Below are 71,477 nucleotides of genomic sequence, written 5' to 3'. Positions count from 1 at the left end.
TCAGAGAGATGCCAGGACACTGTGACCTGTCCTCCTGTGCCTCTTGATTGATTGACAGAAACAGGAAGGAAACTGGCCCCTGAGTAGAATATTGAGGTGCTGAGTTTTCCTGGAGGAGGGGGACAAGCACTCTCCAACATGAAGACAGGCTGGCAAGGGTGCTGTGCTCAGGGAAGGCAAGTAGCCCACCTGGGTCTGTGGTATAGATGAGGCCTGATCTTAGTAGTTGCAGGGTTTTTGTTTATTCCAGGAATCTGGAAGCAGAGTTCAGAAGGGCTCTGACTGAAGGGCATGATCTCCCTCCAAATGGTCACATTAAAAAATTTTAAAGTCAACTCATTGTTACTGGGGTACACTGTATGTGACTCACTGTTACTGGGGTACAGTGTACATGACTCACTGTTACTGGGGCACAGTGTATGTGATTCACTGTTACTGGGGCACAGTGTATGTGATTCACTGTTACTGGGGCACAGTGTACATGACTCATTGTTACTGGGGCACAGTGTATGTGAGTCACTGTTGCTGGGGTACACTGTATGTGAGTCACTGTTGCTAGGGTACACTGTATGTGAGTCACTGTTGCTGGGGCACACTGTATGTGATTCACTGTTACTGGGGCACACTGTATGTGATTCACTGTTCCTGGGGTACACTGTATGTGACTCACTGTTGCTGGGGCACAGTGTATGTGAGTCACTGTTGCTGGGGTACACTGTATGTGACTCACTGTTGCTGGAGTACAGTGTATGTGACTCACTGTTACTGGGGCACAGTGTATGTGATTCACTGTTGCTGGGGTACACTGTATGTGATTCACTGTTCCTGGGGTACACTGTATGTGACTCACTGTTGCTGGGGCACAGTGTATGTGACTCACTGTTGCTGGGGCACAGTGTATGTGACTCACTGTTACTGGGGCACAGTGTATGTGACTCACTGTTACTGGGGCACAGTGTATGTGACTCACTGTTGCTGGGGTACACTGTATGTGACTCACTGTTGCTGGGACACAGTGTATGTGATTCACTGTTATTGTGGTATACTATTTGAGGCAGTCCTAGTGCGTTCTGCTTATTAGTCTATGAGTGGGAATTACCTTTTCTATTCTGCAAATGAAATGAAGATAGGAGCCATTAAGTAGCATGTTACTGGCTTCACAGTGAGAGATGGCATGGGACTCGTCCCCAGGCCTTCTGGACCCAGAGCCACTTCCGTCTCCACAGTAACCCATTTCCCTTTCATTTTTATGAGTTTTGACTTTGGACACTTTCAAGTGGACACAGTGCACAGAGATAGACTACTGTGACTTCATGTGTGACCACTAAGCCTCTGCTTGCTAAAAACAGTGAGTGAGGAGAGGCCGGGAGGGGCTAGAGGGCATGGGAGTGTAAAGAAACTTCCCCTGTGGCCACTAATTCAGAGCCAACCTTGGTTCCTCTATTTGAAGCCACTCCTCAACCTGCAGAGACAGCCCAGGCATCTGTCACCCAACAGATGCAACATTAGTGTCTATTTTCAGATAAAAACTCTTTTCTGAGACACTGTCTCGTGTAGCTCATTGTAGTCTCACAACTCATTCCGTAGCTGAGGATGAACTTGAACTTCTGATTCTCCCACCCCTACCTCCTGATGCTGGGATTGCAGGAGCATACCTCCACACCTGGGGATAGAACCTAAGGCTTCATACATGGTGGGTAATCCTATTACCTGAGCTAAAATTTCTAGGCCCATAAACACCAAGGCATTTTCACACCTAATGACTTGGCAATAAATCGCTTCTTATCCCTACTATATCCCACCTGAGGCTGACTAACCATCCTGATTTTTCTGGGACTTTTGACATTGGCACTATAAGTCCCCTGTGCCAGGCAAACATGGATGGTTGGTCACCCCACAAGGAGCCGGAAACCCGGAGCCCACCCCAGCCTTCCCTACCCCTCCTAGCTCCAGTGTGGGGTCCACTGAGAGAAGACGGAGCCTACCATTGAATTTCAAGGACCCTTGAAATACCAAATAATTTACCGAAACCTTTGAGGGGCCCTGATGTGCCCAACTCAGCAAAGAGAGCCCTGAGCATCCCCCCACCCCCTCCCACACCACCGCCAGCCGCCAACACCAGTGGTATATCAGGGTCTTTTCACACCCAGGAGGCCAGATTCAGCGGACTCCTCCCTCTGGCTTTGGCCGTCTCCAGATCTAATGACAATCCAAAGAGTTCCTGATAGGGTTTTAAAAGATGCTCCCCCATTCACCGTCCACCAAGCATGAAAATCCAGCTCATTTGTGTCCATTCTTCATTGCTAAAGGCCTAGCCGGCCCAGGGCCTGCAGCTCCAAGCTTGTCACTCAACTTTTTACTTGCTTTTGTTAGATTCGCCTTTATTTCATTCTTCTGTCTCCTCAGCACACCCTCTTCTCCCCTCCCTCCTCACTCCATCCCTGTCCGTCCGTCCCCCCCACCCCGCCACCGCCCAGGACTTCCCCAGTCCCTCTCTGCACACACAAAGCAATAAGGCCAGTCTGGGAATTTTATTTTTTTTTTTTTACAGACCTAGTGTTCCCGCCTCCACCTCTTCTCATTCCGTGCTTTTTGGAACATTGGTAGCTAAAAGTCAGCAGTGGCTAAAAGGGACTCAGGGCCCAGTCACAAAACAGCCTTGTGGCCTGGCTGGAAATGGCCTTGGGGGGGTCTTAGAGTCCCCAATGTTGACTTCAGGGCCGTGCAAAGTGAAGGCCAGGAAGGGGAAGGGACTGGTCTAAGGTGACAATGGAGTTAGTGGCGTAGCAGGGTCCAGCGCTAAGTATGCAATCTCTCAGCCTAGACTCTGCCATTGGGAATTAATGGCCACTCCTCAGTCCCACTGCAGAGAATTCCTTAGTCTGGCCTCTGTGACTGGTGTGGTAATAGCACGAGTTAGTAGCCATCCTAAACTAGATGGGTATTATCTTCACTAGACCTAGTGGACTCTGCCTTGAAGTTCCTGTAGAGGTTGCACAGTCTTCCTCTCCTGCACAGTCTTCTCCATTGACTCTCGACTGCAAATGATCCCCACCAGAGAAAGCCCTGCATGGAACCCCCTGTTGCCTCTTCTTCCTGTATAGCATGCACAATAGAGCCCAACCTGTAAGCTCATGTCTTCCCTCTGTACAGATGGTTCCAAAGCAATTTACTTTTGTTTTTAATAGACTGTAATGGCCAAGGACAGGGGATTTGGAGTAAGGAGACAGACCTGCCCTCTACCCACTTGGTGGTCTCAGATAACACCTTTTAGCATACTGCTATTGTAAGCCATTAGTACTTCTCTCATAAAATGAAGGCTGAATATGGAATGTATAGTAAAAATACTGGATAGTCATCCTCCAGTAAGCCCCATGGATATCAAAATCCAAAGACACTCAAGTCCCGCATACAAAATACACAGTGATGATCTTGAAAAATGGGCTATGGAGATGGCTCAGTCTGTAAAGTGCTTGCTAGGCAACCATGAGGATCTGAGTTGGGACCCTCAGCACTTCTGTGAATGCATGCACCTATCACCTTAGTGCTAGGAGTGTGGGGTGGGCTGAGACAGGAGGATCCCTAAAGCTTGAGGGAGTCAGTCTAGCTAATCGGAGAGCTCGAGGTGGATAAGAAACCTTGTCTCAAAAAGTAAGGTGAGGAGTGGCAGGGGAAGATGGCATACATCAATCTCTGGCCTTGACACACATGTGATCACACACACCACCGACATAGTCTCCTCCCGCCTCTCTCTCTCCCTTAGGGTTGGAGAGATATCTCAGTATGTAAAGAGCTTGTGCACACTCAAGAGAACCTGAATTTAAACCCCCAGAAAGACAGGACTACTAAATTACTACTATAGTTTCTTTGGCTCAACACCAAGGTGGTACTTTTTGTTTTTTAATTTATAGCTTCTAGTTTAGAGCCCTTGTGGGGCTAGAGAGAGAGCTCGGTGGGCAAAGCACTTTGTTTTGCTGCTGGAGACATAGGAGGGATTCTCCCTTACAGCCTTTGGAGTTCGCCCTACCTGCTGCTCTCAGTTTCAAGAGTTTAGAGCACTGGTTCTTAACCTTCCAAATCTGTGACCCTTTAATACAATTCCCCTCAGGCTGTGGTGACCCCTCCCCCCAGCCATAAAATTATTTTCATTCCTACTTAATAACTGCAATCTTGTTACTGTTATGAATCATAATGTAAATATCCGTGTTTTCCGATGGGTTTGGAGGTCATGAGCCACAGGTTGAGAACCACTGGTTTAGACGCACAGACAACAGTGTGAACTCAGCAGACGTTGAGAACCACTGCTTTAGACTCACAGACAATGGTGTGAACTCAGCATAGGTTGAGAACCACTGATTTAGATGCACTGACAACAGTGTGAACTCAGCATAGGTTGAGAATCACTGCATTAGACGCACAGACAACGGTGTGAACTAAGCACAGGGCACAGAGCCACACGATTCCAAAAATGGTTCCCGTGTGGGACACAAGCTTGATGTCTGAGGTGTGGGGCCCTTGGGAGATGAGACAGTTTCTAGAACAACTGAAGTGACATAATCCAGGATAGGGGACAAGCAGGCTGTTTGAAAGAGGTTAACACTTTCAAGGTGAGAAGAGTTAGTGACACACGATGACATGAACACAAATGTGAGCCAAAGGCTGGTAAACTCCCAGCTCATCACTGTAAACAGCGGCCACCTCATCTTCCCAGCTTTGTACATAGAAGAAAAGAATTCAAATTCCAGTGTGCTTTGGTGACAATACGCTTATTCCATTTCACTTTTTACATATGAACATCTATCTGTCAATCTCAATGAAACACAGGTCATTGATCTGCTTTGTCTTTTTGTTGTTGTTGAGACAGTGTCTCATGTAACCCAGGCTGACTTTGAACTCCTGACCTTTCTGCCTCCATTTCCCAAGTGTTGGGATTACTTGTACACCTCATCAACCACATCTACCTTGTAACTTATCATTTTAAAAAGGTACCTTTTTTTGGCATTTTATGTGTATGGGTGTTTTGCCAGGGTGTACATCTGTGTACCAAATGCAGAAGAGAGTGTCAAATCCTCTGGAACTGAACTTACAGATGGTTGTGAGCTGCCATGAGGGTGCTGGGAACTAAGCCCGGGTCTTCTGTGAGAGCAGTCAGTGCTCCTAACCACTGAGTCGCCTCTCCAGCCTTTAATGTGGCATTTTAATTGCTAGACTTTTACTTTCCCACTAATAAAAAAGTACAATGGGTTCTCCATGTCCCCCGGTTCCATGTGCAGATTCCATCAACTACCGACTAAAAATATTCACAATAGTAAACCGCCTCTTTGCAGATCCTGTAGGGACTTTTGGGGGGGGGGGCTGTTGTTCCCTAAATGATATAATGGAAGAACTATTAATGCATAGGTAGCATTGAGTATCCCCTTCCACTTTCAGGAGCCTTTTCTCTTTTTCTTAACGCACCTATTTCCATCCTGCACTAAAGCTATGTACATAATGTCTACATGGTGTGGCAGACCATGTCATCTAGATACGGTTATGACTGCGTGGAAGGATGCATAGACATGACATGCAAACATTACTCCACCTTAGGTCAGGAACTCAGATTGGTGCCTCGGGGAAGCCATAGTGCCAGTCTTTGATGGATAGATACTGAGAGATGGCTCTATCTGGTCCTCTGGGTTGGGGCGAGGTTAGAGAGAGGCTGTAGTGCTTACTGCAGATGTATGTTAGGTACCAGGTCATTGTGCAGTTCACTGATCATAACTGCAAGAAGAACGTGGCTTGCTGGCCATGGTGGTGCACGCCTGTTATCTCTGAACCTGGGAGGCAGAGGCAGGTGTGTCTCTGTGGGTTCGAGGCTAGCCTGGTCTACAGAGTGAGTTCAAGCCAGCAAGGGCAACATGCTGATATTCTGTCTCCAATTAAGAAAAGAAGGATGTGGCTCCTTTGGTCAACTATCCTTTCTAGGGACTGATGCTGGACCAGGGAAGTAGGAAGCTGGGGGCAGGAGAGAGCCACCTGCCTGTAGCTCCTAATCCATCAGCTGCTGACAATCAAGGCCCCCCACAAGGGCTCCAGCCCCAGCTGCTGGGCAACAGCAGGCACTAAACAGGAGCTGCTCCCTGGGCCTCCACCCTCGTGCTCCCCTCCTAGGTCAACAGACAGAAGGGGCTCTGTCAGCCAGGTTAGGACAGGAAAGATTAATGGAGCAGGTGCAGGTTGCGGTAGGACAACCACCTGGCCTGACAAAGTCCCTCATAGAGATTGAGAGCCTGACCCAGGCCAAGAACCCGGCCAGATATCATCCAGCTGGTCTTGATCTTGGCAGAGATGGCCTCTGCTGTCCACTGTTTCCTGTCCTCACCTGGCCACACCTGGTCACATCTGGCTACACCTGCCCTCCCATAGGAGGCCTCAGAGAAGTCCCTGTAACACCTCAGCTTTGAAATAAGTATCTTTCTTGTTTTACCCAAGTAACTCACTACTGAAAAGTGAGATTTTTTTTTTTTTGAGACAGGGTCTATGTAGCTCAAGCTGACCTGAAAGTTACTAACCTCCTGTCTCAGCCTTCTGAGTTGGAACGATCAGCTTGGCAAAAATAGTTACAGTCACCAAGTGAAGCCACCATTCCTCTTCGGTGGATTTTAACTGTGAGCAGCGGTACAGCGAGAGATGCAGACCAGCACTGTCACCAACCTGTGAAGTCTTCTTTTTCTTTAGGATCCCCTCTCAAGAAAAGCTAGACCCTTGACTTTTCTGTGGAAAAAGTTTCGCGGGGTTGGAGAGATGGCTCAGCGGTTAAGCTCTCGTGCTGTTCTTGTATAGCATCCATGTTCTGTTCCCAGCACCCATGTCAAGTGGCTCATGGCCACCTCTAACTTCTCTGGCCTTCTCAGGCATCTGCCCACCCTGTCTGTGTGTGTGTGCATGCCTTCAGAGACCAAAAGAGTGCATCAGATCCTCTGGAACTAGAGTTATAGTTGGTTGTAAGCTGCTACGTGGGTGCTGGGTATGAACTGAGATCTTCTGGAAGTGTAGACAATGCTCTAGCCCCTGAGAAATCTCTCCAGCCCCTAAATAGACATTTTTTAAAAGATGCAGATTTGTACACAGAGGTTAATAGAACGATAGGTGCTCAAGGAAAGAATAAGACACATCTGAGAGTGTGGGTGTGGCCTTCTTAGAGCAGGCTCCGTTGTTCTTTACAACAGCTATGTGTGTGCACGCGTGTGCGTGTGTGTATGTGTGTGTTGCAGGGAGAGGAGCTGCTTGTTCGTCCCACCCACCCGGCTAGTTTAGCCCCGAAATAATTACACAGAAATTGTATTCATTAAAACACTGCTTGGCTCATTAGCTCTAGTTTTTACACTCATGGAGACACACCTACGTCTGCAAGAAATGTCTTTATGCCAACAACCTTCACAGCAAATGCTATTAACTGTGCTATTATTTATTTACTTATTTGTATATCTATCCATTTATCTATTTAGATACAAGGTCTCACTATGCAGCCTGAGCTTGCTTGGAACTTGCTATGGAGACCAGGCTTGCCTTAAACTCACAGAGATCCATCAGCCTCTATCTCCTATGAGCAGGAGGTTAAAAAGGTGTGTGCCTTCCACTTGGCTGTGCAAAAAATCTTGTTTCTCCAATGGCAAAAATTTGACCACACTCCAGAGCATGAGGCTCTGTTTCTTCCCCATAATTTTTTTCTTTCTATCCTGCCTCATTGGCCTGAAACGCGCCATCCTCCTGACTCCACCTTCTGAGTGCTAGGATAATACGTGTGGGCCACCATGCTCAGTTTGGCAAAGATGTCTTTTGTTTGTCTTAAGACTTACTTATTTTTCTTTTGTGTGTCATCCTGAGAGTCAGTGTATTTACTACAAGATGTACAGTGTCTGAGGAGCCAGGAGCCAGGCAGTGACTTTAATCCCAGCACTTAGGAGGCAGAGGCAGGTGAATCTCTGTGAGTTCAAAGCCAGCCTGGCCTACAACAATAGTTCCAGAATGGCTAAGGCTGTTACACAGAGAAACCAAGTCTTTAAAAAAAAATAGAATTATCATAAGGGGACCGGAAGAGAATTGGCTCCCTGGGAACTGGAGTTACAGATGGTGGTACATTACCCATGTGGATGGTGGAACTCAAACCCACGTCCTCTGCAGGAATAGCCAGTGCCCTTAACCACCGAGTGAGCCCCATAAATACTGTATACACAAAGATGAGCTCTTGGGGGTTTTGGTTTTGGTTCAGGTTTTGGTTTTGAGACAGGGATTCAAGCGGCACCTGTAAGAATGGTCAAGATCAAAAACTCTGATGACAACTTATGCTGGAGAGGTTGTGGGGTAAAGGGAACACTTCTGCATTTCTGGTGGGAGTGCAAACTGGTACAGTCACTTTGGAAATCAGTAGGATGATTTCTCAGAAATTTAGGAAACAACCTACCTCAGACCCAGCAATACAACTTTTGGGTATATACCCAAAGGATGCTTAATCATACCACAAGGACATGTGCTCAACTATGTTCATAGCAGCATTATTTGTTATAACCAGAACCTGGAAACAACCTAAATGCCCCTCAACCAAAAAATGGATAAAAAAGATGTGGTCCATTTACTCAATGGAGTACTACACAGCAGAAAATAATAGTGACATCTTGAAATTTGCAGGCAAATGCATGGATATAGAAAATGTCATATTGACTGAGATAACCCAGACCCAGAAAGACAAATATAATATGCACTCATTCGTAAGTGGCTTTTAGACATAAAGAAAAAATTCAGCCTACAGAGAATCCAGACAACAAAGAGGACCCTAAGAGATACATACCTGGATCTACTCCATGTATGTAGAAAAAGACAAGATTTCCTGAGTAAATTGGGAGCGTGGGGATCATGGGAGAGGGCAGAATGGGAGGAGGGAAGGGGAGCAGAGAAAAATATATAGCTCAATAAAAACAATTAAAAAAAAAAGAAATGCCTCAGCATGGAACTTCTGGGTCAGACTATATTCTGAATGGCTTGTAACAGGCTAAACCTGTGTTTCTTGGGGCCTGAAAGTCAGCTGTTCTCTCTATGCTAGAGCCCAGGGTCTGTTGGAATAGGTCTGTGCATTCATGCCCAGAGATTGGAGTACAGGCCAATAGAAAATAAACCTCAGCCTCTGGGCACGAGTCATCCAGCTTGGGAGAGACAGATCTGAGACTGTGGAGATAGAAGGCAAGGACTCCCAAGGTCCCCTGCCTCTGCCCTTCCCCTGGCCTCCTCTGCATGGGGCGGCCAGCTGGTCCCTGACCTTGTGCCTCTGACAATGATTTAACCACAAGGTGGGGGTGGGGAGGGATCTGTGGGGCTGTCAGTGGTGGAGGGGACTCAGCCTGGCTCCTCTGCTTGGGCCCCTAGTGAGTTACAAGTGAATTAGGACCCAGGAAGAGGCCAGAGGGCCCTCTGGGAGAGTCTGCTGGCTCTCCCTCCCCGCCATTCCCCAGCAACATCCTAGGAACGCACTAAACCTACCATATCCTACATCCATTCTCCTTCCCTCTGCGTCAGCTTCCCTTGGTGCAAACTCAGGCAACTGAAATATCGTCATCCTTCTCTTGCCCTGTGATGAGGAGGCACTGGTCACAGCCTATAGGAGAAATAGCGCTTCCTAGAAGTCCAGGAACCTTGGTTCATACTGAGACTGCCCTGTGTCTGTGCAGAGATGCCAGTGCAATGAGGACGGGAGAGCAAACATGCTTGAAGAAAGCAGCCATGTCAGGGACAGTGGCCTCTGATCACGTACCGCTAAGTCACACTTACTATTTCTATGCAAGAATAAAGATAAAACCTCTCTCTCTCTCTCTCTCTCTCTCTCTCTCTCTCTCTCTCTCTCTTTCTGTTGCTTGGCTTAATTTTGGTTTGATGAGACAGAGTCTTATGTCACACTACATAGCCCTGGATGACCTGCTTCTACCTCCCATGCCAGAATGGCAAGTCCACATCACCATGCTGGGCAAGACAGAATCTTCCAAGGGAAGCCGGAGGCTCAGATTTGTAGGTGATATCTCCCCAGTGTTAGCAACTAATTGGAGCAACAGCAAACTAGGCAGAGTAGCCTGTGCCCGCAGTTCCACCACCTGAGGAGGCGAGGCAGAAGGGTCAGCAGTTCAAACTCAACTCTGGTTACACAGGATGTTTGAAGCCAGCCCACGCAACTTGAGACTTTGTCTAAAAGGGGGCTGGGTAGCTGGGGAGATGACTCGGTTAGTAAGGTCAAGCACGTGTACGTTTGAGGACCTGGGTTTGGATTCTTAGCACCCATTCCACAAATTAAAAACCCAGGGACAGCAGCATATGCCTGTGGCCCCAGCACTGGGGGCTGCAGTGACAGATTCCCTAAGGCTCATTGGCTGGCAGACTGATCCTGATCAAAGCAGGGAACCCCGAAGTTCAATAAGAGACACTTTCTCAAGAAATAAGACAGAGAAAGTCATCAAGACAGATCCCACCCCCCCATCAACCTCTGGCCTACACACACACACATACACATGCACACATATACATGCATACACATGCATGCACACATGCACAAGCACCCACTCACACACATATGTGCACACACAAACAAGTGTATGCAAACAAACGCACACAGAGAATTCAAATGCAAAAAAATAAATAAATAAATAAAAATTAAAAAGCTGGGTGTGGTGGTACATGCCTTTAATCCCAGAACTCGGGAAGCAGAGACAGGCAGGAGGATCTAAAGAATTAAAATTCAATCTAGGCCAAACCAAACAAGTCCGTATGCAACTTTAGGCTGCAATCTGGAACCAGAAGCCACTATGGCTACAAGGGACAAGTGTGGGGGGATTACTTAGCAGAATCCCTTTGGCTTGGTTGTGGAAACTGAGTCTGGAAAGCAGGTAAGGAAAGGCACACTCTGGTTAGTGGCCCGCCTGGGCCCAGAACCCACCTCTCCTGCACTAGCCTGTGCCTTTACCCAGCTTTCCAGGCCGAGGGGCTCAGTGGGCAGACTTTGACCATCCTGAGGAGGGACCCTGACACTGGGCTCACTTGAGGCACCTGGAGTCTTCTTCGCACACAGAGAACCCTCATGCCTTCGTTCAGAGAGCACCCTCAAATCGTTCACTTGTACCACCAATGCCCCCTCTTCTAGGATCCCATGATCAGGCTTCTATAGTCAACCACACAAGACAGAGGGGGCAGGACTCTGGTATCCTGCTTCCATCTAAAACTCAACAGAGAAGTCACCACCCATCACTGTGTACGGCTGCCAACGTGGCAGTGGGCGCACGGGCATGGGGAGGGCAAATGTGCTGGCAAACACTGATTCTCAATTTATTCTTTCCTTTTTGCCATGATGAAAATTAAATCCCAAGCCCCATGCATGTCAGGCGAGAGCTCACTAATAAACACCATCATCTTCATAAATGCTAATTTAAAATATTTTATTACATTGTGCGTGTGTGTGTGTGTGTGTGTGTGTGTGTGTGTGTACCCAAACCCAGAGAGGTCCCTAAGTGTCCCTGTTTTGGTGGGCATGGCTTGATCTGAGCTCCGCCCCCAACAAACCCCACCCCTTCTTTACGTTGCCTGAATGGACCAGTTGGTGGGGCAGGGTCACACAAACACACACACACACACACACACACACACACACACACACACGCACGCACAACTCGGTCTCTCAGTTCCTGTGCCCTGTAAGAGTCCCATTTAGTCTCCTCTGGACAGGAGAGTTCAGGCAGGGGAGAGGGAGGTGCTGGCGGGCCACAAAGGAGCTCCCTGTGTGGCCTGAAGGCTCAGAGCTTTTGAAGACCGATTTGCTCTGGCTGGGCCAGAGGAAGCCGGAGCTAATTTCCTCCCGAGGGGGTCTGTAGCTCTTCCTTTCTAGGAGGGGAAGGAAAGCGGGAGAGGGGGGGCGGATAGGCTAGCAGGTCCGGTGCCCCGTAACTGTCAGTCCTCCCTCCTGGGAGCTCCGTGGCTCCTTCACGGAGCACAAAGTAGTTCCACCGAATAACACAGAGAACCCCAGTTTGTCGCTGTGTTATGGAGAGGAAAAAAATGCATTTAGCTACAGATAAGCAAAGCTAAGAGCAACCTCGAGGCGGAGACACCCGCTGTCCTGGGGAGGAGGACTGAAGCCTCGGCACAGCCTTGCTTGGTATAGCTGTTTGGACCTCTGGAGAGATGCTCTTCATTCTGTCCTCTCCGCAAGGAATGAGGGTAAAGAGATGCCCGGGTCTGCTAACCACTCCAGAGAGTCCCAGATTCCACTCAGGTTCTTGACCACCCCAACACCTGCTGAAGCTTCCAAGTGTTGGCAATTCAAGTTATCTCTTTTTAGATTTAGTTTCTACTTTTTTCTTACTGCAGCTAGGATGTAAACTTAAAAAAAAAAATCTTTATTACATTTAATCAATTAATTTAGTGTGTGTGTTTGTTCACACATATATAGCGGTCAGAGGACAACCTGTTCATTCCTTCTACTATGTGGGTCTTTATCCCAGGATGGGACTCAGGCAGCTAGACTCGAGAGAACGTGCCTTTACCCACTGAGCCCTCTACCTGGCCTTTTTATTTTTATTTTGCATGCCAAGTTCAAATAGTAGACTTTCAATAAAGACAAAGAAAGGGCAAAGGCCAGATGTGAGGAGCTGTGGGCTGGCACTTGGTGACAGAGGTGGTGACAGAAAGTGATGACGAGGCGTGCCCTCAGCAGCCTGGAGTCATGTCTGCTCTGCTTAGATGACTCTGGAGGGAGGGGCCTTGGGACCTGCAGCTTTGGCCGATGGCACAAGTTTCACCTCCTGCCCACATACAGGTCCCCAAGTCCCCATAGGGGCTTTGTTCCTTTTCAGTTCCCTACACACACACACACACACACACACACACACACACACAGAAACACAGGCTCATATACTTTCAACACAAGCTCACACTCTCTTACACATACATACACACTCACACACAATTCATACACATATACAGCCATACACGCTCTCACACACACGCACACATTCACTCGTGTACACACATTTTACACACTTGTACACAAGCTCATACACACTTTTACACACCCACTCTCTCACACACACATAATTCACACACATACACACTCAGTCACATACACACTCACACACACAGGTTTGTTCTCTGTCTCTCTCTGTCTCTCTGTCTCTCTCTCTCTTTCTCTCTCTCTCTCTCTCTCTCTCTCTCACACACACACACACATACACACACACACACACACACTAGGTTCCTTTCTCCTTCTCCCTCTTCCCCTCCCCTCCCTCTTTCTGCAGGCCCCTCAGGAGCCCCTTTGTGAGGTAATTGGATTTCTCCCCTTGTTAGCTTGCAATGAAAATGTCATCTATTCCAGGCCACCGCCAGGGAGGGGCCAAGCCCCCATTCAACAACCAAGCCCAGAGCTGTGAAGCTATTCAGGCCTCCCAGCCTTCCAGTGGGGCAGCTGCAGGCTGTCTTCCCTGACAATGCCCCTCTTCCTCTCGGGCCTACCAGCGTACCAGCCTGAGAGGAGCCCTGGCAGAGCCGGACCTGGGTGCCTGGATTCTGGAACTTCTGGGACTCACTTTGGTCAGGAAAGAAATTTGATTTTAAGCACAGCCCCCGATACCACCACCAACTTAGGGCACAAGGGACGGAGCAGGAGGGGAATGATAATTCGGTGACACTGGGTGCGCTTGAAAAGCTGAGAGACTGCAAAGGACAGCTGCCGTTTGGGGAAGACGGGGATCGGAATAGTCAGTCATTGTCAACTTCACTGGATTTTGAATCACCATGGAGATGCGGGGATCGGAATAGTCAGTCATTGTCAACTTCACTGGATTTTGAATCACCATGGAGATGCATGTCTGAGTGATTGTGAGCTTTCCAGAGGTTTAACTGAGAAGGGAAGAGCTACAGTGGATGGAGGTGGAACCATCTCTACAGTGGGTGTAGGTGGCACCATCCCTACAGTGGATGGAGGTGGCACCATCCCTACAGTGGGTGTAGGTGGCACCATCCCTACAGTGGGTGTAGTTGGCACCATCCCTACAGTGGATGTAGGTGGCGCCATCCCTACAGTGGGTGTAGGTGGTACCATCCCTACAGTGGGTGTAGATGGTACCATCCAGTGAGAACAGGGGTCCTACACTGAATAAAAAGGAAGGTGGGGCTTTAGTTGATGACTCGGTCTGCAAAGAGCTTGCTGTGAATGCAGAGCTGACCTGGGCACGACCCAGATCACTCTCTGCTTCCTGACTGTGGGTATGCTGTGACCAAGTGCTGTGCCCTCCTGCCAGCTTCCCTTCCCAGCCAGGATGCACTGTAACTTAGAAATCTGAGCCAGAACTAACCCTTTCTCCTTTAAACTGCCTTTGTCCGGGTATTTTATCAAAGCAACAGGGAGAGCAGCTAAGACTGTCTCCTGGTGGAGCTGAGCCTTCTGCCTGTCAGGAGGGCAAGGATGTTTCTAGCAGACTTTGCAGCTAGGGCTCAGGTCAGGGGGTGGGGGAAGACTGCAGTCAAGCAGCAGGCAGACCCTGTTTGCTGAGTCCCCTTGACTTAGTCAGCACCTGGTGACACCGTGTCAGGCTTTTTCCTTTCCTGGTGGTGATGAGGCTAGGGGATGGACTCAGTCTCTGGCTTTCCCTCCTACAAAGTGTGCCCAAGTTCTGAGAGGCTTCAACGCTGACCATCTTGGACCTTCCACTGGGCTTGGTCCAGCACACAGGACAGGTTTGCCCCCTGGGTTCCAGAGCTATGTTTTGTTTCTTAATATATTTTGTTTTTTAATTTTAAGTTTCTTGTCTTTTCTTAGGTATGTCTTTCTGGCATAGTTTTATTGTCTGTCACAATATTTTTCTTTCTGTTCCTTAATCTTATTAAGCATCTGTGTGTGTGTGTGTGTGTGTGTGTGTGTGTGTATGTGTATGTGTGTGTGTGTGTACACATAAGAGCACTTGTGGAGGTCGGAAGACAGCTTGTGTGAAATCAGCTCTTCCCTCCCATCCTGTGGGTCCTAGGGATTGAACACAGAACCTCAGGCTCAATGACAGGCCTCTTTACCTACTGGGCCATCTTGTTGGTTCCTAGTCTTAGTTAGCTTTCTATTTCTATTACTGGAATAAAACTCCATGACCAAAAGCAACTTGGAGAGGAAATTATTTGTTTCAACTTATAATTTAGAGTTCAGGTGAATCAGGACAGAAGCTCAAGGGGGGGAACCTAGAGGCAGGAACTGAACTGAATGAAGCTGAAGCCATGGAGGAATACTTCTTACTGGCTTGCTCCCCATGACACACTCAGTCTGCTTTCTTAAAGAGCCCAGGATCACCTGCCTAGAGATATCACTGCCCACAGTGACTGGGCCTTCCTACATCAATCATCAATCAAGAAAATGCCCCACTGGCTTGCCTGCAGACCATCTGGTTTGGGGCATATTCTCAGTTGGGGTTTCCTCTTCCCAGATGACTCTGGTGTGGTGAGAAATGGTAAAGACTGACTTGCCCACCCCTATTCCCCGAAAGAATTCCACTTCCAGATGCTCCCATTGGACCTGCTTTTTCTGTATTCTCTATTCTTTATTTTCCTGGCGATTTCCTCCTCTCGTTCTTGATGTTTTCCTTCTCCTCTCTCTCTGTTTTCCCTTACAACTTATAGACCCCAGAAAAATCTTTCAAGCAATATAAAAATTACAGTATGGTTGCATTTTATATTTCAAGCGAATGATTATAAAGAATACAGCCAGGAAACAGCATGTTTTCCATATCCTTTACATGATTAAACATTTTACGAATTATAGGTGAAAAACAAATTATCCCAAGAACCCACATATATTCATACCCAAGCAACTTGTTATAGATTAATGGTATAGGCAAGCAAGGTATTCTTCTCAGTCAGGTCTTTTATTGGCAGGCTGTGTTTTGGCTGTTACAAAGAAAGGACCAATCACTTTATTGTTTATCTTGAAAGGTAATCTTATAAGGAATCTTAAAATAATCACAAACCTATTTTACACAGATGGAAACAATTCTCAGAAACAAAACTTCTATTAAATAAGGATGGAAGAGAAGACAGAGACGGAACGAAATGTTACTGACCAGATAGGGTCTTCGTTTTGCCTTATGATATAGGCAGCAAATAGGACTTTTAAACACACTTATCCATACCCAGGGATCCCCAAAGAAAATGGACTGGAGTGTCAATAAGAGAAGGCTGTCATCGATAGAGATTAACAACAGAACAGTTGTGGGTTATAAGACGCTCGGCTGGTAAAGTACCTGCCATGCAAGCCTGGGGACCAGAGTTCAATCCCCAGAAATGACATTAACAAAGTTGTCCTCTGACCTCCTCACATGCTCCGTGGTGTGAATGCCCCCTACCCCACACCATGCACACCATATAATAATAAAGTTTTATAAACACAATAAAATAGTCAACAAAACAAAAACAAAAGAACCGCGTAATACAAATGAATAGAAAACCATTGGGGAAAATTCTCATTTCTAAGTAGTTCAAACGGGCCAGAATTCACATTTAAACATCTTGTTTTTCTTTCCTGTTTTTAATTTTTATTTATTTATGAATTTTGGCTTTTTGGACTCATGCAACCCTGGCTGTCCTTGAAATGACTATGTACCTCATAGGATGACCTTGACTTTCTCGTCCCCCCCCCCCCCCCGCCTCCATGCCCTGCATGCTGGGATTGTAAGCACAGGCCACCACACCTGGCTTCTGCAGGGATAGGGATCAAAGCCAGAGCTTCACGTGTCTGAGACAAACATTCTATCAGCTGAACCATCCCAAGCTCTGTCTCCAATTTTTAAATAAAATAAAGAGTTGGAGCCACTGGAGAAGCCGCTCAGCGTTTAAGAGCACATAATGCTCTTCCAAAGGACCTGAGTTCTGTTCCCCATGCCCATGTTAAGTGACACAGAGCCACCTGTGACTCCAGCTCCAGGGCTGACCTCACACCATCTTCTGACCTCTGCAGACAACCGTGTACGGACACAGACACTCATACATAAAAATCATTCTTAAAAGAAAGAAAAAGGAGGCTCAGCGGTTAAGAACACAAGCTGCTCCCCCCAAAGGACCTGGGTTCAATTCCCAGCACCCACATGGCAGCTAACAACTGTCTGTAACTGCCCTCACATCCTCACCCTTTAGATCCTGGGAATGTTTCTTCAGCCAGCCCTCTACTAGATTTGCAAACATTTAGGTCTACTGTTTTTATATCCAATTGTATTTCATTGGGGGTGGGGGAGGGTTCACTGTGCACATGCCCATGCATGTGAGTGTAGGTGCAGGAGGAGGCCAGAGGAGGGCAGCAGATCCCCTGGAGCTGGAGTTACAGACTGAGGTGGGCTTCCTGCCATGGGCACCGGGAACTGAACTCAGGTCCTCTGCAACAGCAGCATATGTCTTAACCACTGAGCCACCTCCCCAGCCCTTATCCAATTTTAAGTGAGATATTATACTTTTGTTGACTATTGTCCCCTATGATGAATTATCTCTGTGTGCTCATGCATGCATAAGTGCACATGAACACTCAGGCTGTGTTCATACGTGTATGTTAATGTATATGAGGGTGCATGAGTATGTACAGATGCATGTGCACACAGAGGCTACATAGAGGTGCATGGGCGCGCGCACACACACACACACACACACACACACACACACGGCACATAAAAATCCTGCTGTAGGTGGGGGATACGGAGCCTGGCAAGCAATGCGGTAGCAATATTAGTGCAGCAGCCAGTGTGCTATGGTGTGTGTGTGTGTGTGTGTGTGTGTGTGCCCGCGCACGCGCGTGTGTTGCACCCTGCCATAGGCAGCAGTGTGGAGAGAGTAGGTACTTAGCGCCCTCTCAAGAGCTCTTCCACGCCTAGTCTCCTGTCATCCTGGCAAGGTAAGGGTGGCTACCCTCCTGTCAGTAGGTGAACAAGTGGCCCCACAGGCTCATTCTGGCATAGGCGTCCTGTCCCTCTCCTCAGTTTCCTCTGGCCTTCATGGATGCCCAAGGCCCAGACTTCCCTCTGGTGGCTACTTAATGATGGGGGAAGGGCTGTGCCAGGGAGAGGAATTTCACTCATGAGGAGAGAGCATGAGAGATAAATAGGTGGCCTTAGTCCTTCTGTGTCAGTGAGACACAGGCAGAAGCCTTCAAGTCCTCATCCTTCTGCTTATTCTCCCGACTGTGTGATTTTGGTGAGTCACCCGGTCTCCCTAAGCCCCCAGTGTCCCGGCTGACACACTGTCCCGTAACAGCAACCAACCACAATAACCTTAGTTTATACTGCCTCCCTCCCCTCGTCTGTGCCATCCATTCACTCAACGATTTGTTTGAAACAGGCTCTCATCTAGCCAAGGCTTGTTTCAGACTCAATGTGCAGCTGAGGCAGGCCTTGAATTCCTGGTCCTCCAGCCTCCGTTTATTTCCCAGTGCTGGGATTACAGGCCCGTGCCAACACACGGGGTTTGAACAGTTATTTATTAGGAGAAGCCCTTACACGCCAGTGGCTGTGGTGATTTTAGCCTACCTCACCTGTGGCTGCCCTTCTGGGTGAGGAGGTGGAGCCCAGAGCTCGCCCCACCTGATTCCCAGGTGAGGTTTAGCTTCTGGGGAAGCAGAGTTGCAGAGCGCTGGGCTTTGAGGCGTGCGGGGACAGCGCCACCTAATGGCTATATGCTTCCATTGCTGCTGTTTGCCTTCCTGGGCTCTCAAGACTGCAACTCTGGCTCCCCCTAGGGGCTTCTAGGCATGATTGTAGGATACTGTTAGGTACAGGAAAATTCACCGCCTGGCAGCATGAAGGCTCTCTCTAAAATTCCTCCCCAGAGGGAGACATAAATAACATCTAACCCTTCTCCTAAGATGGCAAGAACAAACCAAGGCTCAGTTCTACCAAAGTTCAGTCCGGGAGACCAGTGAATTTACCGGGCGTTCTTACAGAGGAGTTCCTTACAAGAGTGTGGGTGCTCCTCCCACAAAGGGCTGCACCTGGAAAGCCTTCACCCTGCAGGAATGATGACGCACCCATAGCTGCATAAATGGAGCGCCAGTGCCCAGCCTGTATACCCTAGCCACTTCCAGAGGCCTTTGCAATTAAGGCAGTGCTGCGTATAGCAGGTGGTCGGGAGTGGCTGGATTCTCAGGTGAGATTCTCCTGCCCCTTCCCCACCCCTCCATTAGGGGACATAAACAGTCAACAAGCCCAACTCGGATAATTGTTCTGCAAGGAGGCACAGCAGAACTTCCCCAGACCACGGTTGATTGGCTGGGAGGACAGTCACTTACAAGGGTACTCTTCTTTTTCTTAAGAGGCAGGGCCTCAATATTACCCAGGCTGGTCCTAAAGTTCTAGGCTTCAACACTCCTCCCACCTCAGGCTTCCAAGTGCAGGCATGTGCCATGTGGAGAGACTCGTTATTTTTATGTAGGTGTATGTGCCTACGCACCACATATGTGGAGGCGCCTGTGGAGACAGAGAATGTTAGATCCCTGAAACTGGAGTTACAGACAGCTAGCTATAAGCCAGTACGTGGGTACAGGGATTGCTCCTAAATACTAATATTGGGGAGAAAAAACATTTGCATATTATACATGTGCAATAAAAGGCTTACATAGAATATAGAGTTCTCAAAATTTAGTAATATGAAAACAAAAGGTCCAGTTTAATTATTATTAATTATTACTGTGTGTGTATGCGCACATGTGCGCATGATGTATATGTATGGACGTTTGTGCCATGAAACAAGTATAGAGGTTTGAGTGCAAATTGAAAGAACTGGCTCTCTCCTGCTATGTGGATTCCAGTGACTGAACTCAGGACATCAAGCTTGAAATCAAGTGCCCTTAACTACAGAGCATTCTTGCCTCGCCACTTACATGTTTTTGCAAAGACATGCAAATGTTCACAGCTTTGCAACAACAAAATAAAGTTGTTGCTGAACATAGCAGCACACACCTTTAATCTCAGGAGCATCTCTGTGAATTTGAGGCCAACCTAATCTCCACAGTGAGTTCCAAACCAGCCGGGGCTTTATAAGACTGTCTCAAAAAAAAAAAAAAAAAAGTAAACAACAAAGTCCATTGATTGGTAAATGCATAAATTAACTATGGCATGTCGGTACCATGGAGTACAATTCAGTCACAGAAATGAATGACTTTCAAAATAATATTAAAGGAAAGTATCCAGATCCCAAAAAGAGTGCATGTGAGCCTAGTCTTGTAAAAGCTTTAGAAAAGACAGACTGATACAGAAATCTTTTCTTTAGAAAAGACGGACAGAAAGCAGATAGGGGTTGCCTAAGTGGGGAGCAGGCAGTGCAAAGGAGTGAAGACCGACGCTAAAAAGAAATCCCACACCATCTCAGAATTGTGTATAATAAAGGGTTATTTATTTAGGGGTAGACTCACAGATCACAGTCCTCTGCTCAAATGGGGAGCAACCTAATCCAGCAGCCCCAAGAGAGAGCTAGCATGCACACGCACGTTACATCAGCATTTTATAGTATAAGAGGCCACGCCCAAATGGGCTGGTATATTAAAGACTACTGGCTGAAGGATTTCCTACAGCAGGGGAGGGCTAGGAAGAAGGGATTAGGAGAAAACTATAAGCAGAGACCCACGTTGGGCACTGATGATCAATGAAGTCAAATGATTACCATTTATTATCGGCAAAATCCGAGCACAATTATCACAAGACAGAACGGAGAATGAGCTGAGTCACCAGACGCTCCACTGCTGCTGTTCCTCATTCCAAAGGGCGCACAGGGCCCATGCATCCCTCAGCTCTGCCTGTCCATTCCCAATGCTAACCCCGCCTCTTAGACCAAAATGCTCCATACAATTGGTTAGCGGACCAGTGACAGAATTCCTGTAACAGAACGTTCTTTAGAGCAATGAATGTGTTTATTATCTTAAATTGCACGGATGCTTCCATTGTTTCTGTCTGCCCCTTTAAACACTGGAGTCCCGTCTCAGTTACTTTTCTCATTGCTATGACAGCATACCTGAGAGAAGAAATTTAAGAAAAGGTTTATTTTGACCCACAGAAGGAAAGGCAAAAGGTGGCAGGGATACAGGACAAAACTACAGAGGTGTTTTATTTTGAATACAATCCTCCTGCCTCAATCTTCTGAGTGCTGGATTTCAGGCATGCATCCCCCATGCCTGGCAAATTTGTATCCTCTTGTGTATACTTTAAAAGGAAGATTCCAGACAGTTTTTGGAATTTTCACATGAAGTCAGTGCCCTGGGCTTGAGAAGTTTAGAGTAGGAGGCTGAGTTTGCGAGCCAGGAGAACCCTGTAACAGGTAGGGGCTGAGGGATGCTGGGAAGAACCTGGCAGCCAGCAGCCGCTTTGATAGGTCAAGTAGGCACCTCAGCCACTGTCCCAGGTTTGAAACCTAATTGTCAGCATTCCCAAATGTATTCTCCTTCTAACAATAAACTGTCAGACAGTGGTGGTGCCTCCCAGCACTCGGGATGCAGAGGCGGGCGAATCTCTGAGTTCGAAGCTAACCTAGTCTAAAGAGTGAGTTCCAGGATGACCAGAGTTACACAGAGAAATCGTGTATCCAAAACAAAACCAAAATCTTCAAAACTGTAGCCCACGTGGGTGGGTTAGGGTCTAGTCTTGGGAGATAAGGTGACATTGGGATCTTTGGCATAGAGTCACAGAAGGGGGCCCTGGCAGAGGAGTCCCCTGAAACTGGCTGGCAAAGTTCTCTCCGTGTGCTTTTCCTTGAGAGGGACGAGACAGGTTTGGAGGTCTGAGGGCACATGGGGAACTCAGGCTTGGGAGGGCAACAACCTCCAGCCCTGGTGGTGGAAAGAGTCGCCAGGCTCGGGGCTGTGGAGTAGCAGGCTTTTATAAGCAGGCTCCAGAGTAGTCCCAACGCCCCCCGCCCCGTGCGTGTCCTGGCCATGTTGCTGTGCCACAGGTGTAGAGTGGCGTTTCAATTGTATTTTAATAAATAAAGCATGTCTGAAGATCTGATAGTAAAACAGCCCCACTGGTCACCTTACAGACCAGGTAACAGTAACACATCTTTAATCCCAGCAGACGCACTAGTTGTCATAGAAACCAGATGGTGAATGTCTTTAATCATCATGGTACACGCCTTTAGTCCCAGCTGTAGAGAGGATTATAAAACAGGAGGAGACAGCTCTCAGACACACAGTCTCGCTCTCAGATCCCTGGAGGCAGGACCGCCATTTCGGACTGAAGTCAAGGGAAGAGCCAGTAGCTGGCTGCTTTGCTTTCCGGATCTTCAGGTTGAACCTTAGTTTCTCTCCCTGAGTTTTTTAATTAGTCGTGCCTCACAGGTGTCTGCCCTCTCCTCTAGGCACAGAAGAATTCTGAGAGCAACCAGAGCTAGAGGGCTCAACAGTCAGCCCTGTGCCCAAGTCAAAGGGGCTCAGGATATAAAGAGCCTCCAGCCCCAGCATTCCATAACCAGGATGTGGCAGTGCCAACCTGTGATCCCAGCATTCATGAGGATGAAGCAGGAGAGTCTAAAGTTTAAGGCCATCCTCGGCTACACAGCCTGGACTACATGAGACTATCTCAAGCAACTAAAGGGGGATGGGCAGAAGCATCCATAGCGAGCATGGGAGCCACAGCCCTGGTCAAGTCTGGTTTCGCACACCGAGGAGAATCTATGGACAGACACAATTCAAGCAGAGATGCTCCATAAGCAGTCCCGTGCATCAGCAAGTTACTTAACCACTCTGCCTGTTTCCCATCAACAAAACTGAGATAACAGGAAGGACTAAAAACAGCTATGAGCATTAGATGCCTTACCATTTATGCTAGATGGTTAGGCCTGGCCTCATGTGGCCTTTGATGTCCTTGTTGTCATAGTGCTCTTTTTAAAGCCCTGCGCCTGCCCTTCCCCATACCACTGAGATTCTCATTTTATTTCTACTGACCCATCTACTAAGAACGTCCCGAAAACCTAGAACCCAGGTGGGGTTGGAAGTGACACATGTTTGTGTTGACGCTTCCTGCAAGACCTGCCATTTCCAGCAGGGGGCGACCAGCACCAAGCTTTGCTTGGCGTGAGTCCCTGGATACAACCTGCGGATTCCTGCTAAGGTTTTTCAATGTAACTCGGGTAGATTTGCCATCGCAGATCTCCTTCCCGAGCCCTGGGCTCAGCTACTTCTCCGTGTGACCATTTCTCCACCTATGGCATTCTATGCCTTACCATTCAGCCTCAGTTTCCCCTAGTGTGTGAAATACTAGCGTTGTCCATGCTGCCCCATGCCTCAGTTATACCAATCTTTGCTCCAGAGCAGCTTCTCCTTCAACCCCTGCACCAACGAGAGACTTTCAAATAATACAAATGAAAGACCACCATCCCCCCAAAAATCACATCTTTATTGTTTGATTAATGAGCTGACTCAGAGGGAAGAGTGAACTGGGGACGGGGAGTGGGGGTGGCCAGTTTTGAGTAGCCAGAAACTTTTGTTAACTGTGTACAAAACATGAATGTTATAAAAAACCACGTAGAAAATAGGTGGGCAATGCAGGAGCCTTACAGAGGGCTCAAGGCACCTGGAAATTTGAGACATGGTCCAACCGCACATCTGGCTCAGGGACTGGGGCTGAACCCAGCACTTCCTGCCCTGCGGAACAAACATGTCCTCCTCTCTCCTGAAAACCACCGCAGAACTGCTCCTGAAGGGGCGGGGCGTAATGACCACTGTCAGAGGCACTGCGAGAAATAAACTGAGCCCATCCTGAGCCCTGAACTTCCTTCTTTGGGGCCCAGAACTGGAGCTGGGTCATTCCTATCCCCTGGGGTTCTGCAGGGTTCAGCCATTCCCTGGGAGGAGAGGCCATTGGACACTGTACACGGACACATACACCCTGGGCTTTGGTCGGCGCCTCAAGTGGGCAGGGAAGCTGGAGCTCCTCTGTCCGGCTTGTGTAGACTGGGATGTGCCGTGCAGTACAGTCCTGCTGAGGCTGTTGTGTCCAACCAGGTCCTAACTGGGATAGCACAGACAGCACCCAGTGCCCGCCGTGTCCACGCTGGACTTGGCACCAGGTCCCAGCAATCCATCGGTGACCGAGTGCTCCAAGATAATGTCCTCCACTCGGGTGATGTACAGCAACGTCAGCAACACACCAAAGAACTGAGGATGGAGAGGGGGCGGGTGAGAGCCTGCTGACACACGGGCATCCCTTCCAGATAGTTCCCCCATGACACTGGGAAGCCGGGGAAATTGAAGCATCCTCGCACTCACTGCTCAGGCAGCTCCAGGCTAGACCTCTTCTGTCCCTCCCAGGAACATGGAGACTTCCCTGTGCCTCACTATCTGGGCCTTCTGCCTCCAGCCCAGCTCTGTCACACTTTATTCAGGACCTTGGAAAGTCTTGCCACCTCTGTTAAGTGGATGTGGTAACCATACAACCTCACTGGTGGGCTGAAGCCAGAGCCAATACTAAGTGAGCAGTTGAGGCTATTCCATTTGTCTCTCCTTGCAGACCCTAGCCCTCTCTCAGGGGCTCTAGACTTCCACCTTCATCACCCAGCCTTGCTTCATCTGTCCCCACAGACTACCCACCTGAGGAAGCAGGATGCCCAGTAAGAGACCCGCCATGATCGTGTAGTTGTCCATGAACCATATCAACACGGCGTTGGTGCAGCCCCGCACGTGAATGACGTTCTGGGCACTCAGGCGCTGTGCAGGAAGAGGGTGGTGTCAGCACGGGACCCTGGGTTTTCTAGTACTGCTCCTAAGACAGCACTGGGGACACTGGGGCAGTACTTTGGGGGTCAGTACTGCTGGGAACTGGGGGATGGCAGAGTATACCCACATGCTTCTCAGATGCCACCCAGCACTGTACACTATCACCTCAGCCAAAAGCCAACTCCAGGTATATGTGGAAAAACAACAACAAAACCCTATAACTATGTGGTTTTAATGTACAGGGAAGCTTTTAGAATTACTGTTAGATTTTTCCACAAGTGAAACATTCCTCACCATGAAACTTTGCTTCATCCCATAATTATTAAACAACATCATTTGGGGGTGTGGCTGCTGGCAGGCTGCCCCTCTTCCAGTGGATGGTCCCACCCTCACGCATATATGGGCAAAACTAATTGGACCCCATGGGTTATTTAAAAAAGAAAAAGACTGGGCACAGTGGTGTACACCTTTAATCCTAGCACTCAGGATTAAAGTGTATAAGAGACCCTCCATCAGCTGGGGGGGGGGGGTTGGACAAGAGACCCTCCATCAGCTGGGGGGGGTTGGACAAGAGACCCTCCATTAGCTGGGGGGGGGACAAGAGGAACACCATTTCTGGGGACGGAAGGTTTTCAAGCCCTTACCTCCTTGTCAATTGTTTTGTAGCCACACATGGTGTTGACGACATCTGTCTGAAACAGAAACATATCACAAATCACGACTCTAAGGGCTGTAATCCGAAGGACATGCCTTTTACAGGTGAAAGAGCCGAGGGGTGGGTGTAGTCTGGTGTGGGGGGAGCTGAGATTTCCCGCCTCCAGCAGCCGGCTCCAGCCTGTTTCTTAGTTCCCTCCTCAAGAAATCCCCAGTGGAGAGCCAAGGGCAGACCCGCTGCCCTCCCTGGAGATAACCCCTCCACCAACTGCAGTCCAGCTCTTTAGCTAGAAGCACTCCTGAGGCACCCCCACCCCTCTGCTGACCCATCTGTATTTCCCAGTCCAGCCAGGCTGTTCCTACTTGACTGGCTCTCAGAAAGGAAGGAACTGCTCAAACCACAACAGGGCCCCCTGCCAGCTGCGGTTTACCTGAGGGCAAGGCTGGGCCACTGGCCACGCTTCCCTGCCCTTTCAACACTGGGTTCACCACCAGGGTCATAGAAGTTCCTCTCTGAAAAAAGGGCCAGGCTCCAGGACTCCCTGCGGACTCTACAGCTGGGCTCTAGCCTCCATCAAATTCCTTTCCAAGTAGGCTCCATGACACTTCCCATCATTGCCTGTGCCCTGTTTGGTCACATCTTCAGTTATAAGGGGAGAGGTGGAGTCCCAGGTCCAGCCTGGATCCAGTTTGGGTCCCTGCATATGTAAGTGAGGCATCGCTTCCGGGATCCAACCCCAAGAGAATGGAGAGGAAGCGGCACTTGATAGAGTCAGGGGTGGGGTGGGGAGTGGATGAGAAGGTCCCTGGCAATTCTGGAAAGTCAGGGGACCCTGACCTGGGAACCTGATGTCACAGGGACAAGTGCATGGAAGGGCTCTGGCCAGGGTGACACTGCTTACAACCCCAGTCCCAGATGTCATCAGATCATTCAAAGCGGCAGGACTTGGTGTGGGCACAGAATAACCTTTCTCAGTTATGACACTCCCCCGGGTGCCCTCAGACCCAGCAGTGCCCAGCGCTCACATGGCACTGACCCCGGAGGAAAGGGCCAGCCATTCACTTAATGAACAAAGGTTAGCTGGCATTTGTTGCTATCAGTCTCCATTTTAGGGGCTTGGCGCACAGTGGACAAAACGAAGCCCCCGCCTCTACACTGGTAGCCTAGAGAGAAGGCGATGGATGCGACTAGGGAATGACGTAGCTGAGAAAGAGGCGGCAAGAGAGACCTCGCTGGGCAGCTGGAGGTGGGGTTGCATGACGCCAGAGGACATGGTAGTGTGAGAGCCTGGCTCCCTTGCCTCGGCGCGAGTCAACTTGGAGGGGTCATATGTATAGATTCAGCGGAGACTCGCACCCAAAGGGCACCGAACCTCCGCCACTGCTCACACCCCCACTCTCCCCCTCCCACTTGGTGTTTGCTTGCTTATGTGTGCCCTGCAGTCTGCCCTCCTGCTGCGGCTGCTCCACTCCCACTTGCTGCCAGCACCTCAGCGCTGACTTCTGTCACTCATGAGGACACCACCTTGTGGTCTTCAGGGTACGACCTTGAATCTCCCCTATTCCCTGCTGATCTCAGTCTGATATCTGGTCACACAGGCCTTCCTGCTGGTTCTCAAACACACCAGGGCAATTCCTACCCCAGGACCTTTGCACCTGACACTCTCTCTGCTGAGGGTTCCCCTCGCCAAAAACACTTGTGAAGCTTACTCCCCCACTCCTTCGGGTTTTCCTCACAATCCACCTCTGTATCTAAAACTGCCGCCTCCCTGAATGTTCCTTAGTGTCTCCTTCAAACCCCTGTCACTTACGTTGTCAGTTTCTCTCACTAAATCGTCCCCATTTGGGAGGGACTTCTACGTGTGCCTGCAGTCCCTCCAGAGCCTAGCAATATGTCTGGCACACAGTAGGTCTTCAGTCAATGGTTGCTAAATGAATAAGCAAATGAAGGAAGACACACTGGGCTTCCACAATTCATCTTGGACACCCAAAGTGCACTCATGGGAGATGAAGTTCAAGGTCACCTTCCGCAGTTCTCTGCAAACCCGGGGAACCTTCCACAGCACTCATCAGCCTCAGAGGCCTGGGGTTTCCAAAGTCCCTCCACCCGGCCTTTCACAGGGCAAGTTCATTTGGCACTGGTCCAGACTTTAGGCAGAAGCCCCGCCCACAGCCACTCTGTTCCCATGGTGACTGGCTGGGGTGGTAAGCACAGCTGTTGGAACCATCAACAAGAGACTTTGCACGAGGGTGTGTGCATGGGAGGTGGGGGAGTAATTGTGAGGCTTTTGTTTCGGGCTCGGTCCAGAAACGGGGCAGTGCCTGATAGACTTGTCATACATCAGGACTGATGTCTTGGTGACCGCACAGCTCAGCATCCCAGATGGCTGGGGAAACAGCTGAGAGGCTCCTGCCAGGGAAAGGTGGAGGCTGGCATTTACATCACCACATCCCTGCTGGCCACAGCACTGCTCACCACGCCTGCACTGTACGGGGTGGAGCTGGTTGCCCCTGCCGGGCGCCTGGCCTGACACAGCTGCATTCCATGCCAGCCCTGCCAACCTTGGGCAAGTCTTCTAGAGGGGGTTTGTAACAGTGCCTCTGGTCTCCCCAGGTCTCCCTTTGCATCCCTGCTGTGGATACAAAGAGCCTGGGCCGGGCCATGCACATGCTCCAGCGATGCCCACTGACACACCCACAGAGGAGGCTGCCCACCCAGCTCCCCTCTGCCAGAGCCCAACCAGCTGGGGGATCCTGCACCCAGCACCCCTGCGGTTACCGTGTTCCTGATGCAGCAGGTGTAGGGTACCCCGCAGGCCAGGGGCCCGGGAGCGCTGCAGTCATGGTACTGGTTTTTGCTCCAGTCTCTGTAGTCCTCCCCGCCGCAGCACTTGAACTGAGGAGGAAAGCACACTGATCTGAGTCATTGGCAAAGGCAGGGTCAGTGTGTGTAGGGGGTGGGGAGGGGGGAGTACCAGGGAGGGGGCAGGAGGGCCAGGGTGAGGGTGGGAGTGTCAGGGTGGAGGTCTGAGTGCCAGAGTGGGGGTGGGGGCCAGGGAGGGGGCGGGAGGGCCAGGGTGGGGGGCCAGGGTGGGGGCGGGAGGGCCAGGGTGGGGGGCCAGGGTGGGGGCGGGAGGGCCAGGGTGGGGGCGGGAGGGCCAGGGAGGGGGCGGGAGGGCCAGGGTGGGGGCGGGAGGGCCAGGGTGGGGGCGGGAGGGCCAGGGTGGAGGTCCGAGTGCCAGGGCCTCATGATGCCATCTTCTGTTAGGCCAGAGGAATCAAGAGTGGCATGGCCATACAAAAAGGGGTGAACTCTCTACCCTGGAAAGCCATGCACGGTAAGGCAGGACTACTTCAATTGGACACCAGGTGCTGACTAGACACTAGAAAGGGAGTCTCCCTGGCAACCGATCTGCATCCTTCTCCATCTTCAAGCCCCTGGGGTAGGGGTCTTGCCGGAGAAGACAGCCTCAGAGGCCAGGTCCTATGAAAGCCCTGCTCCATCCTGACCTTGGAGACCAGAATAAACTGCCATAGTCTCCCCCTCCCACCTCTCCCTTCTGTACCAGGGCCAGCTTGGGGTGGGGGGTGGAGTGCAGCAGAAGGACCAGCTGGATGACTTCCTCCTGGACAAGGTAAAATCACCCTGGGAGATAGACCTACTGGCTAAGTGGTGAGAGCCACGGTCAAGCATACAGGCACGCCTGGATTCCCAGCAGGAGGAATGGTACAGTGTAGAGCCAACCTGGGCTACATAGTGAGTTCTAAGATAGCCTAGGCTACAGGATAAGACTCTCTCAAAAGCAAAAACAAAAAACAAACAAAACTATCCCAAAACTCCCTGAGGGAGGGTGTGACCAGGAAGGGGTGCTGTATACCTGGGCACAGGGAAGGCGGGGGGGGGGGGTGACTTTATGTTGGGAGGACGGAAAGACTGCTCAAAGGAGAGGACATGTCATGTGAAACATGAACAAGGAAGAGACAGTCAACACGTATGTGGAAAGGCCCTGTACATCAGCAGCGAGTGGAAAAGTTCGTGAGTGGAGGGGATAAGGTTCAGGGAACAGAGGCCAATGTGGAAAGATCCATCATCCAGAGTAAACAGAAGTCTGGGACTGCTCCAGGAGCAGGAAGCTGAAGGAGCGTGTGGTGGGAGTCCAGGTAGACAGCATCTGGACACCCTTCAGCTGTCTCCACGGTGCCCTGGCAGCCACCAGGCCTTCCTTGGGATCCACGAGTGCCTATCTGCAGTGTTGTACCAGGGCCATGTGTTCTGTTGCTGGACAAGATACATTCAAATCCTCCCATCAACACCCCGGGTGTGTGACCAAGGGCAAGGGGATCAGCCTCTCTGGGTCTCGGACGCTTGTCTGCAATGCCGGCTCCGTGGGGCTGAGCTGGACTGTAGGAGACGCCCTGAGGGAAGCGTTCTGCGCAAGGCCCAGTGAGCATTAGTCACCTCCTGCCCCCACCCACAGAGAAATGACATCTCTGAGCCAGCTAAGGGCTGGTTCCAACAAAAGCATCTACCAGGAGAATGACTCGGCCCTCCCAGCCTGGGCTACCAGGCACACGGATGGCAGGAAGCAATCTCCCAGAAGCTGCACCTGTTTCTCCTACAGAGAAACACAGAGCCACAGGCCCCAGGGTGTGGTGAAGCTGGCCTCCACTGAAGGCTCAGGGGACCAGGAACACCAACTGCCAGGCTCGGGAAGGGCCTGTGACCCTCCAACATCACCGTCCCCACCCAGTGAGTGAAGGTGACCCCCACTGTACTGGCTCTGCTCTGAGCATTTCAGAAAGAAGCTGAGCAAGTCACAGCCACTGTGAAACGAGAGACAACGAGAAACCTGCGCCTCAGGACAAAGAAAAGGCAGCCCAGCCCCAGGGAAGGGTAACCCCACTTCCACCCACAAACTGGGCTGGGCCTCGGGGAGAGGGATAGTGTCCCAAAAGGACACACAATCGTCATCACATTCAAAGGTGTGTGAGAGGGGTGGGAGGGGTCTTGTCCCATGTCCAACGGGAAGAGCTGGGATTGGGAGAGAGTTTTCTCCCCACCTTTGCTGAAGTAAACTCTCCACACCTGAGGGACCGGGTCCAGTAGGCTGGACCCTGGGGGAAGGCCAGCCAGTCCCGAGAGAAGGAGATCCCTGTCTTCCAGGGGCTGGGCCCTACAAAATAGCCAGAGAGACATCTGGCCTTGTGAGTTGTTCCCCGTGTTTGAAGGGCCACCCACAGTCAGCCACCTGCATTGGGACTGTATAGGTCAGCTGGCCCTTCGCCCCACTCTCTGGAACAGAGGCTCAGGACAGGGACAGGTCCTGGAGGTGCCCCTCAGACCCCATGCTCCCCATGTCACCTTCTTCTGAACAAAGTCCATGATGTTCTTGAAGTCCAGGTCGTCGTAATAGTTCTCAATTCCTCTCCGAATGTTGTCATTCAGGAAGTCAATGGTCTATACAGAAGGAAACAATACCGCCAAGGAGAAGGAGCATACATCAGGGGCTAGGCCCAGATTATTCTAGAAATCTAGGATAGCACAGCAGTGTAGCCAACGGTTCCCACCTACCTGAGTAGGTCTCCCCCACGCCCCACCCTGAACACCCGAGACTACCCAGCTCACAGATATTCCCTAGGTTTCCAAAGCCCAGGTCCTGAGAGCCCGGCTTGCCAGGCTCCAACTCTGAAGAGTAGTGTGCTAGAGCTGGGCCTCAACCCTCCTGATTCCTGGCAGGTATTCTCTCCTCTGCCCAGCAACAGGCCTGAGCTAGAATCTTCCTTTGATGCTCCAGCCCCTCAGCCACACTCTCATCACCCAACCTCTTGCTTTACGAAGAAGGAAACTGAGGCCCCAGGGGAAGAGTACTATGGAGCTGGGAGAAAGGGGAGATAGAGGACAGACTGCCCTGGGTCACAGAGCGGGCTGGTCAGGACTGGAATCCAGGTCCCCTGACCCCCCCCTACATGGGCCTCTCTCTTCATCACTCTGTGCTCTGACCCTCAGGCCACACAGTCTCCTCCCAGTTTGGGCACAATCAATCTCCACCCGGAAGGGCACTGGAACGCCACCCTCTCCCAGTCACGCTGGGCTCTCGGGATCAACAGCCGGTTGTTGTGCTGAGGTCTCCGGAATACAAAGGCTCCACAGCAGGCAGGGCTGGGGTGGGAGAGTGGGCAGCTCAGTCACAGGCTTGTTGTGACAATCGGAGCTTTCAGAGCAGAGGCAGAGTACCAGCAGAGACTGGGGACAAAAGGCATTCTTGGCTCTGGTACAGGACAGAGGAGCCAGACAATTCCTGGGGGAGCCACCACGAGGTACGCTGGGATGGCAGGGGCCAGCTTCCAGGCCCTGTTAGGGCTGAGTTTCCCATTGGTGATCAACCCTGGGGACCTTCCAGACCTAAGCATTAGCGATAAAGCTAAAAGGGCCATCAAGTCTCATGGTTAAGGCCATAGTCCCTGCTGCCACTAGGCCCCAGGTACTTCTTTTAATCTCCAAGCCTCCTTCTCTCATCCACAAAATAGGGAGACAAAGACAGTCAGCCTTCTGGGGGGGTGACAGGAGTTTGAACCCCTGAAAGTGCTCATTCACGGATGCTGGGTACATGGTTGGTCCCGATAACACAGACATCTCTGCAAGTGGGAAACAGATCCTTGGGGGAGGGGGCAGGGGATGACTTCATATGGCCACAGAGGAAGCTCAGTCCCCAGGGGAGCTAAGGCCTACCCCTTGCCCAAAGGACCTCCTGCCAGAGCGGTAGCCCCTAGTATGAGCATCCTGGAGCTTATATGAGACACTTGCAGCCCTGAGATCAGTATGCCTTATCCAAGGTCCCCCAGCTGACCAAAATGCCAGCCCACCAGCCCACCACACTCCAAGTTACAGGCTAAGAAGCCCGGGTTCAGGCTAAGAGAGGGCAGGGCCTGACTTGAGAGCCTGGAGGCCCTCCCCTCCCCTCCCCCACACCTCTGCTGGTGACCAGTGGCAGCATAGACCCTAAGAGAAAAGAAAGCCACAGGCTTCTACAAGAGTTTCTGAGGTCATCAGCACACAGCCCTTCATGGGTCTGGCACCGGACCCCAGGGTAGGGGTTGAGTGGCCCACCTGCCTGCCAGCCACACTGCATAGGCAGAAGTAGGACCAACCAAATCCTAGCCTGACGTCCCATCTAACCTTGCCTGCCTGGTCCTCTGGGGGATGTGGTGACAGGCCAGCTGGCCGGGGTGGGGTGGGGATGAATAAGAAACAGGACATGAGGGTGAGGTCTGTCTGCCACCCGAGGGGGTGAGGGAATGAGCTCATAGCCCTGACCGATGCACTGCAGGGCTTCACTGGTTGAGCTAGGGCATGTGGGTGACACCAGGGTCAGGGACTTGCCTCGGCCACAAGGGTGGAAATGTGATGTGACGGCCTCTTTCCACTCTGGGCACACTGGGGACACAGAGCTCACTCACCATGGTCCTCCCTTTCCACCTCAGCCATTCTAGATCTCCATGGAGGCCCTTCCCTCAGGGCAGGCCATGGCGAAGATGAGGGCAGGAGGCATAGTGGCCAGGGTAGACTGGTAGCCTGTGGGGTCAGTCGGTCTGCCATCTATCTATCTATCTATCTATCTATCTATCTATCTATCCATCCATTCTCTCTTTCTCTTGCATTCTCCCTCCCCTGCTAAGTCTTGCTAGGATCTGAGGTATGTGCTGGCCCCACCAAGACAGACCAACAGACCAGGAAATTCCATATACCCATATGAGGACCATCTTCCCATCCAGGAAGCTGTACTGCTCCTGTTATGGGGGAAGGCCCTGCAGGAAACCTCCCTGACCAGACACGGGGGAACAGATAGTCCTGACCCAGCCAGCTCAATGAGATGGTTGTTGGCATTGTTTTGGCTGCTGCAAACCTGCACTGCTCCTGGAATTGTGCATGTGGTGTGTTTCCTGGGAACATGAACAAGACACCAAGGTGGTCCCTTGGCTGTGGCCATTAAAAAGATGTAACAAATTCCCATGGTGCACTCAGGTTGTACAGTTTCCAAATCATAAAGTGTTTGCTAGTGTCCACAACACCTATCACGCATGATTCAAGGGAGCTGGGGTCAATCAGAAGAGGGACAGGGCACAGAAGAGGAAACTCTAGCTTCTGCAGCTGTTGCCGGCGGCCAGCCACACCACACCCAACTCTCAACCAGGTCACACCATCAGGAGCTACTTCAGCCCGCAAGCTGCCTTTCACCAGGGCTGGCACATACCACAATGGGCACATGACCTGGAGCAGGCAGACATCAAAGGCCACGTGACTTCTCTAAGTGTGTGTTGCCACCAGAGGAAGCTGTGCAGACCTGTCCTTTCCAGAATTCTCCTTTAAATCTGGATTTCTAGCCTTGGATGCCCCCGCCACACCCCAGGGAAGTCTTAGACTATTTTAAATGGATGGAGGTGTGTGTGGTACAGCTCCCTGTGCAGGAGCCAAGTGTGAAGGAGTCCAAGAGCATCTCGCAGGCTGGCTGCTCCAGGATACAGCCCCTCTGGGGATAAAAAAAAAATGTTCTGGGCCTCTCTGCAGGCTGTCCAAAGCTCCTGTCACTTTCTGGACAGCGCTTGAGACCTCAGGCAGTTGTATATATGTCCAGGTGCTTAGCCAAGGGGACCATAGAGCCACCAGCTTTCTCCTGCCCCTGACTTCAAGATATTCTAAGTGCCAGCTAGTATGCTATGCCAGGATAAGATAACCAAGGGGATGCTGCCTGCCAATCTCTGTCCTGGCATCAGGAATGACCAAGGCATACTCTGATCAAGACAGAAAGCCATCTGAAGTCATCTTGTTCTGCTGGGAGAGATGGCAGGGGGCCTGGGAGATGAGTACAGACCTACCAGATATAGTCCAAGACCCTCCAGTGTTTATGCTCCGTTTTGCCATCTCTGACACCCCGATGCCGTCTTGATGAAACCCAGAGCAAGCTAGGCCAACAGTTAAGAATGGAGACTATAGCTCAGGTTGTGGGGTCACCAAGTCCCCTTACTATGCTCAGGGTCAAAGCACCGGACATTTTTCTGCTGGCCCCTACTTGACTCCCCAGCACACACCACACACATGCACAGACGAGGAGACCCTGCACTCTGCTTGCTGGGTCCCCCTGTGTGCAGATACCTCACCTAGCACAGGGGCAGTTTCTTCTCATATCTAAGTATCCAACACTGAACTTCTTGTACAATGGCTAAAGAAATCTGCCTTCTCCTGAGGAAGCAGGACTTGGGTGACTTGGGCACCCCCCCTCTTCTTCTCCATCCCCTCCTCATCACTGGCCCCTCCCCGACCCAGCAGCATCTTCTTCTCCCATTCTCAGCACTGGCTTGGCTCTTCTCTGACAAAATCATTTGCAGAGAGCCAGAAGGGGTGCACTGGTTGTTTTTTTGTTGCTGCTGTTTTTGTTGCTTAATGAGGCATTCCCCACCAGCACCACAAAAAACGAGAAAGAAAACTTTAGGAGCTAGAAAAAAAAATAGAGAAAAATCAACTCACCCCACCCCTCTGGTTCCAGCAGTTTCTCCAGCTTTTTTTTTTAATTTTTGAAATAAGGAATTACTGTGTAACCTACATATGCCTCAAAGTTGCAATTCTCCAGTTTCAGCCACCAGAAGTTCAGGGATTACTGGTGTGAGCCGCCATGTCTGCTGTGTTCAAACAACCTTAAATATTATATATTGTGATTTTTTTTTTTTTGTAATTTTGAGGCAGGGTCTTGCTATATACCCCTGGCTAGTCTGGAACTCACTATGCAGCTCAGGTTGGCCTCAAAGCCTCAGCCATCCTCCTCCTGTTTCAGTCTCTCCGGTCATGGGACGGGTAATGGTGCCACGGATATAGGCATGTGTCACTATTTTATATGTTTATTTTCTTTTGCTCCTGGTTCCTTGCTCATGACCCCGTTTCCCAAGGCAGGCAAAACAAACAAACAGAAACAAACCTAGAAGCTCTGTTCCCCAAGGAGGGTCACAGAAGTGGTCACCTGCCCCACTTTCGGGGCCACAGAGACCAGCTCTGAGCCATTCTCATCTGGTAAGGTCATTCCAGAGGGGTCCATGGCAAACCCACAAGAAAATGCTGAAGAATCTTCAAACAGGCTTCCCCGCCCGCTTTGACAGTCCTACCTACACAATGGTCTTCATAGCCACCCAAAGGGACAGTTTGGGGAACTGAACACAGGGTAGTCCTACAGGGTAGAGCATTGGGAAAGGCGCTGACCAAGAGAACATCTCTTCTCGTCCTTTAGAATGGTTTTGACATGGTTGGTTGTTGTTGTTATTTGTTTGTTTTGTTTTTTTGAGACAGAGCCTCTCTAGCTTTGTAGCCCTGGCTGTTCTGGAACTTATTACATAAACCAGGCTGGCCTTGAACTCACAGAGATCCACCTGCTATGTGCCCTGGGTGCTGGGATTAAAGGTATGTGCTACCATACCTGGCCTTTGGCATGTTTTGTTTAGTTTTGAGACGGGGTTTCAAGTAGCTGAGGTTAGCCTCAAATTTACCAAGTCGTTGAGGGAGAGCCCTGAACTCCCTCACAAACTATGAAGCACACATTTTATGGTCATAGAGCCCATAGGGTGTGGGGATAACTAGAAAATCATTCCTGACCCAGGCCTTGGCTTCCTAAGCTGTGAGGACTGAAGGTCCCAAGAGGCTCCCAAGGCAGTGGCCTTCACTCAGCTCAGTTCCCTCATTTAAAAGAAGGAAGTGATGTCACGGCCATGACTGACCTTTAAAGCACTGGGAAATGACAAACCTGACAGACAGCCTTGGAGAGGCATGCTGGAACCAGGGCTAGCTCTCTTGGAAAGGACAGGTTTATTAAAGCCACGAATGGCCCTGACGATGAGCTGGCCCTGGGACTCATCCAGGAAAGTGCTAACCTAGACCCCTGCAAGACCACTGGCCAACTGAGAGACCTGCTGACCACACAGGAAAGCATAGACAACTATCAACAGCTGGAATAAACACCTCTCTCTACTCAAGACTGCTGGGGCATGAACCAGTACCAGCTCAGAAGACATGCTTTGAAAAGCAGAAAGAAGAAACAGCTCAAGGGGCCTGGGGTGTGGTGGCACATGTCTGTGACCCCAGCTCTGGGGAGATGCAGGCAGTAGGTTCAAGGTCATCCTTCCTACACAGCTAGTTTGAGGCCACCAGACTATGGAGACCCTGTCTCAGAAAACAAAACACACACACACACACACACACACACACACAAAATATACACACATACCTTTCTGTTCTTGGAAGGGCTTCTTAACCTCTCTGGGCATTGATGACTCTCCATCAACACAATGGGAACTGGTCCTCTCCCCAGACCCTTGGACCTCTCTCACTCATTAGGAAGCAGATCCTGAGGTCCTACATTTGCTTAGGGTCAGGCCCCATTGTTCATGTCCCCTTCTGGGTCAGAATATCACCATGCCAATGCAGGATGGAGTAGGGATCAGACATGTCGCTCTTTGAGGGTATGGGACAGTGACTGGTGACTTAGAATCAACTTCTGACAAGTTACATAGTTCAACAACAGCCCTTGAGGCACATTTTTATTGTTTTGAGACAGGGTCTTTCCACATAGCCCTGCCTGTCCTGGAACTGGCTAGACCATATAGACTAGACTGGCCTTGAACTCACAGAAATCTGCCCACCTCTGCCTCCTGATGAGACACAGTCTTAACAGTACCTGGAAGGTCAGGGACAAAGCCCTACCTATAACACCCAGTGAGGAGGAAGGCAGGGGAGGAAGCTAACAGGAGACAAGCCAGAGCTCGGTATGCAGCTCAGTGGTAGACCGCTTGCCCAGCTTGTGCGGCATCCCAAGGAAAAAGACAACACCCTGAGTTGGAAGATGCTCTACCCCATCACTAATGGGATCTCAGACAAGAGATGCTGAGGAGGGTCTGGAAAGGCCTGAACCATGCCCTGCTCATCACATTCCCCTCTTCATTCCATGTTCACCCCAAACTCTGGGAGGAGGAAGTACTCAGGGTCAAGGAAGCCACGTGACCTGACCAAGGCCCCCAGATAGTATGAGGCACCTGAGTGTAGACTGTGAAGGCACCTGGGGCCCGGAACTGTGAAACTTGTGCACCTGTGGACACTGCTGGGCTTGGGTATCAGGCATCACTCACTCAACCTGTCCCTTCCCTCAGTCCCCAAAACACACAAACATCAAATCCCACTGTGTCAGACCTGGGCACATTTGCCTCCACTTCCATCTGAGCCACCGTCCCTTTGCCTCTGGATGACTGTCACAGTCTCTGGGCTAGACTCCTATGTTGTCCTTACTTCTCTACTGCCCGTTCTCCACTTGGCCAATAGCCTCTGAGCACCTATGTACCCCCCACGCCAGCCTGCCAACTTCACCTTCCATCCTTCTCCCTACACCTTACCCCATGAGTCAAGCAGACTCCAGTCCAGACTGTTCTCTCAGTGTGCCCAGCGGTTCCTCCCACCTCTGCTCACCCAGCCCCTTGCCATGATACGGTGCTGTATGGCCTGGCCTATCCCAGGTCACCCAGCTCCATAGAAACCATCTGTCTATCCTGTCCACAGCAGCACCCTGGGTAAAGCCCAGGACACACACAGTGGGTGTCCAATACACACATAGCTGACCTACCTGGTTCCGGAAGATCAAAGCCACTATGCCGCCGATAAGCTCCATTATGAGGCAGATCCCCAGGATGTACATAAACTGGAAGACAAGATTCAAAGATTCATCCGGGGAGTCAAGGGAAGGCTCAGAGAACTCCATACCTGCACTAAGATCAAGCACAATAAGGTGGGGGGTCCTCCCTGACGGGGCCCTGCTGTCCTCCTAGAGAACACAGGGCACTGCTCAGGAAGGCTTGACTCTAGAGAGTGACTGAGATGCCTCTGGCAGATACTCCTCATATTTGCCCCAGGAATTCTAGTGTGTGTGTGTGGGGGGGGTAGACAAACAGTAGGCTCCTCCCCCAATTAGACTGGTATCCTCCCTCTAACACAGCCAGAGGGAGCAGCCTGGATAGCACTTCCTGTCCCTGGTACTCCACTGCCTCCCTAAATAGCTCAGAAGTGGCTTCCTAGTCAGCCAAGTACAGAAGAGGCACTTGAAGTTTAAGGACACACACTCCACCTTTTGTTTGAGAAAAGATATTGACCAGATTGATTCTAGCAAGTCCCAGCCTTGGGCAGTACCAAGACCCTGCTTGTGTGTGACTACAAAGCCACCCATCAGAGGGATGATGGGGGCAAAGAGGGGAAGACACACATGCATCAGAGGACAAGGGCCTGCACACCCAGTGTTCCCAGGATTGGGTGTCTCCCCTCAGCTATCAACAAGGGTTGTGTGGACTACAACTCTCCACCTGATGGGCACGTGATCTGAGCCAGGTGCTCCAGTGTACTGGGACTCTGGCCAGAGTGGCCAAAAAAGACACCCTGGGCTCAGAAGCAATCAAGATTCTGTGCCTGAAGACGGTAGGCAGGAGCAGTCCTGCTGGAGGTGGCAAAACAGACTGCCTGGCCTTGCCTGGTGGTGCCGCGAGGCCCCCTGGCCCCCATAGGTTTGCTGGCTGCATGAGCCCATGATTCATCCTCCCATCCCCCAGCTTTGCTTGATCTCAGATGACCGCCATCTCCCCTATGACAGCTGGGAATCCAGAGACCACAGCAGTATCCAAGTCAGATGTACATACAGGCTGATATGAGGTCGCTGGGGTGGATATGGACCACTGTGCTACGGTGGCCGATTCAGGAAATGTTCTTGGGCAGCTGGATGGTGTGAAAGACAGAAGGAACCCAGCTGGCCAAGGCAGAGGGACAGGCTCTTCAGCTTTCTTGGAGACACCAAGAACAACTCCCTCCATCTTGGGGCTGGGAGGAGCCACTTACCGACTGGAGAAGGCACAGGTTGTCCCGGAGGGAAGCCAGCACCCCGATGAAGGAGACAATGAACATGACTACCCCCAGGAGGATGAGGATGATGGCCGGGGCCAGGAAGGCGCTCTCCAGGGTTTTGTATTTCTGCCGCTCGACCTCTGCATAGATCCCCACTGACAGGACCAGGCCCCCAATCAACTGCAAAAAAAAAAAAAAGTAGAGAGTGAGGGGCTGTGGAACGGTGATAATTCAGTCAGAGCATCCTTGCCTAGCAGGAATTCCTTCCCTAGGTTTGACCGACTACAGAGCATAAACCAGGGGCAGCGGTGCGCACCTATAATCCCAGCATTTAGACAGTGGGGTCAGGAAGTTCAGAAGTTTCAAGTCATTCACACAGGAAGCTTGGAGACAGTTTAGCTACATGAAATCCCGCCTCCAAAGGTGGGTGGGGCAGGGAGGAGGAAGATGTCAGGCAGCTACTTGACTTTACTCAAAGGGTATCTCTGAAACTGTGATCCCAGCCCCAAGACATGGGGTCCCCAGGGAACTGCACATGAGGGCTGATGCTGTGGGCTCAACTATGCATCCCCACAAACCAGTGCCTCAGAATGTGACTATATTTGGACTTGGGACCGTGGAAGCAGTAATTAAGTTAAAATGAGATCATTAAGGTGGCTCTAGTCCAATATGAGTGCTAAGTTGGTTACAGGCTGGGAGGTAGCTCAGTTGATAGAGTGTTTGCCTAGAACGCAGATGCCCTGGGTTCAAGTCCCAGCACCACATAAACCGGGTGACGGTTTAGCACTTGAAGGGCGGAAGCAGGAGAATTGGGGTTTAAGGACATCTCTGGCTACATGCAAGCTTGAGGCCAGCCTGGGATACATAAGACCTTGTCTGAAGAGGAAGGAGAAGACAGAAGTAACAACACAAAAACGCACAGAAGGACCACAAGAAGATGTGTAAGGAAGACAGCCACCTGTAAGCCAAGTAGAGGGCTTGGAAGAAAAGAACTCTGTCAACAACTTGATCTTAGGTTTCGACCCACCAAACTATGAGGAAAGAAAACTCCGTGGTAGTGTATGTTCTAACAGCCCTGAAGACGGACACCAACTGCAGCGGACAGTGCTGGCGGAACGGGGAAACGGCACTTCCTGCAGCGTGCGTCAGAGAATGCGGATTTGTCTCAGGTCTGGGACAGGCACTGGCCAGGAGTCTACATTCTCATCTGAATAATGGGTATGAACACACTGCTGTCCTGCTCACCCAGCAGCTTTTAAAAAGGTTTTAGTGAGATAGTGAAGATGAGCATTCTAAAAACAAGGGGCACGGGGTCACTCTCATGCACACTCAATAGGCGGGCCACTCTGGGGACACTTCCCAGCTGCTCAAGGGGCAAACGCTTCAGTCTCATAAACAAGGAATTTCCTTTTAGAAGGACCATCGAGAAGGCCGAATGTCAGAACAGCTGAGATTTCTAGGGCATTTAAGTGCAATCTCCTCTTATTGACATTTTAACACAGAGACACGGTACATATGTTAGCCACATAGGGTAACTTCCTACCAGGAAAACCAGGCTGTCATTCACACACAGGCTCACCCCACGGCCTTCGGCTCTCCTTTGGCAGAACATGCTTCCCTCATGCTAGACATCCTATGGTACACTCCCCCAAATCCTCCGGGGTGTTCAGTTGTCACCTGTTCCATGAAGCCTTTGGGGACACATTACTAAAAACTGGAAATCCCTGATTGTTGTGGTCCACATGCTTGCAATTTCACCTCTCAGGGATCTAAAGTGGGAGGGACTGAGAATTCCAGGTCGGCTTGGGCTACATTAGAGACTCTCATCCCTCCCTTCCTTTCCCCCGCCTCTCTTACACACACACACACACACACACACACACACACACACACACACAGTAAAAAATACTGTTAATGGAGTGGGGATCCCTCCCCATGAAAGTCCTTACATCTTTTTTCCTGATTTATTTCTTCCCATTTGTACTTATTAGTATGTTGAAAGTGGGTGTTTAACTTGTTTGTTTAGTTGATATAGGGTCTCACGTAGCCCAAGCTGGTCTTGAACTTGCTGTGTAGCCCAAGATGACCTTAAACTGCTGATCCTCCTGCCTCTGCCTCCCAAGTCCAGGATTACAGTGTGTGTCACTGCTCTTGGATTTGTACTGACTAGTATTAAATATGCATTCATTATTTTTTTTTAATTTTTTTTACATTTTTTTTATTGGGGGTGGGAAACATGTGGAGGTCAGAAGACAACTTTTGGGAATTAGTTCTCTCCTTCTAGCATGTGAAACTGAAGACTGAACTCAGGTCATCGGGTCTGGTGGCAAGCACCCTTGCCCGCTGAGTTATCTCATCGGCCTTTATTTTTTCTTTTCTAATTGTTTATTCCCATGCCCCCCTAAGACAGGACATAACTCCAGGACAGGTAGGCTTTCGGCAGTTCAGGGCACCCCCATTACCCTGGAAATCCCAACATGAGGAAGTCTGGCCAGTGTTTACAGCCTGTGTCTGCTGAAGGAAACCGGGCTACGCTTTCCCACAGACCTCAAGGTTTGAGTTAGACATCACTTCCCCCAAGTGTGTCTAAGCAAGGACTTCTATAGACTTCTCCAGTCCACAGAAAGCAGCATGGATGAGTAACAGATGCCACGTCCAAAGTAAGACCAGTGAGGGACGTTACTGACTGTTGGCGAGCTATGCTGAGAAGTGACAGGGATCTCAGGAGTCACACCGACAATGACACAGAAACAGCTGACAAGATGACCAGGAAACCAGGCCTCTCGGACCCAGTGTCCTCTTAGACTTTAAGCTGAGTCTTCCTGGTTTGCGAAGATGGCTGAGAAGCACCTCCTGGTCTAAAATGGTCTCTCTAGTACGCATGGCCAGGAGGCTAACGGCATGGACAGAATCAGTCAGCAGTTCCATATGGACAAGTTAGCCAAAGCAGGGAAACTGTGGGTAAAGGATCAAAATGATCCATTTGGGTAAATTTTTTTTAAATATTTATTTATTATGTATACAATATTCTGTCCGTGTGTATGCCTGCAGGCCAGAAGAGGGCACCAGATCTCATTACAGATGGTTGTGAGCCACCATGTGGTTGCCGGGAATTGAACTCAGGACCTTTGGAAGAGCAGGCAATGCTCTTAACCACTGAGCCATCTCTCCAGCCCCCTTGGGTAAATTTTTTAAATGATCAGGGCAACAGATATAACACAGACAGACAGATAGATAGACAGACTCCCCCAAACACACACATACACACATACACACACTACCTCCCTACAAGAAAAAGGCATCCACAGGAATAAACTATACTCTTGATAGAGAAAGAGTAACTGTAGGTTGTCTGGTGAGAGGCATTCTAAAAGCCAGAGCAAGGTCTAAGCAAGATTGGCCTCAGCTCCTAGGGTTCTCTGAGACATACAGTGGGCAAACATTAGAAAGCCGATTCTTTTTGTTTGTTTGTTTGTTTGTTTTTGTTTTGTTTTGTTTTTCGAGACAGGGTTTCTCTGTGGCTTTGGAGCCTGTCCTGGAACTAGCTCTGTAGACCAGGCTGGTCTCGAACTCACAGAGATCCGCCTGCCTCTGCCTCCCGAGTGCTGGGATTAAAGGCGTGCGCCACTACCGCCCGGCTCAGAAAGCCAATTCCTATGGTGGGCACAGTCGCATACCCTTAATCATTGCACTTGGGAGGCAGAGGCTGTTGGATCTCTGTAGACCAGCCTGGTCTACAGAGCAAGTTTTAGGACAGCCAAGGCTACACAGGAAAACCCTGTCTCAAAAAACAAACAAACAAACAAAAAGGAGGAGTCTGAAGTAGTTGGTGATGTAACTCACTGGTTGAGCACCTGCCTAAAAAGCCAGACCCCCTTCTGAGTCCACATCCAAGGGCTGCTCACTGCATCCCAGCCTTGGAAGGGTCAGCCCTGAGAAACCTGGATGTTTTCTTAGTCACAGCTCTGTTGCAGAGAGAAGACACGGCAACCATAAAAGAGAACATACCACTGGGGACTTGCTTACGGTTTCAGACGATGAGCCCGTGACCGTCATGACAGGGAACGTGGCTGCAGTAGGGCAGGCATGGTGCTAGGGTCATAGCTGAGACTCGACAGAAAGAGAGTGAGGGTAGGCCTGGCACAGGCTTCTGACCCATCCCCCAGTGACCCACCTCTCCAGCAAGGCCACACCTCCCAATCCTTCCTAAACAGTCCACCGACTGGGGACCAAACGTTCAACCCACCACAGATGACGACATCCCTCAGAGCAAAGGGGTTGTCAGAAGCCACACGTGGAAGGAATCAAATACGCAGGGATCCAGCGTTGTGAGGGCAGCAGGGGTGGGGCTTCATCATGTCCCTTGGTGAAAAGTTTGATTCTCACCCTGTCCCTGAACCATATGGCTCATCGCACTAATGTTTTCAGAACTGATTCCATATGTTCTTGAAAGTTGGAAGCATCCTGTCGTTAAAAGTTCATCTTTCCGACAGGATGGGCCCTGAGCCCTGCTATCTCCCTCTGCTCATGGCCCCTAGCCCATCCCAGCCCCCACCCCTCCTTCCAGCCTGAGCCCCTGCTCAGCCTTTGAATCCATCCTTTAAATCCCAGAGCCGTGGGACAATTTCAAACATAGCCAACCTCAGCCCTCTGCAGAAGGACCATGGGTGGATTCTTTTATTTTTATAAGCTCTCTGGAGCCCTGGGACCACTCCAGGACAGTCTTGCTGGCGGTGAACCAAACTTCACTTGGTCTGACCACAGTCACCCATCAGACACCACTACCGGTTCCTTGCTAGGTTAGCCAATGACAACTCTAGCCCACCAAAGCCTGGACAAAGCTCCCACATGGATGCCAAGGCCCAGGCCTCGGGATTCCCTCACCACCTCGCACCAAGCCATCATAGGCCCATCTCTGCTGGTCAGTCAAAGATGGCATCGCCGTTCACACTGTCCCCACGCTGACCCAGGCCCCTCCAGCAGGTGTTCAGAGCAGTGCTGTTCATGGCGAGAAGTGGGCATGAGTCTTCCCAGGAACTTAAAAATTTCCAAGTGATATCTACATCTCTGATGGCATCAGTTTATCCATCTGAGTACAAAGTTATCGGTCAATGCCAGCATGCAATCCAGTCTGCTCCTTCGCTAATTATAGCCCTGCCCCAGGCAGCCAGCCATCCCGGCCCCAGCGCAGGAAGCAAACGACCCATTTATCAAATGAGACAGCTTCAGCTCAACAGGCATAAGGGTAGGGGCACAGGCCATGCCCATTTGGGGACACGGTGGGAAAAGAATATATTGCAGGCAGTCTGTGGGCAAGGCCTTACACTGTGGGACCAGGCTGCCTCTTTGTCCTTCTGTGGGGGAGCTCTGTTGTCCAGCGTGAACTCGGTCCTTTGAGAATCCGCCTGGAGCTCAGCTTTCTCGTGGGCAGAGACAGGCCCAGCTGTGCGAAGCTGCCGGGAAACAAGCCATCCTGTGTGGTGCCCCAGCACCTGTGCGTGCTCAGTATGCGTCTGGTTAGTGCCTGGCTGGTTCACCCTGAGCTGGAACAGATTTCTACTTAGAGAGGTCCATTTCCAACCCTCAGGCACATAACAGGCTCCTGCTGTGTTCCAGGCACTTCCTTAGGCTCCACGAGGGCACAAGGAATCAAAATCAGATAGGGAGCAAGACTTGGGGAGGAGAAGGTGAGAAAAACATCTGCCCTGTGGATGGATTCAGGGAGTCTTTGGACTCGGGGTGCAGGGAAAAGTCACATCTTCCTTTTTTCCAACCAGGTATCTCTTAGAGGTCCAAGTTTACTCTCCAGGGTGGGGCTGCTGGGAGCTGATGGAGCCTGAAGGAGGTAGACCGAGTCAGAAGTCCTAGTTCAGCTCACTGGGGGCATGCCCTTGAAGGAAACAACTGACCCCCAACCCCTTCCTCTTCGTTTGACCCCATAGCCCCTTCCTCTTCCTCTTCACCACTTCCCTGGCCACAGGTGTGTGGTTTTTCTCCACCATGTGCTTGCTCCATGCGGGACTGACTTTTCATAGTCCCCAAAGCAACCAAGCCAATCATGGCCTGGAACTCCCGAAACAGCAAATGAATGGACCTTTCCTCTTTACAAGCTGATTAGCTCAGGTAACTGGTTAAAGAAGCACGGACTAATATAATACTGCCTCTCACTGGAGTGTTCTCTCTGGTCCTACAAATGGAGGTGGCTAACAGGACTGGTGACTGATGGATCCAGCGGGTCTCCCCAGGCTTCTAAACCAGGCTCTCTTCCACAGAGAGCGGGAAGGAGCCGTTAGAGACAGGAGGCAGGAGCTGGCATTCTGGGCCTGCCATGGCCATGGCATAGCCTCACTTTGAACCTTGCCAAATAGAAAAAAGCCTGCTGCTATAAACAGCAATCTTTTCTTTTTATGCATACGTGTGTTTTGTCCACATGTGTGTCTGTGGACCACTTACGTGCCCGATGGTGGAGCATGCCAGAAGAGGGAGTCAGATTCCCTGGCAATGAAGTTATAGATAGCTGTGAGCTGCCATGTGGATACAGGCAATCAAACCTGGGTCCTCTAGAAAAGGAGCCAGCGCCCTTATCCGCTGATCCATCTCTCCAGCCTCTTATTTGATTTGATTTTGAGGAAGGGGCTCAGGTGGCCTAGGTTGGTCTAGTGCTAACAACATAACTGAGGGTAACCTTGAACTTCTGTTATCAGTGGCTAATGGGTTCTTTGCATCATTATCTAATAATTGAAATAAAAACAGACTGCAAAGTAGCAAGGAAATGTCATTCAAAAGCAAAGGAATAGAACAGACCAGGTTGCTGTCAAGTGTCATGGTGGGCCACCCGAGTGAAATAGTACTCAGAGGCCCAGGCTTTCTTTTGAAGTTTCCTTTGATGGGGCCCAAGAGAAGGAGTTTAGTTGTTAAGAGGGGCAGCCCAGGTAGTCTTCTGTTTTGATTGACAGGCTTGGGTTTTATATGCCTTTGCACACTGCGCATGTCCATTTCCAGGACACGTATGATTTTAGTCACATGCACACCCAAATACGCATAAGCATAATATGGTCAACAGGGCATTCTCCTAGAAGTTCACCAGAGGACACCAGTTTGACTCACTGTGAATGCACCCAAAACTAGCTCAGGCCAGATCCCCACCTCCACTCCCACCCCCCACCCCCACATTCCCTTATCTAGATAGTTAAGTAGAAACTCTTCTCAAAACTCATCAGTTACTGATGGCTGTTAGGGGTGGAGAAACTTACTTCCCTGGGTGTGCAGTTCCATGCAGGTGGGGGGTCCCGGGAGCTAAACTAGTCCCTATGCTAGCCTGCCTGGTCCCTATGCTAGCCCTCCTCATCCCTATGCTAGCCCACCTGGTCCCTATGCTAGCCCGCCTCATCCCTATGCTAGTCCGCCTGGTCCCTATGCTAGCCCTCCTCATCCCTATGCTAGCCCGCCTGGTCCCTATGCTAGCCCTCCTCATCCCTATGCTAGCCCGCCTGGTCCCTATGCTAGCCCTCCTCACTTTTGATCACTCTGCCCCTACCTTGCAACTGCTGGAATCACAGGTATTTACAACTGCTGGGCTTGTGCTCTCTCTTTACTACGGACACCTTACTTAAGAGCAGGGTTCTTTTCTTCCCTCAGGCTTTTTCCAACGCTGGAGAAAGACTTCAGGGGACATTTTGTAGCCTTCCTGAGTTGGCCCATGGGTGGGCCATCGTGTTTGTGAAACAAGCAAAGCGCGCATCTGGGACATTCTCTACCTTCCTGTTGGCAGGAAGCTGACTTTGAAGACTCCCTGCGCACAGGGAGCATTCCAGGCAGTGAGGGAGCTCTGCTCAGAGGTTTGTGAAACCAGTTTCTCAGTCCAGCCAGGGCAGAGTGGAATTTCTAATCACAAACTGCCATCGACAGACGGCTAAGTGCAGCCAAGGCAGGCAGGTGGGAGTCATAAGACCCACCAGGATACTGAGTCCAGGGAGGGTCCGCTGGAGTAAGCCTGGAAGGAGGCACTGAGTTTGACGACAAGCACCCGGGAGGGATGAGCCTGAGAGATGGCAAAGCAGGAGATGTTCCTTGCCCCGAAGTCCCCAGGCTGGACTGTAGCCCTGGAGGCTTGTGGATGAGGGTGACTCAGCCGTGGAAATGGTTGCGGGAAGGAGGAGGAGGGGCAAGAGTAAATCACCTTCCCCTATGGCTCCCTCCCCATTCCTTTTTCTGCCCTCTCCAGCCCTCTGCCTGCCTCCCTGGAAGGGTCCCCATGGTCCCTGGATAATAGTGGCTGCCAAGAACTTATCTCCTCTCAGCCTTGGTAGCTTATTGTCAAGAGGCCACAGAGCAGAAGGTCATGTTCCCTGGGGTGTACCCTGGTCATCAGGCCCTGGGGACTGAAAGTCCCCACCAAGGCCACTGTAGGAGCATGAGTTGTACTGATGGTAGGATGAGGAATGGCGACTTTTGGGATAGGAGCTTGGGGACTCTAGGGATCAGAGCCTTATAGGGTGCGGGGACCTGGTCACAGACACACCCCTGGGCCAAACCACAGCTGCTCAACCCTCTTCCTTCTCATCCAACCCATGACCCGTCCCCCTGCAGCCCAGGGCACCCAGGCAGTCAGAGACAGAAATAGTCACCATGAGCTAGAGACGTAGCTCAGTTGGCAGAGTGCTTGCCTAGCATGCATGAAGCCCTGGGTTCGATCCTTGGCCCTGCCAAGTGATGATCAGAAGTTCAAGGTACCCTGGCCTTTTCTGAAAAAGCAAGCAAACAAACCAATTTTTTTTAAAAAAAAAAAAAAACACACTTCTTTTTGCTTAGCTCTGAGCGCTCCTCCCCTGGGAACGCTTCTTAGCTCACTGGGTAAAAGGGATCTCTCTGCTCTTCTCAAAGTCTATGGTAGCAACAATGGGAAGCCCTCACTGGTGACAATATGAACTGTTTTCACTCTGCCCTTTCTGCCCACAGATATGTGTATAGCGTGGTGGCAGGAACCAGCAATACCCATCACTATGACCTCGACACAGCCTGCACATATATCATAAATGTACTCGCATGTCCCAAAAGTCTGCGTACAGGAAGTTGGGTGGCTTCTCCACACACCACGCTCTTCCCACAAAAGATACATGGAGGGTGGTCAGCCGTGTCAGCTCACAATGCCCAAGTCACCACAATGCCCCAGAAGCAATTGCCACTCCAAAGTTCTGGGCATCCAGCAGGTGCTCAATGAATGTTACTTCTTTCCTGGAATCACCCAGCACCACCGCCATGCACACATCTCAGAAGCTAAGTCAAACGTCAGAAAAACAAAAGAAAATACGTTTCCATTTATAGCCACTTTGTAACCTTTCCAAGTACGCCCAGGAAGAGGGAAGAACCCTGTGGGTTTGAATAAGATGTCCCAGTAAGTCTCAGGCATCTGAATACTTGATCCCCCTACTTGGTGGCTATCAGAGGAGAGTTAGGAGACATGGCCTTGCTGGAGGTAGGATATCACAGGAAGAGTCAAGGTTTGGGGTTTCAGGAGACTTTGTGGTTTGAGATGTGAACTCCCAGCAGCCACTCCTGCCTGCACTCAGTCTCCACTCAGCCATCATGGACTCTAACCCTCTGGAACCATAAACCCAGAATAAATTTTTCCCTCTAGGAGCTGCTTTGGTCACCGTGTTTCATCCCAGCAGAAGAAAATGTATAATGCGGAAAAAGTCTGAATGTAATTGGTCCCCATAATCTCACAGGGAGTGGCACTATTAGGAGGTGTGGCCTTGTTGGAGTGGGTGTGGCCTTGTTAAAGGAAGTGTGTCATTGTGGGGGCGGGCTTTGTGGTTTCATGCACTCAGAATACCACCCAGTGAGTCAGTCAACTTCCTGTTGTCTGCAAGATGTAGGACACTCAGATATTTCTCCAGCATCATGTCTGTCTGCATGCCGCCATGCTCCCCTTCATGTTGACAATGGACTGAGCCTCTGAAACTATAAGTGAGCCACCCTCAATTAAATATTTTCTTTATAAGAGTTGTCGTGGCCGGGCAGTGGTGGCGCATGCCTTTAATCCCAGCACTCGGGAGGCAGAGGCAGGCGGATCTCTGTGAGTTCTAGGCCAGCCTGGTCTACAAGAGCTAGTGCCAGGACAGGCTCCAAAGCTACAGAGAAACCCTGTCTCGAAAAACTAAAAAAAAAAAAAAAAGAGTTGTTGTGGTCACGGTTTCTCTTCATAGCAATAATAAACCCTAAGACAAAAAATAACAAAGACAAATCTTATTCCACAGCCATCAACCACCACTGTGTACCTGGCGCTGGGAGTGAACGGGGGGGGGGGGGGGGGCATCACCTGGGTGACTCAATGTGCTCCTAGGAGGCCTCACTCCGCACCCCACTCTATTCTCAATGTGACAAGCTAAGGAGCTCGCTTAAAAGTCACAGTGGGAGGAGCCAATTAGCTATTATAGCCAGGGAAGGGGGCATTTGGGTAAAGAGAGGGCCCACGCTACCTTGGATGAGCATCCAAGTAGGTACCCAGGCCTTAGAATTTATAGCTCATCAAGGATGGTGACTCAGAGCCAAGGCAAAGTGTGTCTGTTGCTCGGAGCAGAGGTCAGAGGCTCTGAATGTGCACAGAGATGCTCTGAAGGGCTGTTTCCAGGTGCTCTGTGACCCTTCGGTCAAAGGGACACCAGTAGTAGCTCAGGACGGTGATGCTGGCTTCTGAGTTTTTCTTTTTTTTAATGTCTTAGAAACATTTTAGACACAATTGGAGCACTTTTTAATATGAAGCTGAAATGGTGTGCTTAGACCCAAGAACAGTTTAAAATACATCCTTGCGGTCAGGTGTAGAGGTGTATGCCTTTACTCCAAGCACTTGGGAAGCAGAGGCAGGAGGATCTCTGTGAGTCTGAAGCTAGCCTGGTCTACATAGCAATTTCCAGGACAGTCGGGACTATATAGAGAGAGGCCTTGTCTCAAAAAATTAACGACAACACCAAACATCCTGGTATACTTGAAATGATTTGTCATGGTATGTACAACTTTTTCTGTAATGGTCAAATGTCAAAATTCGTGCCTCTGGGTGGTGGTTCAAGCTATATACTATAGTATTCTGTCACCTTACACATAAGTTTGATTATTTTACAATAAAACATTAAGAAGGAAAGCAAGGCCCTTGCCCCATGCTCTCCAGGAAGCCTTTCGCAGACCTCATGCCCCAGAACATACTAGCACTGGCAGGGAAGTGTCAGGAGTACCAGCCAGGAACCGGAGGTGGGTGGCCTCTTCTGGTCTGAATTAATGGCCAAACTGAAGACTTCACCAACTGCAATTGGAGCTGAATACAGGCTATCACGGGAATCTCCCTATAACACACCCGGCTGGAAAACAAGGCACTAAGGCTTTAGGGAAGGGAGGGAAGGAGATTTGCAGGAAAGCAAAGGGTTGGGGGATGGGAACTGAGAGGGGATGGCCTCATACCTTAAATCCTTCCTCTTCCGCTCTGAGCTCCAAGGAAATTAGAGCGAGCTGGAGATGCAAACACAAGGTGGGACTCTGAGCAAAGGTGGCCCAGTCCCCAGAGAAGAGCCAGAGGCAGTCACTGCCATGTATCCCAAGTCCAGCCAGTCTCCTATCGCGTACACATGGGCCAGCTGCTTGTACTTATCGATTGGCTATATGTGTGTGTGTGTGTGTGTGTGTGTGTGTGTACTTGTTGCTATTATTGCTTTGTTTTGAGACTGGGCCTTTCTCTCAGAAGCAGGCTGAATTGGTAATCCTGCTTCCAGAGCACTAGGATCACAGGATCACAGGTGTAACCCACCTTGCTGGATGAGACTTTTCTTTTAAAAGGTGACTTTTCTTCTGAACGGTCCTTCCCTAGCCCAACTGACACCTATGAAACCAAAGACTCAAAGTACTTAATTCTTCTCTTTAAAGAGAAAGAAAGAAAGAGAGAGATTTGTTTGATGTGTATGTGCCTGAATGTATGTATGTGCACCCCGAAATAGTGTACCCAGAAGAGAACAGAATTCCTGGAGCTGCTGTTACAGGCCATGGGGAGTCACCCAGTGTAGATGCTGGGAACCAAACCTGGGTCCTCTAGAAGAGCAGCAAGTGCCCTTACCCACTGAGCCATCTCTCCAGCCCCTTATTAATTTCATTTTTATTATTCATTTTGATTTTTCAAAGCAGAGTTTCTCTGTGTAGCCCTGGCTGTCCTGGAACTCACTCTGTAGACCAGGCTGGCCTTGAACTCACAGAGATCCGCCTGCTTCTGCCTCCCAGTGCTGGGGTAAAAGGTACACACTACTACCTCTCAGCTTTAATTACCTCTCAGCTTTGATTATCTTCTTTACTGCCCACCACACTTCATACACATGGACCACCTCACCGAACACCGCGGTGCAGCCACTAGCGGTAGGCAGACGGACCTATCTGGCCCAACCCCCTCATTTGAGGTCAAGAGAGGCACAGTGACCACTCCCACAAGGTCACACAGTGAATTAACCACTGGTCAGCAGCTGTGAGAAGTTCTCCCTGCTCCCAGGCCCAACTGTCTCCACTGAAGGCTATCCTTCCTCCCCAGGAACATGAGTTCTCACGCCCTGGCATATCCTCTTAAAAAAAAAAAAAAAAGGAAAACGAGAAAACCATTTTCTGTAAAAGCCAGTAAAACTGGCTCCGCGTCTGCTTCCTGCAACTCAGCAACTCTGGAGAGCCTGCCGGGACTCAGCAAGGGTACTCTGTCAGTTGGGCTCTGCTGGCTCCTTCCTCTCCCACACTGGACTGGGGTCAGTGCGCCTCCCTGGTGGCTACCACTCCTATTCCAGCACCCAGCTTCTTCCAGCCGAGCTTCCAGAGGACTCCAAAACTCCCAGATGTCAAAAAAAAAAAAAAAAAGTGTGATGAGTGACTGAGCAACCAAGCTGAAGGAGTGGCCCACCCGCCAGTGCCCACCTCGAAGAAAGAAGTGTCCCCTGAAGAACAAAAGCTTCCACCTGCAGCAGGCCAGGCAGTCAGTACTCCACCAGCCAACTGGCCTCCCGGACTCCTCTTCACAGGAACAGGGCAGGGACAAACATCTGCTCCCAGAGGGCTGCACATGCAAGCCTGTCTAGAAAGTGGCTGAGCTGGGAGCAGCGGGCGGAAGAGCTCCTCATTGTTAGCCGCACAATGACAATGGAGGAGGATGGGACCTGAGCAGAAGCAGCATGGGGATTTCCTGGCTGCAAACGGTCAAGCTTAGGGGCTGAGGACAGAGCTGCATTGGGCGAGCGCTTGCCTAGCGTGTAAGATGCCCTGGGTTCCAACCCTAGCACCCAACAAATAGGCATAGTGATGCACACTTAGATCCCAATACTCAGGAGGCGCAAGCAAGAGGGTCAGGTGTTCAAGATCACTCTCAGTCACAAAGCAGATTTCAGGGTAGCCTGGGCTACATGAGACCCTGTTTTTTAAAAAAGGAAGAAAGAACCAGTCAGAAAACCAGGAACAGAAACAGGTCCTTGGCTGGTCTGGTCCAATGAAAATTTACACACACATCACCCAGGGAGTGTTAAGAGTTGAGTGACCGTGACTGTGGCTACTCCTTTGGGTTCCCAAGCCCAATTCTGACAAATGTCCCTCCAGACATCAGGGCTCCTGACCTCCACTGGCCCCACCTGAGTCACCCAAGTCCACAGCTGTCTCAGTGTGCTGCCAAGTTCACCCGCCTCGCAGCGGCTCATCACAAGGCTGAGCCCAGAGCAGTGGCCCCAGGCCAAAGGCCGAGTCAGAACCAAGCAGAGAAGTGAGCTAGAGATGTGAGGTAGGCAGGTATCGGAATCACCTGAAAGCAAAGATGGAGCATACCTGTAATCCCAATACAAGGGAGGTGGAGTCCCACAATGTTAAGGCTAGCCTGGGCTACAGAAAGAATACTGTCGCAAAAATACCAAAAAGGAAAAAAAAAAAAACACCTAGAGAAGTTGACCTCATGCCCTGGAACCTGTGAATATGAATGTGGCCCTAACTGGAAGTGACAGGACCCAACCTGTTGGCACCCCAGATCCACTGAGTCAGCAACTCTGTCGATGGGTGTGGCTGTGTGGGTCTGTGAAACCTCTAAGGGCAGGAGGTCTCTAGCCAGGAGAAGGTTCCGACTTCAGACCTTGGTAAGTGACCTGGTCTGAGAAGCCAGCAGCCCACTCCACTGCGCCCAGCAGACTGCCACCGCCACACCGTTCTTAGGCTCACAGAGGTCCTGGCACAGCACCAGGGCACATGGCGGGTGACTCAGATGTGACTCTGACCAGCCATGGGTGAGGGCTTCCCGCTGCACCTGGCATAGCTGGAGAGTCTGAAAGCGAAGGCCGGGAAGCAGCAAAGATGGGCCATGTGACCATCCTGGAAGACACATGGAGCACCCATTCCGGAGCGCACACGCAGCTGGCCTGGGCAGGAAGTGGAACAGCTCTTGCACGGAAAAACAGACTCCCTCTGCCAAGGGTGTTTTCCTTCTACTCCCAGAGCCCAGTCAAGACACACATATGTCTCTTGGTGAGAAAGTCCTTTCTGGGGGAAAAAGGAAACACACAGTGGGCATTGTTTTCTCGATGAAAAAGCTCTCGTCTCAGAGACAGATATAAAAGATAGCTACAAACAAGTCACTTACTTCCTCCTCTCAGGCCACAGTCTTTCTGTGTGTAAAACAGGTACCTTCCCATTCCTATCCAGCTTACATGGTTGGTCCAAGAACCCAGAGAAATGAAGAAAAGTTTAGGGGGCTGCAGTCATGATATCTAGTGAGAGTCATGGTCATTGGCCATGCATGGGGGGGGGGGTCACCCTATCCATGCCACCACCACCCTGAGGCAATAATTACCTCCTTTCAATGGGAAATAAAATCTAAGTTCTTTGGCTAGCAAGGTGGCTCAGCAGTTAAAGGTACTTGCCGGGCCAGTCTGGCCTGGGTTTGATCCTCAGAACCCACATAAAGGAGGAAGACAAGAACTGGATCTGCAAGGCTGTCCTCTGACCTCCACAAGAGCATGGTGGCACACACACAATAACGACATTTTAAAAAAAAATGTTAAAGGCGGAAAGGAGCCAAACATAGTGACGTACTCCTTTAATCCCAGCACTCGAGAGGCAGAGGCAAGTTGATCTCTGTGAGTTTAAGGCCAGCCTGGTCTACAGAGTGAGTTCCAGGACAGCTGTGCCTAAGTAAAGATACGATAGATAGATAGATAGATAGATAGATAGATAGATAGATAGATAGGAAGGAAGGAAAGGAAAAACAAACATCAAGACAGAGACTTGTCCCCAACTTGTCTCTGGTCATACAGCTAAACAGACTCTCTTCCTCATTCTAACCTAGCCCCTAGCAGAGCTGAGCCCTCCCTCCTCCCTTCGCATCCTAGCCGTGCTGCAGGGCACCTTGTCTGTTGAAAGGGGGATCTATTGCCTTTCACAGCGGTGAAGCACGGGTAGGCAATGCCTTTTCACACACTATCCCTCCCAGGCTCACACCCGGACCCTTTCTCCAGGCTTCCCAGCACTACAAGCCCTTCATCCCTGAGGACTCCCGCAGCTCTGCCCAAGGGGTCCAGCTCATACTGGCTACAAATCCTATCTTCTCTGCAGATGAACACCAGGAACCCAAGCCTGCCTTCTCTGCTGAGTCTGCCTTCTCTATTGGGCCTGCCTCAGCCTACAGCACTAGCATAGAATGGTACATGGGTACCATATTGACTCTTTTTCTGTCCCTCCAGGCAGCTCCCAAATAATGACACAGAGACTTCTTACTAATTATGAAAGCTCAGCCTATAGCTTAGGCTTGTTCCTAACTAGCTCTTATAACTTAATTAACCCATTTATGTTAATTTACGTTCTATCGTGTGGTGCTACCTTTCTTCCATCTTGCACCTCTTGTATCCTCAGTGTCTCCTGTGTGCCTAGCTTCCTCCTCCTCTTCCTTTCTCTCCCTGGAAATCCCACCTGTACGTCCTGCCTAGCTATTGGCTGGCCAGCTTTTCATTACACCAATCACAGCAATACACCTTCACACAGTGTACGAATACCCCACAACAGTGTACCATGTTGACAGCTACCTGTCTGACACTCCAGGTCCGTGCTGACCCTGTCCTGGACCCCCCAGAAACACCACGCCCATTTTCTCTAGGTTCCAGGGCCCGCTATCAGAGCCAGGTGGAGTATTCTTCACACAGCCTGACTCACATGCCCCTTGTGTGACCCGCTGTCCCTGCTGGCACACGGCAAGGCCCAGGGACTAAGGGGCAGTGAGATAGCTAACACTGACTCTCAACGTGCCAGGGTCTAGAATCACCTAGGAGACAAACCTCCAGTCGTGTCTGTGAGGAAGTTTCTAGACTGACTTAACTGAGGTGGGACCCGTCTGACTAATGTGGGCAACAGCATCCCGTTCGCCTAGCCCAAGGCTGAGTGAAATGGAAAGAGAGAGCACCAGCATCCATTGCTCTCCTCCTTCCTGGCTGCGGCTGTCAAGTGGCCCACTGCCTTCAGCGCCTGCCAAGATGGGCTACACCCTCGAACTCCTTTGCGTCTGTAAAAATAGCTTTTGTTGGCTGGTTTGACACAGCAAGAAGGTTAGTAATACACGCAGGACTGGCCAGTCTCCTATAGCCTGTAACCCCTGTCAGGCTGGACCTCTCAGCTAGAGGCCACACCCACACCACCTGTTCCAGAAGACAGAAAGCCACCTTCTCCAACACAACCGACTCCACAGATCCTCCCCCAACTCTCTCTGAGCTAGACAAAGGGCGTGAGCATTCCTGGTGCTCTTGAAGCCTTCATTTTACAGGAGCCTCTCAAATCTCAAAGCCCTGAGGCCTGTCAGGGTTGAGAGGCCACAGCGGGGTGGTTCTTTTCCCAGGCCACACAGAAAAGCTGACCTTGACCTAAGTCTCCCTGGACGCCCCTGCCACCCGTCCTGACAAAGAATCCTCTCCTCTCAGTGACTCTGACCCTAAACTCCATATACAGTCAAGTCCCTGTCGCCCTCTTGACCCACTCTGGCTTCTTCTAGGCTCCTTCTGCGCCAGCGGTGGCCTTGGCCTGCCTGCCTCTGGTGACCTTTGCACTATCACCCTGTCTGCCTGGGATGCCCTAGTCACTTGCAGTCTTGGCTGAAACAGCAGATCCTGGCTAAGACCTTCCTTGATCACACCATCTAAAGTGGGACTGTTAGCCCTTCCCACTGACTCCCCAATTCCCACCCCCTGGCCCAGTAAGTATATCCACTTAGGGTCTGTCCGAAAGTCTTTCTTGGTCAGTTGTTTCTTGTACTATCAGTGCCTGGCATACAAGAGGTGTCAATTAGTTGTTGACAGAATGAATTGCTGTACCACTCTGACTTACCCCTAGAAGGAACAGCTAGCTGGTCTAGCCTAGAGTCTCCTTCCCCCAACCAAGGTGTCATCCCAAACCAGCAGGAGACCAAAGTCCCCTCTGGGAAAGCCTCTTCCCGATGCCCTGTGACCTAGCTCACCCGGAAGATAGCTCTGCCTCAGGTGGAGCAAGCTGGCACAGGAATGTCAAGACCAGTCCCTTATCTGGTTTCCTCTGAGCTCCACCCCTGGGTGTCCCTGTGAGTCACCTACAGAGAAGACAGGGAACCAGTGGCTGGCTCTGCCTGCTTCTTCAGAACCAAAAGTCACAGGTGCTAGGTAGGGTCCTACAGGTTGAGGTAGCCACTCCTCTGCAGGAAGGAGAGAGGTCTTGTGTAAAATCCCGGAGCCTTTTCTGCTCTTTTGTGCAACTGGGGCAGGGGGTGGGTGCTGGAGGGCAAAAAATCCTGCCTCACCCTGACTCCTGCTGAGGGAGACCCAGGCCCCCCAGGCTGTGGGCCATCCCCCCACTACCCACTAAGCATAGCACGCTTCTCCAAGGTGAAGGCCACTGGCTTCCTGCTGGGGTTTCACCATGTTCACTAAGCACCTTCCTGGACCATGAAACTGGCCCTGCCCAAAGAACCACAGAGAAAAAAAAATTAAGGAAGTAAAATATCTACTTATGTACAAGATGTCTAAATAGATACTAATTGATAACATGACAGAGGTCAAAGGTAAACTGTTGTCTTCATCATGTGTTTCTAAATTGCTTGATTTAAAAAAAAATCAGGTATGATTTTCTCAAAAACAGAGCTCTTTTCAAGATAAAAACCTGCAAGAGACTGGAAGTGCGCACCAGAAGCACTCTGCAGGCTGAGGCAAGGATATCCCTGGGAGCTCCAGATACATAGAGACTCCCAGACCAGCCTGGGCTACATAGAGACTCCCAGACCAGCCTGGGCTAGATATACTGTCTCAGACAGCAATGAAAACCTGTCAGAAACCACTTTGCTTTCAGTCTGACTTCTCCGACATCACAGTGGGAGGAGGGTGACTCCTTCCCGAGAGGCCACCTCCCACTCTTACCCTGGAGACCTGAGCTACAGGAACCGGGAGGGCGGGGAGGGCATGAAGGTGGTGGGCGGGCACCTATTCCTTGGTCTGGCAGAGCGTTCTGAAGCAGCCTCCCCTCTTCACTCCAGGCTCTGATTTCTTCTGGATCCTTCTTGTTCTCCCAGGGTGGCTGTCAAGCACCTGGCAGGGAGCAGGAAGGAGGAGCATGCTGGGCAGGAGTGTGCGAGGCAGTGCCCTGTGTGTATAAGGAGTGGAGTGTTTGCGGTGCCAGGCCCGGCTCCCTGCTCGTTTACATATCAGTCCACTTACTCTCGGCCGCTCTGGGCGTGCTCTGTTCTAATATCCACTTTGCAGATAAAGCAACAGAAGCCCAGGGAGGTCTGCAGAGGTGTAGCCGGGTGCAGAGTTCACGCTCAATGACGGCAAAGCAAAAGAATCCAAATGCTGTAGAGTGGGGATCCAGTTTAAGTGATAAAACTTTTACTGGGTGTGCACAAGGCCCTCCCTGGACTCAATCCCAAGCACCACACAGAAAACTGGGCATGGGGGTGCATGCTTGTAATGTGAGTACTTATGAAGTGGAGGCAGGAGGATCAGAAGTTCAAGGCCACCCTCAGCTACATTAGGACTTTGAAACCTGAACTATATAAGACCTTGTCAAGAAAAAAAAAAAAAGGTTCAATTAAAAAAAAAGGGAAAGGAAGGGGGCTGGAAAGACAGCTCAGTGGTTAAGAGTATTTGCTGCTCCCAGGTTGTTCCCAGCACCCATATTGGACAATTCACAACTGCTTGGAATTCTAATTTCAACGACTCTAACACCCTCTCTGGGGCCATGTGCATAACTCACGCAGGTACACATACACACACACCATAAACAACTACATAAACTTTTAAAACCAAAAAAGAATCAGAGGCATGCCTTGGCAGACTGGCCCATCCTTAAAGAAGGCAATTTGTTCCTATTTCCTCCAGCACTCATGATGCGTGCCACCTATCCTCTCCATTCGCCACCACCACAGTGCGTTCTTCTCTTCCTGATTCCTCAGCGACACCACACAAACTCCCTGACCCCAGTGGAAACCCAACAGGCTTGGCTTTCTAGACAGCCAGTGACTTAGCCCACTTCAAGTTCAAAGCCTCGAAAGCTGACCAACAGCAGGGTTCCACACACAGCTGCCAGGCTCAGCTCTAGCCTCAGTCCGATCCTGGCCTTGGGGGCACAGGTGAAACTCCCTCACTCTCTAGCTCTAGGCTCTCCTCCTCCTCCTGCGTGCTCAGCCCTAACCCAGCATGCAAAGCCACACCTGTGACCTCCCAGAGCACAAAGCCCAGAAAGAAAAGGCAGTGTGTAAAAGGATCTTCAGGACATTATGGGCAAAGCTAAAATTAGAGGTGTGGCCCCTTTGGTCTCAGGGCACACGTGTTACAATAATTCACCCTTCATATGGAAGAGGAGCCTCTGGGTGCCTCTGGATGAGACTCATGGTGACAGCTTGGGGAGATGGCGAGGAGAAACCTGGGAGCTCAGGCCAGCTCCGCAGGGGTGATTCTGAACACATCTGTTCAAGAAGCACCCTCATTGTGAGCCAGGGGCACCAGGATAGGTGGCTTAGAATCTTATGTTTAGCACATGTGCCTTCAGACTGCGGGCACTTTTGAACCTGCCTTTGATCACAGAGGGAGCATGGAGGTCCTGACCCTCAATAGCCACCACCACATCAAGCCAGGATGCTGTAACCTTGTCCCCCGTTTCCCTGAACTATGTGCCTTTATTGCTGTCTGCTTTTGTGATGGGGTACTGGTATCCCACAGGTAGTAGTCATTGAAACGTCTTCTTTTAAAATAAATCGAAGGCTGGTGAGGTGGTGCGTGCCTGTGACACCAGCACTCTGGTAGTGGAGGCAGGAGGATCCAGAGTTTAAGATTCAGAGCAACTTCAGGATCAGCTGGGACTACAGCAAAACCAATCTGGACTACTACATAGGATCCCATCTCGAGACATAAATAAAATTGGGCTGAGTGCTGTGGCACACATCATAATCCTGGCACTTGGGAGGAGGGAGAGGTGGGAGGATCTGTGAGTTCAAGGCCAATCTAGTCTTCAGCCAGGCCATCAAGGACTACACAGGAGACCCTGACTCTAAATTAATTAGTTAGTAAGTCAGTTTAAGCTAGGCATGGTGATACATGTCTATAATACTAGCACTCAGGAGGATGAGAGGCCCAAAGATTGTCCTGAGTTCAAGGGTAGACTGGGCTACAGAATATAGCCCTGTCTCAAGAAAATACAAAGAGGAAAAAAATACAAGTAAATAACATTATAATTAACATTGTTTCTATACAGGGCGATTTAATAGCATCAGAATTGAAGGGCTGCAGGTCTAGTTCAATGGTAGAGTGCAAGAGGGAAGGGCGAAGAGAGGGAGGAAATCTGCCAGTGCCCAAGCCAGATCAGCATTGCTGCTCTCCAAGGCTCTCACTAAGTTCTAGAAATGACTGTGGCTGTATAAGGTGTGGTGACTGAAGAGGGCAGGAGGGGAGTCCTGGCTTCAGCTGTCCTTTCTTACTGGGAAAGCATTGACTACAGGCACACAGCTAGCTTTTATAAAAGAATGGAAGCACACATGTGTATATATTTCCATACCGAGATACGCATCCACATGCCCTTCACCCCAGCAATTCTCCTGAAAATTACCCCATACACAAACATATTCAAACTTAAATACAGAGTCGAAAATTACCATACACACACATATGCAAACTTAAATACAGTTACCCCCGTATTACCCACAGCAACAACAGACTGGAAACAACCACAGAATTCCCCAGCTTTGGCCAGATTAAATAAACTTTGGCACAGCCTGGAGTGAAGTCTCTAAGACCATCAAACAGAAAGAGGCATCCCCTTCGGTCTCATGAGATGGTTCAGTGGGTAAAATCTCTTGCTTCACAACTTCAGCAACCTGAGTTGGAGCCCCAGAAAAGGTAGAAGAACCAACTCCATAAAGTTGTCCTCTGACCTCCAAAATGCAAGATGGGGTGCCTACAACGCATAACCACACATACCACAACACACATGATAAAAAATAAGACAGAGGCGGACCATGGCAGTTAACTGAAATTTACAAAGATCTTACTTTGAGCAAAGTCCTGGTGATTTGGTTCGGTCGGTAGTGTTTGCCTAGCACACGCAAAGCCCTGGATTCAATTGTTAGCATCATATAAGCTGGGTGTGGTGGTGCACACCTGTAATTCTAGCACCCAGGAGGATCAGGAAGAAGTTCAAAGCCATCCTCCAGTACTTTGTGAATCCCATGCCAATCTGGGATAGCTGAGATCTTCCTCCCCGCCAAAAAAAAAATGAAAGCATTAAATAAAAAGGTGAGGAGGCACCCCCCCCCCAGTTCTCTATGCAGTGTGAGATGTATACATATATAATGTGTGTATACATATATAAATAAATATTATACTCTCCATATGCATATTTGTGCCTCAGGAAAGAAAAATTACTATAAACTTGTAGCAGAGGTCTCCTCTGTTTAAGACAAACCAGGAGGGGACAGCTGGCTGCCACTGGTCAGCTGCTTCATTTTTTATTTTTAAGACAAAAACCCCCCACTCCTCTTCTATTTGTGTGGGTGCCCGGATCACGGGGCATATGTGAGGCTAGGGAACAACTCTGTGGAGACGGTTTTCTCCTTCTACCTTTAAGTGAGCTCCAGAGACCAAACTCAGGACGTCAGGCTGAGCCATCTCCCCGACCCTCTGTGATAGTTTGAATGGAACTGTCCCTCATAATCTCACAGGGAGTGGCACTATTAGGAGGTGTGTCTTCGTTGGAGTGGGTATGGCCTTGTTGGAGGACGTGTGTCACTGTGGGGGCAGGATTTGAGGTTTCCTATGCTCAGGATACTGCCCAGTGTCTCAGTCCGTTTCCTGTTGCCGGCAAGATGTAGGACTCTCAGCTCCAGTACCACATCTGCCTACTCACCGCCATGCTCCCTTTCATGATGATAATGGACTGAACCGCTAAAACTGTTAGCGAGTCACCTCAATTAAATGTTTTCTTTGTAAGAGTTGCTGTGGCCACGGTGTCCCCAACCACAGCAATGAGAACCCCATGACACCCTCCCTTTTTACTTTTAATCAGTGCATGGTTGCATGTATTTTCTGTCAATGATCATTTTTATAGACAAGCATTTACAAGCTGGGCATGGTGATTTATGCCTGAAATCCCAGGATTTTCAAGTTAAAGACAGGAAGATTAAGGATTCATGTTCAGGGGCTTGAGAGATGGCTCATAAGAACACTGACTGCTCTTCCAGAGGTCCTGGGTTTGATTCCCAGAGTCCACCTGGCAGCTCATAACCATCTGTAACTGTAATTATGGGCATCTGACATGCTCTTCTGGCTTCTGTGGGCACCAGGCACACATGTAGTACACAAAACTCCATGTAGATAAGACAATTATTCACAAAATAAATAAGTCCTATTTTGAAAAGAACTTAGGGATCAGGCACCTTGCTTTTGTTTGGTTTTTTGCTTGTTTGTTTTGTTGGGGTTTTTTTTCTTTTGTTAGTTTGTTTTGAGACTGGGTTTCTCTGTGTAACAGCTCTGGCTGTCTTGGAAGTCGCTCTGTAGAGAAGGCTGGCCTCACAATCACAGAGGTCCATCAACTTCTACCTCCTGAGTCCTGGGATTAAAGCCACGCATCACCACCGCCTCCCTCTTTATAGACAGAGATGCGAGCACTTACACTTCTGGTTTATAAAGTGAGTAACCCTTGCCCCCACTCATCCTCTTGCCAGGGGTGAGGCAGGAGATGGCATCATCGAGATAATGGGTTTTTCCATAAATGCTTTCCAATTAGCAGTAAACTCAATCCGGACAAATTACTTAACCTGCAGTCGCCACCACCCTGCAGTCACATTCTGGCACCTGGAGCCACCCCAGCCAGCAGCCTTGCCCCGCAGCTGAGCTCTTGGCCTGGGTTGGGAGATATTTTTAAGTAGAAATATTGCCAGGGATGGGAGTACAGCAAGCTCAGTTGGCTAAAGAGGAAAAGTTCCAAGTTCTGGGTCCTCTTCAGCCTCAAGAAAAGCAAAGCAAGAACCATGCGGGTGTCTACGGGGGCTGCAAGGGGCAATGACTCTGACCTTGCAGGTTCATTTGTTTTCATGTAACTGTGTCTACCTTCGGTTTTGGTGAGGTTTCGGGGGGGAGGGGGTGTTTCTGTAGTGCTGGGGATTGAACCCAGAGCCTTCCATGTGCTAGGCAGATTCCTTACCACTGAGCCACACCCCCAGTCCTTTTCTCACGTTTTATTTTCAGACAGTCTCACTAAGTTGCCCAGGTTGCCCTTAAACTCGCTCTGTAGCTTCAGTGGGCTTTGAACTTGGGATCTTCTGGCCTCACACCTTCCTGAGCGTTGTGAAGTCCACCACAGTTTCTCTTCACATAGCCCTTTCCTCGTTCACTCCCTCATGGCTAGCCCTAAAAGGGATGCTATAAGGTGCAAGGCAGGTGTAACACATTTTTATATTACAAATGAAGAAAGGAAGGCATGACGAGACTGGGCCAGGGCTCACACACTGAAGAGGAGGAGGAAGAGGGACTGGGACCCCTGCCTTCCCACCCTTTACCGTAGTCTTTCCTTTTATCTGATTTACATGCAGGCAAGACTGAGAGGGACCACCGTGTTCTCCAGTGCTGGCTGTTTTCAGCCCTGACAGCACACTGAGTGGTGGGAGGAGCCGAGGTACGAGTGTAATGAACACTTGTGCCCCGGCATGAGGATCTGTAGTGTTGGAAACCACAGACTTAATTCTCATGCAACTTGGGGTGAGAATCACTGAATTCTAATTCGAATCATCTACCCCCACCTTCAACCTCCCTGCAACTTAGATTCCATGTCTCCATCTCCACTCTACCCTCCACCCTTGGGGCCCTAGCAATGCTGCTTATCTTTCTTTCAGGGTACCTGGAGTCAGAGAACTCGGCTGGAAGCTAGCCACAGACTAGAATGAACAGTTCTGAGACCCAAAACAGAGATATCATTTGCCTATGATATGCCAGTGAGTCAGAGATATAGCAGGACCAGAATCGAGATCTGTTGGTTGGAGCAGGGTGGCCTCACAAAGGGGTTCCATTCAAAGTCAGCCTTGATGGCCGACCCAGCAGCTCCTGCTGACAGAAGAGATGCAGAAGGATGCAGAAGAGATGCAGATGACAGAAGGAAGCTGAGGAAGAGGGGGAGAAGAAAGACAGAGGAGGAACTTATTTTCAGGGGACCCTCTGGGATCTCCAAACAAGCCTAAGTATACACTGGTGGCAGGGGCCTATTTTCTAAAGGTGAGGGCAGAGCCAGCCTGTGGACAGATATCCTCATGTCTAGACTAAGGTCCGGTTATTCTAAAGTGCCCAAATAAGCCAGGTGTGGTGGCATACATTTGTGATCCCAGTACCCAGTGTGGTAGAAACAGGAGGATCAGGAATTCAAGGTGATTGTCAGCTACACAGAGAGTTTGGGACCAGTCTAGACAACATGAGACCCTATCCAAAAGAAAAAGAAAATCCCATGGGGTTGCTTATACCATTCATGTCTAGATTCCTTGCTCATAATAATATTGACAGTGCCAGACATGGTGTCTTGCAATTGTTATTCCAATACGTGGGAGGCTAAGGCAATAGGATTACTATGAATTCAAGATTATCCTGGACTATATAGTGAGTTCTAGGCCAGCCAGAAATGCATAAGACCCTGTCTAAAAAGAAAGAAAGAAAAAGAGTGTATGGGTGCCCACGCGCGCGTGCACACACACCACTACCACCATCACTACCAGTCAGACTGAGCTACAGTAAGACAACAGCAACAATAACAACGGTTACGTGTGGTTGCACATGACTTTAATCCCTGCACTTGGGTGACAGAGGTAGGTACATAGAGAGACCCTGTCTCAAAACAACAACAACAAAAATAATGTTATTATCTCCCATTTTTGAGCTGTCTATGATTTCGTCTTGGACTACTTCCATTTTATTTCCAAAACCATCCAAAGGTTTACTAATTACTCTCCCCAATTACAGATGAGAAAACTATGATCAGAGAAATAAGGAACTTCTCCAGACTATTCGGTTAGCAAGTGCGGACAGTCTTCGAAGTCTGCTATCTTGATCTACGCCAGAACAGTGACCTAGGAGGCACACGGGTGGAATGCCCCACTCCAACAAAAGGCAAGTGCATCCTCCTCCCATCAAGGAGTAAAGCAAGACGCCCAAGGGAACCATTGTTGGCCGGACAGAAGGCTCAGGCAAGTAATAGCAAGGGCCACAAGCACAAAAGCTGACCTCTTGCAATGCACGCTTATGGGCAGTCACACCCTGCAGGCGTGGTGGGAGCGGCCAACATCGTACCCAGCGCCTACCGAGCAGCCAAAGGATGAACAGGGGGCACGGCTGACAACCAGATCCCATCAGGTAGGTGCTCATAGATGAGCAGCAGCACAGGTGGACAAAGTGGTGTCCTGGGACAACCGCTCTAAAGCTGAGGACTGGACGGCTGAAACCGAGCAGAGCTGGGGCCGCCACAACATCCCGGTTCCCAGGGAAGTGGGAAGAGGAGCCGTTGCGCACTCCCGGCGACCTCCCTGGAGGGGTTAAAGCTGGACCCGACCCCGGATAGGGTGTGGGGACCCTCAAAGGAGCGTGGGCCATCCCATACCCTCCTCCCCCAACCCCCGGTCCTTCGACTCCATCCCGATCGACTCACCCAGAAGACGGTGGAATAGACGATGAGCGAGAACTTGAGCCAAAGGTAGGAGAAGCGCGCGCAGTAGCGCACCTGCTCCGAGTCCCCGCGGGGCATCGTGGCTCCCGCGCGGGGCTGCGGGGCTGCCCCAGTCCGGCCACCGCTCCAGGCCCCACCTGCGGCTGTCCCGCGGCCTGCCCCGCCACCCGCGCTCCCTCCGGGGACTGACACAGGCGAGCCGCAATCACCGCTCGGGCCAGGGAGCGGACAATGCCGGCGGCCAATGGAAGCGAGGGGGCGTGTCGGGGGCGTGTCTTCAGTGCCAGACAGAGCCAGACCCTGAGAGGGGAGGGGGCGAGCCTGGTAGGAGCGAGCGCTTCGGAGCCCCGCGCGGGAACGTGTGGCCTGGAGAGGCGCGGGAGGAAGGGTGAGCGTGCCCACTACCGTATTAGAAAGCAGGCTTTCGGGCGCTGGCGCCGTAGTTCAGTGGTAGGGCGCTTGCCTAAGAGCCTGAGTTTCTTAGCACCCTCCAAACAATAAAGCGTACTCTCCACGATTGTGGATGAATAGTGTGAGAAAGAGGTAGGGACTAATGGCGCCGGTGTTAAACGTGCAAGTGAAGCACTTGGGAGGCAGAGGCAGGAGGATATTTGTGAGTTGGAGGCTAGTCTGGTTTACATCGTGAGTTCCAGAACAGCCAGAAGGACACTGCGAGTTCCTGCCTGGAAGACCAAAACAAAACAAAAGAAACGCAAGTGAGTTAGGGTTGCAATTGTAACCTAACAACCTACTGCGCTCCTTTAATCCCTGCACTCAGGAGGCAGAGACAAGCGGATCTCTTGAGTTTGAGGCCAGCCTCGTGTATATAGTTAGTTCCAGTCCAGCCAAGGCTACATGTGAGACGCTGTCTGAATGAAACAAAACGAAAACATGCAAGTGACTGTGTAAGAACGTTGCTCTGCGTCCTGGAAAGTCGGCAGTCCAGGGTGGAACTCAGGAGAAGCAGTCTGTCAGACACGGATGTGCGCCAGCCTTTCCCCGCAACTGACTGTGGAAATTCCCCTTTGGCACCCAGCCCTGCTCCTAGAGCTTCTTCTCCCACGAAATCCTCTTCTAGACTCATCAACCCCGTCACCAGAGCCAGCGGGGTCTGACCAGCCTCCGGCCTGACCTTCCTGATCTAGGCCACGGATGGCTATCAGTCCATTTTCCTCGCTAAGTGGCCCCAGCGGTACTCTAGACTTTGTTGTTTTCCTGTCCCTCGGCCTAGCCTAGCTCATCCCAGAGCCTGAGAACCAGGCCATCTGTGTTTGTGGCATTCAGTAATTAAATGCATGGCTGCCCTTCAAAGCTCTCGAGGTGCGAAGTGGGATCTCTGGTGGTGAATCTGGGAATGGCACCTTTAGGCAAGTTCCTTGAGCTGGATTGAAGAACAGGAGGGAAATGTCGCGGAGGTGGACTGGCCAGGTGCTAATCTTTGTATTTCTCCCTCTCTTTAAAGATTTATTATTGTTATTTTATATGAACGCCGTGAGTGTGTGGGTACCACTGGACCCAGAAGAGGATGTTGGTTTCCTTGGAGCTAGAGTTAGAGGCAGTGGTGAGCCAAACTTAAATCCCCGGTAAGAACAGGAAGCCCTCTTGAGGGCTGAGCCATCCATCCAGGCCTCTTCTTTTTGTTTTGTTTTGTTTTTGGAAAACATGTAAACAAATTAGGCATAGACTGTGGAAAGTATCTCAAACATCACCCTTCCTGATCCAAAGAGTAAAGACTTAACGGAGGAGTCCCGTCCAGACAGTACACTGGGTTAAACCCTTGAGGGAGCCTCTGGTGGTGCACATGACTGTCAGTTACCTGGATCCTGTCTTTCCTTGAGTAGACCCTTCCAGCAAGGGTGGACAATCGAGTCTTAGGTGTTTTACTGAAGTCGCAGGACCAGTTTTGTGACAACCTGCTCTTGAAGGCTTGCATTGTGGATATCCTATGGGCCTCAGAGTGTGAAGATTAATCTTCAGAGCATGGCAGGGACGTATAGAGGGGCCCTACCCTTGTCAGTAACGGCTGCCATGATGGAAGGAGAAGAACCTCAGCATGCTGTGTGGCTGTCAGCATTGGGTAAACCTGCAGCTTTGCAACTGGACCCATGACTCTGCCTGGGTTTCCCCATCCATGGAACAATGAGGCCAGACTGTTTCTATCCAGCTCCAGCAACCACAGCTTCTTAGCCAATAGGTAAGTCAGCAAATGTGTATATTGCAAGTCTGGGGCGCTAAGGAAATGTTCAAAAATATCAACAAAAGAATGTCTGTCCCATTGAGGAGTGGGGAATGTCAGGGCATGCAACATAGGAACACGAACACACACACACACACACACACACACACACACACGGGTGCACCCATGTGCAAAAGCACAGAAGAGGTTAACTTCAGTCGCAGGTGTATGCTAATGATACAATGAGCTTCCCAGTGGAAGAAATGGCAGGTGCAAGGGCCCTTCCACAGCTTCCTGGAGAAGCTGAAGGGGGCGGGGCCAGTGCCTAGGAAGAAATTCTTGTATTTTCTTTGCCAATGACGGTAGCCTCTGCCTAGCGGTTGAAGGCACACCAAACCAAAGAGACTTTGTTTATTTCTCATTATAGTGCAAGCCTCAAGTAAGGTTCATGAGGGGAAGTGACACAGAATCTAACGTGTAGTTTCAAAGGCAGCTGTGAAGGTCGAGTTGGAGCGGAGGAGCTGAAAAGGAGGGGCCAGTGGAAATGGTTGGACTAAGCTGTTTTCTGGCTCCGGGGCCCTGCACGCCCCAGGGTAGCTGTGAACTGAGTCCGATACCGAATCATAAACTTACTCAGAACATTATGAGAAACTTTTTTCTTTTCTTTTTTTGTTTTGTTTTGTTTTTGGAATTTGATTACGTAGTTCACTGCCCAGTGGTTCTCAGACTTGAATTTTGTAGATGACAGTGTCCTGTTGTGATGTCAAAACACTGGACCTGTCTGGTAAAGAGACAGGGCTTACTGGTGGGTGGGGCAGCTTGTGAGGAAGCAGATGTTTGGGAGGATCCCAAGGTTGGTTTGGATTCCTTTCATTGAATAGCTAGGTAGATGTTCCTATCTTTACAAAGGGCGGAGAGGAAAAGTAGGAACAGTTCCAGGCATGAGGATGGTGATGATGGTGATTTGGAATCTCAGAATGTATCAGTTAGCTTTTGCTGTACAACAACAAAAACCACTGAACCACACATCTCTGGAAGGAGGAGCTGTTTAGAAAAGTTCAGGAGGGGTTTCTCCAGACGAGACAATCAGTCGTTTCCTCAGTTTCCCAGCCTGGGCCCCAAGGACATGTGCGCAATCTTTGGGCCATCTTCATCCATCAGAAAGTCTTTTTCAGTCAAGTGACAGGGTCTTGAGACCACATACTGCTGAAGATAGTGTGGGGTTTGGGTCTCACACCATCCTGACTCTCCATGAGTGTGAGCTCCAGCTCCAGACAGATACCAGCCTGGCTCCTTCCTGAGCAATCTGGGATAAACTCTTCCTCATGAGCGCACCCTGGGGTTGGATTTGCCTGGTGCCTCCCTGCCTCCTCAGGACCCAGCCCCCAATATCACCCCCTTTTTTATATCCCTTCTGTCCAGGTTGCTGTCATCTTCTTTTGCCCAGAATTGGAAGTAGATCCTCAGATTTAGGAACTGTCATTTCTAAATTAAAACTGCACCGTCACTCTGTATGAGTTTTCCAGGACTGAGGGATACCCCGCAGGGCAGACTGTGAGTATAAATGATACGAAATCCTGAGAAAGACAAGGCAAGCCAGCCGGTCTGACTTCCCTCCTCCCACTAGCTCAGGATGCTCGGAGAGAGTGGCCTGGGTGAGACAGGGTCTCGAGTGACTCAGGCTGGCCTCAAACTGGTTGACCATGATGGTAGTGGTTTCAATGAGAATGTCCCCCATTGGGTTGGACCTTTGAACACTCGGCCCCCAATTGATGTGCTAATTTGGGGACGTTATGGAGGTGCAGCCTTGCTGCATGAACTTTGAGAGTTCACAGCCTCATTGTACCTCCAGTTCCCCCGCTTGGCTTTCTGTGTGTGGTTGGAGATGCAGTCTCATAGCTACTTGCTCCTGCTGCCGCTGCCGCTTCTGTGCCTTGCTGCCTGGGTGGCTTCTTACCCGTTCTGGAACTGGAGCCCCCAAAACTCTTTCCTCCCCCAATTCCTTTTGCTCAGGGTATTTTATTCCAGCGACAGAAAAGTAGCTAATACAATGACCTTGAACTTCTGTTCCTCCTTCCTACATCTTCTGAGGGCTGGAATTACAGGTGTGTGCCTGGCATTTGGATGCTATTTATTTGGGGGGGGGCACTGTCAGTATGTGTAACATGAGGGCCTTGCTTGTTGGGGTTTCTGTCCTGCCCAGTTCCCACAGCAAGTAAGCCCCAAAGATATCACACAGAGAGGTCTATATTAGGTTATAAACTGATTGGCCCATTATCTCTGGCTTCTTATTGGCTCTTGTAGCTTATATTAACCCATTATTCTTATCTATGTTAGCCACCTGGCTTGGTACCTTTTTCAGCGAGGCAGATCACATCCTGCTTCTTCAGTGGCCTAAGCAGGACTGCGAGGAATGGGCTTCCTCCTTCCCAGCATTCTCCTGTTCTCATCGCCCTGCCTCTACTTCCTGTCTGGTTGACCCGCCTATACTTCCTGCCTGGCCAATCAGCATTTATTTAAAACATGATTGACAGAATATAGACACTTCTCCCACACCAAGTATATAACTCAGACTGTCCTGAGCTCTCAATGTCCTGCCTCAACCTCCCACGTGGTGGGCGATCACACCATGCATGTCTTAGTTTACTTTTTATTGCTACAGTGAAAACCCTGATCATCTTAGTCAGCCTTCTATCACTGTGAAGAGACACCACAACCACAGCAACTCTTGTAAAAGAAAGCATTTAATTGGGGCTGAATTAAAGTTTCAAAGGGCTAGTCCTTTATCATCGTGGTGGGAAGCATGGTGGCATGTGGGCAGAGTTAGCTGAGAGTTCTACATCTGGATCCTCAGGCAGCAGGGAGTGACGGAGCCACTAGGTCTAGCTTGAGCTTCTGAGCCTTCAAAGCCCACCCTCAGTAACCTACTTCCTCTAACAAGGCCACATCTACTCCAGCAAGGTCACACCTCCTAATAATGCCACTCCTAATAGTGTCACTAGAGGGAGAAGGGTTATTTGGTTTACATATCCTCATTGCAGTTTATCATTGAGGGAAGCCACGGCAGGAACTGAAACAGAGGCCATGGAGGAGCGCTGCTTACTGGCTTGCACCTTACACCTCTCAGGACCACCTGCCCAAGGTAGCAGCCCCCACAGTGGGTTATGCCCATCAATTGTTAATTAAGAAAAAGCCCCACAGACTTGCTCATAAGTCAATTTTTTTTTTTTGAGACAAGGTCTGGTTGTCCTGGGACTATGTAAACCAGACTGGCCTTAAACTCACAGAGATCCACCTGCCTCTACTTCCTGAGTGTTCGGATTAAAGGAGTGTTCCACCATACCCAGCTCCCATAAGTCAATTTTGTGGAACATTTTCACAATTGAACTTCCCTCTTCCAAAATGACTAGCTGTGTCAAGTTGACCAAAAACCCAACAAGGACAATGTGGATCTTAAAATATTTCTTGCTTTTTTTTTTTACAGTCCTGGAAATTGAACCCGGAATCTTACACTTGCTGGGCAATCACTCTTATCACTGAACTATACCCTCAACCCCCTTTTTATTTCTTATTTTGAGACATCTCTTTTACTAAGTTTCCCAAGCCTTGAACTTTTGATCTTCCTGCCTCAGCATCACAAACAACTGGCATTAAAATGTTTTGTTGTTGTTGTTTGTAATTATTTATTTTTAGCTATATATGTATGCCTCTCTCTGACTCCCGAGTTCTGGGATTAAAGGCATGCACCACCACTGCCCAGGTAAAGATATAAATTGTGTGTATATATGTATCTGTGAGTACGTGCAGGTGCCCATGGAGTCAAG

The 71,477-nt window shown here is 50.2% G+C and overlaps 1 protein-coding gene across 1 annotated transcript; it reads right to left on the bottom strand.

The window, feature by feature from the left end:
- Positions 1-23,386: 23,386 nt before the first annotated feature.
- On the bottom strand, positions 23,387-65,675 carry Tspan15 (tetraspanin 15). The gene is made up of 8 exons (XM_041656006.1): positions 65,460-65,675; positions 39,285-39,470; positions 38,029-38,103; positions 30,741-30,836; positions 28,158-28,274; positions 25,369-25,416; positions 24,599-24,715; positions 23,387-24,166 (listed from the first exon to the last, which is right to left on the bottom strand). Exons 1-8 carry the CDS (start codon positions 65,553-65,555, stop codon positions 24,017-24,019), a joined length of 885 nt encoding a protein of 294 aa, XP_041511940.1. The 5' UTR covers positions 65,556-65,675; the 3' UTR covers positions 23,387-24,016.
- Between the last annotated feature and the right edge of the window lie 5,802 nt (positions 65,676-71,477).

The sequence above is a fragment of the Microtus oregoni genome, unplaced genomic scaffold, assembly GCF_018167655.1.
Source record: "Microtus oregoni isolate MIOR12 unplaced genomic scaffold, Mior012 000007F_ref0000211, whole genome shotgun sequence".
Taxonomy (NCBI): Eukaryota; Metazoa; Chordata; class Mammalia; order Rodentia; family Cricetidae; genus Microtus; species Microtus oregoni.
This window is presented reverse-complemented; position numbering and strand designations above follow the sequence as displayed.

Excerpts from the sequence above, each read along its gene's own strand:
- Tspan15 (XM_041656006.1), bottom strand. The coding sequence starts at position 65,555 with ATGCCCCGCGGGGACTCGGAGCAGGTGCGCTACTGCGCGCGCTTCTCC. Across the intron at positions 39,471-65,459 it reads TCTATTCCACCGTCTTCTGG|TTGATTGGGGGCCTGGTCCT; the intron begins GTGAGTCGATCG and ends TTTTTTTTGCAG. Across the intron at positions 38,104-39,284 it reads ACCTGTGCCTTCTCCAGTCG|TTTATGTACATCCTGGGGAT; the intron begins GTAAGTGGCTCC and ends CTTGTCTTCCAG.